This window comes from Copadichromis virginalis, linkage group LG4 (genome assembly GCF_057382275.1).
Source record: "Copadichromis virginalis isolate Kocher_CV1m ecotype Utaka linkage group LG4, C_Virginalis_male_GT1.1, whole genome shotgun sequence".
NCBI classification, from domain to species: Eukaryota; Metazoa; Chordata; class Actinopteri; order Cichliformes; family Cichlidae; genus Copadichromis; species Copadichromis virginalis.
Window position 1 is genome coordinate 15,006,394 of NC_140621.1, and position 54,294 is coordinate 15,060,687.

A 54,294-nucleotide genomic window follows, 5' to 3' on the forward strand; every position below is an offset into this window, starting at 1 on the left:
TCAAGACTATAGAAATAAGATGATTTTTTTTCCCCATGTTCAATCCACTTGGCTTTAGACCTTACATGTGCTCCTTTAGCCTTAATCAAGTACACCTCATCTAGTTGACTTTGTAAAGATTGTAAGCATTCTGACTCTTCTGCAGTCATACAAGGCTTACCACATAATAAATGTATTTGTTCGATTAGATTTTTCTGTTCACATATGCGTGTGGCAGACACTTTCTTTCCCGTTTCTATAGCTAGTTGTTTGACACTATATTTAAACCATTCCCATTTACTGACATTAGTCATCATCAAATTGTTAATTTCTAATTGAATTTTTTTTAACTTGTGTACAGAAATCTTTGTTTTGTAATAAACTATTGTTAAATTTCCATAAGTTCGCAGATCTTTGTTATTTACGTAGAGATGATGAGAGACTTATCAGACAATGATCAGTAAGTGGAGTTGTTTGGGTTTCACATTTAGTAACATATGATGATACTGTTTGGGAGACAAGCCAATAATCTAGTCTTGAACATACGTTCTTATTTGTTGGACTAAATCAAGTGTATTTCTTCGTATTTGGGTTTGTCATCCTCCAATAATCCATCATATTAGTTGTTGTACAAAAATCACAAATAATGCTATCGTGTTCTGGTTCTTTCCCTCTCTGTGGTTGCCTGTCAAGCCATGAGTTAAGTGCCAGGTTAAAATCGCCTCCAGTTATTACCTGGGTAGAACCATATGTATTACTGCAATTTGCAATTAATTTACTAAAGTTTAACATCATGTTTCTATTTAGAGACCTGTTATTGTATCCATACACGTTGATAAGAATAATTTTCTAGACTCATTGCTTGTTTACACTTGATTTGCAGTACTGTTTAATCCTGTGGGTGGCGCTAATCGGTTTTTCCAAACCACCAATAAGAGGAACACGAAGAAGACGAAGAACGCTAAGAAGAAATCAAGTACAATTTCAGGTACTGCAGCTATAAACGCTCATTTATTTTTTAACTCTCTGTTTTGAAACTACGGCATGATATGATAGCGGCCCTTTCTGTCTATAAACAGCGAGTCTGTTGCTTTTTAATGGTTAACCAGTAGACTGGTTTCCAGTGGTTTCAAATAGCTAAACGTTAGCGAGGGGTTTAATCCATTTTTAACTGTTTCATTGTTCTGTGTTGTTTGCTTTTTAAAGCATCATTAAATTATCCAACATTACGTAAGAGTGAAAAAAGTTAGCATTGTGTGCAAAGAAAATGACATTATGGCTCGTAATTATTATTATTAGTAGTAATAACGGAGCCCTCACAGACACGAGCAGCTTCCTGTATCATGAGACAAGCACAGGCAGCTCTAACCGAGCTCAGCGCTGTATTACTGCATACTCAGCGGGTTTACTGGGGAAACTAGAACCAATACTCTAAATACATTTTGCAGCATAATAGGAGTGAACCCCCCCCCCCCCCCCCCAAAAAAAAAAAGCTGCATTGGCGGTTGTTACTGGCACATTATAGCCAGTGTTGCCAACTCCTCAGTAAGGAAAATCGCTATTGTCTTTTATTGTCCTAAAAGTCGCTAGATTCAATTCCAACCCTGCTCCTTTATCCGGGCCTGGACTGGCAAAAGTGACCCGAGATTGGCACTCTGGTGGAATTAATTTGTGTGTGTGTTTATAAGTAGTTTTAAACCTTGTGATCCACAAAACAGCATATCAGTAAAGGAAGAACTGACTGCGTTACAATCAGTGCGGGAGCAGCGGCTTCGCTCATGCGCGATTCATTTGCAGTTTGGACGCACAGGTGGAACGTCTCCTGCCCTGATAGCAGCTGGGGGAGGACTATCCTCCGCCCGTGAACGCTTTGGCACGGGTGAGGTGCCCACGGCAGCACCGCTGCTTGTTGAGAGTAAAGGCGATACCCGCTTTCTCGTCAAAAAGTCGTCATAAATAAGTCTCCCTTCACACCAGAAAAAGTCGCCAGATTTGTCGCTAGTCGCTTTTTAGAAAAGACAAAGTCGCTAAGTTGGCAACACTGATTATAGCTGTCTAATCGTTCTTGACACTGTAGGTTTAGTAAAACATGTCAGCACCACAGGATCAAACTTCCACCAGACTAAAGAAATGCAAGCTTTTTTTCTTTTTTTTTTGCACAAGTCGATAGGCGACAGGCACGACAAGGAAGTGTGCTTGAGTGAACGCTGGATTGGCATTTGAAAAGCGCTCCTGTGGCTTCTTGATGAGTGAGTTAACCTCAGCAGCAGTAGTATAGCTTTGGGAATAATTGTGGCTTGTTTGTGTAGCTACTGCTTGTCCTGCCGCTTGTTTTGCCACCAGTGTATTGATGCAAAAAGATTCAGATCCCTGAATGCGCTTTGATTGGTGGACTGCCTTCCTGTTAATCATAGATGTCAAACATTTAGCCCAAGCTTGCTAGTAGTGAACCTGGCAAAATGCACACCTCCTCATAATTCCCCTTTCTGTGAGTGTAGAGAAGCTGCATATTTAACCCCGGAGACCTTTTAATTTACAGGAGTGTAGGTCTGTCACATTAAACAAATGTTGGTGTAATAAATAGTAGGGCTACAACTAAATATTACTTTGGTAGTCAACTAATCTGCCAATTTCTCTTTGATTAGTCAACGATTATTTCAGTAACTCTTATCTAATGTGTTCTAGCCTCCATACCTCACGTGCTCAAGTCTGCCCTCTTGTGATTATCACTCCGTCTCATCCCAGAGCAAATTAAAATAATGATCTAGGAAACATATGAATTGAAAAATAATCAAATGAATCTATAGGCAAGGCAAGGCGAGTTTATTTGTATAGCACAATTCAACAACAGGGTGATTCAAAGTGCTTTACACAGACATTAGAAACAAAAACAAATAAAAAGCATGATTTAAAATTGATTAAAACAAGCAAACAAACAAACTAACTAATTAACAAACAAACAAACAAAACAGTATATAAAATCAAAACAGATAAAATCAGAACAGTAGATAAAATCAGTAGTTAAAATGTTAGTTTTGAAATTTAAGCTTAAAAGTGTGGATTTGGTGCTTTATTCAAATGCAGCTGAGAACAGGTGAGTCTTCAACCTGGATTTAAATAAACTGAGTGTTTCAGCTGATCTGAGGCTTTCTGGGAGTTTGTTCCAGATATAAGGAGCATAAAAGCTGAATGCCGCTTCTCCGTGTCTGGTTCTGACTCTGGGAACTGATAAAAGACTAGATCCAGATGACCTGAGGGATCTGGAAGGTTCATACTGGGTCAGGAGGTCACTGATGTATTTTGGTCCTAAACCATTCAGAGCTTTATAGACCAGCATCAGGACTTTAAAGTCTATCCTCTGACGGACAGGCAGCCAGTGTAAAGACCTCAGACCTGGACTGATGTGGTCCACTTTTTTGGTCTTAGTGAGGACTCGAGCAGCAGAGTTCTGAATGAGCTGTAGTTGTTTGACTGATTTTTTTTAGGTAGACCTGTAAAGATGCTGTTACAGTAATCAAGCCTACTAAAGATGAATGCATGGACTAGTTTTTCCAGGTCCTGTTGAGACATCAGATCTTTTATTCTTGATATATTTTTGAGGTGATAGTAAGCTGATTTTGTTATTGTCTTAATGTGTTTTTCTAAGTTTAGGTCTGCATCCATCACTACACCCAAATTTCTCGCCTGGTTTGTGGTTTTTAGGTGTATAGATTGAAGTTCTCTGGTGACCTGTAATCGTTTTTCTTTGGCGCCAAAGACTATTACCTCAGTTTTGTTTTTGTTTAGCTGGAGAAAATTGTGGCACAACCAGTCATTAATTTCCTCAATGCATTTACCAAGAGCCTGTACAGGGCCTCGGTCTCCTGGTGACATTGTGGTATATATTTGTGTGTCATCTGCATAGCTGTGGTAGTTTATTTTGTTGTTCTTTATAATCTGTGCAAGTGGGAGCATGTAAATGTTAAACAGAGGGGGTCCCAAGATTGAACCTTGGGGAACTCCACATGTGATACTTGTCTGCTCAGATGTGAGGTTACCTATTGATACAAAGTATTTCCTGTTTTCTAAGTATGTTTTGAACCAGTTTAGTACAGTTCCTGAAAGTCCTGCCCAGTTCTCCAGTCGTTTGAGTAATATGTTGTGGTCAACTGTATCAAATGCTGCACTGAGATCCAGTAAAACTAGGACCGACATTTTTCCACTGTCTGTATTCAGACATATGTCATTAAACACTTTGGTCAGAGCGGTTTCAGTGCTGTGGTTCTGTCTAAAACCTGACTGGAAGGCATCATAGCAGTTATTCTGTTTTAAGAAGTAACTGAGCTGTTGAGAAACTGCTTTTTCAATGATCTTACTTAAAAATGGGAGATTTGAGATCGGCCTGTAGTTGTTCATTTGCAGTGTTGGGACTAACGCGTTATTAAGTAACGCGTTACAGTAACTACGTTATTATTGTGGTAACGAGCACGGTAACTAGTTATTATGCCAAAATCAGGAACGCGTTACTCGTTACTGGGATTTAGATAGGGTCGTTACTCGTTACTTCGTGTGGTGGCTATCGCGGAGCTTCCAAAGATTCAGTAACATTAGCAAGTGGTGGAGGCAGCAGGTGGATGAAGGAAAAGCGAGGCAGAAGGAAAAGAGACCCGAGGCGGCCGCCGGTCCAAGTAACTTCAGGTAAGAAGTTATGACCTGCAGTCTCTCTGGGTCAGATATGAACCAAGTTTAGGTGGAGTTTATTTTCGTTATTCTGACTTTTTCCGTACTGCGTGCTAGCTAGCATGACGGAGTTTCTATGCAGCTGGGTGGGTGCTATGAAGTTAATGATGTTGAACTTTATTTTGTTCATAAGTTATTAGAGTTGCCAACCGTCCCGCCTGGTATTCAGAGAAAATATTACGCGTTTCTTATTATTGAGGTGAAAAGGAACAGTTTGTCCCGTAATTCAGCTACAATGGAAAAGGCACAAAGCTGGAGTTATTCTGTGTCTTTGCTGCACAGCTGCCTCTTCTTCTCTCATTCTCCCACCTCCCTCTCCTGTTTCTACTTCAATCATGAAACTGATCAATGATCAGCTGATCGGCTCTCTTGTTTGTTTATCGCTCACTTTGCACCGAAAGAGGAAACCAGCGGATGTCGCGGTAAACAACAGCAGCACGTTTAAGCTTGATCAGCTGTTGTTAGAATTTATTTAATATTAATTTCTAGTATCAGCTGATGTTTGCTGGAGCCACAGTTCAAAAAAGCTGCTGGTCATGATGTCGGTTTGGTTATCTGGTGAGAGGGAAACATGAAGATGAAACCAGGAGATGTCCTTACTGGATCATCAGAGCTGTGATGGAGAAACAGGTTTACCTTTTTGGTGACATGAATGAGTTGAAGGGAAGTTATGAACTGTTTCTGAGAGACAAATAACCCCAGGATCCTTTTTTAGGTAGCTGACAGCTGGTAACTGTGCAGGTGCGGATCTAGCAAAGTGTTGCCAGGGGGGCATGTAGGGCATTAACAGGGAGAGGTGGGCACAAGGAAATACTTTTCTTTCTTATTATCATTTAAAATGTCTAGCTTTTAAAAAATAATTATCTGAATCTTACAACAAACGATTGATAGATTGATGCATATATACCATCAAAACAGTGTACATCACTGTCACAACAGTGTTTTCATTCAAAGGCTTTAAGATTTTTCCTATAATGGTGGGCCAGTCTCTAGTCAAAATACCCGGGCCAATTTTCTGTCCCAGTCCAGCCCTGTATGCAGCTCATCTGCAGTCTGGTGTTGCCTACATCTTCCTATTCAGAAGGCAGAATTTCAGAGTTCTGAGTACAATCGAAAGCACCACGACTGCAGTTTTTGTGTTGGATGTAAAAGGCGCACATGACTCTGTGACGTAGGCTAGAATCATGGCAACAGTCAACGACGGTCCAGGCGTGGGATTTCTCTCGTGGAAATATGCACATTATCTTTTCCTTTCTATTGGTAGGTGGCACAGTGCACTGTGGCAAGTAAGCAAGCTAGAAGACTGGCAACGTTATGGAAGAAACACATTAACAAGAGAATTCTGAGTAAAACCAAAGTTACTTTCCCTAGTAACTAGTTACTTTGAAAGTAACGAGTAACTTGAAGTAACTGAGTTACTTTTGAGAGAAGTAACTAGTAATGTAACTAAGTTACTATTTTAAAGTAACTTACCCAACACTGTTCATTTGTGTCTTGTCAAGATTGTCCTTTTTCAGTATAGGTTTGATTACAGCAGTTTTTAGTGGTTCCGGAAACACACCTGATATTAAAGAAAAGTTGACAATCTGTAATAGGTCTGACTCTAAAGTCTTTGAGACCTTTTTGAAAAAACTTGTTGGCAGGACATCTAAACAGCAGGAGGAGGAGTTCAGTTGACCTAAGATGTCCTCCAGGTCTTTGCTGTTAATAGGGTCAAACTGTTTCATGGTGTTTAAACAGTTTTTCGGTGGACACAGTACATAGTCTGGATCTGCTGTTGATGTACCAATTGCTTGTCTAATCTTTTGGATTTTGTCTGTGAAGAATTTGGCAAAGTCATTGCAGGCCATGGTTGAATGAAGTTCAGCTGCCACTGGCACAGGAGGGTTTGTTAGCCTGTCAACTGTAGAAAATAAGACCCGAGCATTATGGCTCTTTTTAGTGATGATGTCAGAGAAGTAGGACCTTCTTGCACTCCTCAGTTGTAAATTATAATTGTGAAGTTTCTCTTTATAGATGTCATAGTGAACCTGGAGGTTTGTTTTTCTCCCTCTGCGCTCAGCTTTCCTACACTCTCTTTTTTCATTTTTCACTAGTGTGGAGTTTCTCCATGGAGACTTTTTCCTTCCAGAGATAACCTTCACCTTAATGGGAGCAATTGTATCCATTACATTTAACATTTTTAAATTGAAGCTATTGACGAGCTCATTGACTGAACCTCTGGACAGGTCAGGGCCCTATTTCAGGAAGCCGGTTTAGTGCAAACTCTGAGTAAGTATACCCTTAGTTAACGAAAACTCTGGGTTTTCGGTTTCACAAAGCGAGTTTAGATTAATTCTGAGTGAGTTACTATGACGACACACTCCGTGAAGCTAACCTGCCCCCTAGCAGGTTTACTTCAACTAACCCTGACGTTCTCCGCCTCTTTGTCGGAAACCTGACTGTAGGAAGTGTCAGACATGGCGTGTCCCTTCCTTGAAGAGCCAGTAGATGTTGAAGCCCAAATTCTCCGCAGAGCTCTCCGCCGGGAGAGAGTGATTAGAGCGCGTTCGGACATTTTATCATTTCCTGATGATTTCCTGTGTGAACGTTACTGTTTTTCAGCACAATCTACAATTTATTTGAATAACATCCTCAGGCCTAATATTGCTCATGTGACACATCGTGGACATCCTCTCAGTTCTGTACATATTATTTGTATCGCACTTCGGTTTTTTGCAAACGGGAGCTTTCTGTATAATATTGGTGACGCTGAGCACGTTTCCAAGGCTACCGTCTGTCGGGCAGTCAGGAATGTTACAGTTGCACTGAAACGTCTCCTGTACTCGTTTGTGGTGTTCCCCGGTCATAGACCCACAAGATTCATCAAAGAGGGATTCCACAAAATTGCAGGTAGCAGGATGAACAAAACTTAATTCATGATGTGGTGATACTTGAACTACTACTTAAATTTTACATTTATTTTCACGGTTCCCAGGCGTGATTGGCTGTATAGATGGCACTCACATTCCAATCATTGCCTATGTGAACAGGAAGTCTTTCCACAGCATTAATGTACAGGTACATAGTTCCCTGTAACATTTCAAACTAACAAATTATTTCATTATTAGTAATGGATGCTAATTTGCGTTCTCTGCACTGTGAAGATCATATGTGATGCTGCCAACATTATCACAAATGTGGAAGCCAAGTGGCCAGGCTCTGTGAGTGGTGGTGGTGGAGGACCCCCACCTGTTTTTCGGGCCTCCGCTTTTTTTCTAGTGGCCATAACGGGTCACATTTGAGCATACAGAGTAAGCAAATATGTACTTGTAATGTGCTCAGATAATTTCAATAAGTGCTTACAGAGAGGTAATTAATGTAGCCTCTAACTGCAATTGATTTACATCGGACAAACAGACCAAGCACTATGGCTCATAATACAATTACACCTTACCTGTTTGGACTATATTTTTATATTTCATTTTTACTTGCTGCCAGGAACGTTTGGGGCCTGTTGGGTTGCACCTGCGCTCACATCACATCACAAAATCAAATGTATGAAATAAAAAATAAAAAATAATAAAATAACGTGTTAAATGGGTGGAAATCCCTAGATCAATGTTTAAATTAACACTCACGCATTGACTCTGTCGGCTATGTTTTGCCATGCATGCTCCCTTTCTTTTGCAGCTGAGGCTGTGTTACTTTTTTTTCTGCAAAATTTGCATGTTATCGGCATATGCTGCCATCAGAATTTCGGCCTCAAGCGCTGTAAAATGCATTGACCGCGCCTTCTTTCCCTCCGTCTCCATGGTGACTCGCTTAATCTGTGCTCCACTAATCAGGGCTTTATGTATCCTCGTGCGCGCGCTTAATTTGGGGTTAAAGCAACTCCGCGTTGATTGAACTAATTGTTATCAGCCTTTCTGAAACCGAATATTCCGAGTTGGACAGTTCGGGGTTACTCAAACCTGAGTATCGTTTTTCCACTCTGAGTTTTCTAAACCGGCTTCCTGAAATAGGGCCCTGGTGTTAATGGGAAGACCTGGTTAAAGATCTCACTACTGTCTTCAGTTATACACCGTTTTGTGATCACTGCTGTTGATATATTTGTGTGGGCTGAGATTTTACTTTCAAAGAAAACACAGTAATGATCAGACAGGCCCACATCAGACACAGTAATGTTTGAAATGCTCAGGCTCTTGGAGATCAGTAGGTCAAGAGTGTGTCCTCTATCATGTGTGGCCTCTGTTACATGCTGAGTCAGCCCAAAGTTGCCCAGAGTGTTACTCTGGTCTTTAGTCCCTTTGTCCTGAGGGTTGTTCACATGGATGTTAAAATCCCCAACAATAATTACACAGTCGAAATCAACACAGATCACAGCCAGCAGTTCACTGAGGTCATTAAAAAAGTCTGTGCAGTATTTGGGAGGCCTGTAAACATTAAGAAACACAATTTTGGATGGGGCCTTCAGCTGTAAAGCCACATATTCAAAAGACTGAAAACTTCCAGGAGATAGCTGCTTACATTGAAATGATTCATTAAATAAGACAGCAACCCCTCCTCCTCTCCTGCTCACCCTGGCCTCACTGATAAAACTGTAGTTAGGAGGGGTCGTCTCGATGAGAACAGCTCCACTGTTACTTTGGTCCAACCAAGTTTCAGTTAAAAACATAAAATCAAGGCTGTGCTCAGTGATTAAATCATTAATTAAAAATGTTTTCCCAGCTAAAGATCTAACGTTTAATAAAGCCAACTTAAGTGTTTTAGAGGCATTACTTGTCCCCTCGTGTTTGGGAGCAGTCTGTGGCACAAGGTATGTTTACTATGTTTAAAGATCTTTTAGAGTGCAGCTCTCTATGTTTTGACCAGGCCACATGTCTCCTTCTGTCACCTGAAAGTACAGAGATTTTAAAACCTTCTAGTAAACAGGGTCCCAGCTTCTCCTGGAAAAAGTCACCACTGCCATAATCCTTGCAGCTCGGACCCTCCACACATCACACATCAGACTGCGGAGACAAAGCATGAAGGTGGTAAGGAGGAACTAAGGGGGGCGTGGCTGGGCAACGTGACTTCAATCGCTCTGTTGAGGGTGGGGCTCAATGGCGAACCTTTGGCTGCTCTGGTGGGGGGTTTATGGGGGACAAAAAGGGATTGGGTCGGGGGGGTAGATCTGAGCCCAGCATTGACCTGCTCCATCATCTCCTCAGTGAATTTCAGGTGTGGGGAGGAGGGAGAAAGGGAGGGGGAGGAGGGTGATGGGGGTGATGGCCTGTCAGGGGTTTGGGGGACTGGGGAAGATCGTGGTCCCTGGTCCTGGTCCTGGTCGTTGGTGTTGTTGAGAGAGTTGGAGGCAAATAGGGACCCCTCTTCTTGCCTCAGATGTCTCTCCTTTCTGAGGCTCTTCCCGGGTGGGGGCAGATGGAGCTGCTCCTCAAGGTTTCTGCTGGGCTTTGTCTGTTCTTGGAGTACTGTTTGTTCCTCTTTATGAGATAACTCCTCGTTTATCTCATCCTTGGCACCAAGCACAGATGAATGACGTATGGAATAAAACAAGTTGGAGGTGAACAGTTTCACCCCTGACTTGTTAAAATTAAATCCATTTTCTTTAAACAGATGCCTGCGTTCCCAAAAAAATATTAAAGGATTACTCAATATCAAATGTCAGGTAATACATATTAAAGTGCTACTAGTATTTAATTTTTAAAAAAAGTGCTCTGGAGTGACGCTTGCTCTAATCTTTGAGATGATGCTCTCTGTCATGTCTTCAGTAGGGATGGGTATGGTTTAGGTTTTATCCGATACCAGTACCAAACCGGTACTTTTGAAACGGTGCCGGTGCTTAAACTGTGCTCGAACCGGTGCTTAAAGAATGGAGAACACACACTTTGTCCAAAAACCTCTCATGTTTAGCTGTTTTATTGTAAAAAGATAACAATGTTAGCCTTTTCTGCAGCTATGGGGCATATATGGTATCACTCTTGGCTGGAAGCAGTGCTTAAACAATGGAAAAAAACCCCACAAACTTTATCTCTGTGAAGGTTCTCAGTCATCCAGGTCATCGTAGTCAAAGGAGCTTGCAAAGAAAAGCGTCTGGACTTCTTTAAGTTGCTTGAAGACGTTTCACCTCTCATCCGAGAAGCTTCTTCAGTTCTAAGGTCAAATGGTGGAGAGTCCCAGATATAAACCTAGTGGGAGTGACCCCCCCACAGAGGGACAAAAGGACCCCCTGATGATCCTCTAATCGCCTGAGCCAAGGTGGGAAACTGGGCGTGGGTCCCAATCAGCCAGAGTTTCGGGTGTGTTCATTGTGAAACCTGGCCCCACCTTATCATGCGAATTCCTGAGGTCAGATGGCCCAGGATGTGAGTGGGCGTTAAGGCGTCTGGGAAGGGATCTCAAAACTGGATTATAGATGGCAGAGAGTTGGTGTCGTAAACCCCCGCCTCTGTTCTTTTTTTTTTTTTTTTTTTTTTTTTTCCTGCCTGTCCCATTTGGTTCTTTAGCCATCAGAATTGTTGTCTGAAGACCAACAAGGATACCCAATGGATTTACTTTGCCAAATGGATCATCGTGGCATTGCCGTATTGGTCCATTTGGTCGATCTTTGTTTTTATTATTTATTATATTTTATTTTCAGATGTTACAGACGGGACAGACATGAGTGAGGGATAGGAAAGGGAGAAAGAAAGAGGAAGGAAAGGAAAAACAGAAGGGGAGAGGGACAGTGAGAAAGGGGGGGAGAAAAAAAATCTCCTGGATCACCTGTTGAGAGAAGAATAGAAAACAAGCAAAAAAAACAAACAAAAACAAAGCAACATACTAAACACAACACCATCGCATTAACCTAGCTAAGTGTAAACAGCAGTAAATACTAAATATTCAATGTTGTTGTGCAGCACGCAGGACAGATGTGCTTCGAAGTAGCAGCCAAGAAAGGTGTAATTTGGGTCTACGAGCAGTGAACACCTGTGTGTATACCTGTGTGGATCAGCGCGCTTGTATTCCAAAGGTTTCTCCATGTAATGATCTGCTAGGGAGTGTGGGGGGGCCACAGCCCCGTCCTCCAGGGTGTGAAGCGGGTATGGAGGAGATCAAAACTCTAGACATCCAGAGGCCCCCAGAACACAAGAGACCATGGAAGACCAACAGAGGGGCAGCCGCGCCACTGTTCCAGTAAGAGCTGAGGAGAGTCCCAGATGAGGGTCCACTCAGCAGCCGCGGAGCAGAAGCCAGGGGGAGTTGCAGTGACGCGCCCATGAGCTCCGCCGGCCCCCAGCTGCGTCTGAGTGACCGAGCCCCAGGCCGAGAGGCCGGGGGCACCCCACCTCCGAAGGGGCCCGAGCGAGCCCCAGGCTCCAGGCCCCGACAAGCGGCCGCCAAGGAGTGAGCCGGTGTGTACCTGGACGCCCACCCCCAGACACAAAGAACCACCAACGCACCGACACCTGAGGGAGTCCGCCACTGGCAGGGGAAGTGGTGGTGGGTGGAGATAGGCCTCCAAACCTTGGAGGGCCTGAGGTGTCCCCAGAGAGGTGGCGTCTGATACCCAACCTGACATATAGACACAGACATACAGGCACACACAGACACAAACATCCATTCCCCCCCTCATGCTCTCATATGCACTCGCTCCACACTCAACCAACGTGGAGACAGACATAAAGAGACGCTGTACACACAGTCACACTCCCCAAGCGTACTCTACAAACCGGGTCTAGGTACCCTTGCCCCTGGAGGGGGTGTGAGATTATTTTGTTATCATATGTTACCTTATATGTGAGATCAAAGTAGTTGCATTAGGATACTGTTGTAGATCATATTATACCCTTAATATAGAGGGGGTGATCAGTATGTAGTTTTAGTTTGCCTTAGACCTCTGACTTTAAAGAGTGTGAAAATCATTAGATCTGTTGGATTGACCTGTATTATGTTGAATGTCTTACATTGTTTCAAAGGAGTTGATAGGATAAAGTATGTTATTTTAATCTCACTGATATCATTTACATGCACTGTTATTATTTCATTATTACTTCATTAGTCTGCATCAGTTTATCAGCAATATATCATTGTATCATTCATCATATCATTCTTAGTAAATCGTCTACAAGGTAATTCTCTACCAGCAATAGCTGTAGCTCCAGGCGGACCCAGTAAGTCAGATAAGGACACTCAACTTTCTTTGGCCTAAACCCACAATTACACAGAGTACACACATTTAAGTCCACACTACACGCACTTACATAGTCATGTAGGACACGCACACACTCATGGAGAACTGTGGGGTCGGCTCAGGACATGCTCTCTGTTTGACATACACACACAATAGACACGAATAGAGATACACACCACACACACACTGTTGTCTCTGAGTGCTGGGCTGAGTGGAAACATCTGGAGGCCATATAAGGTGAACTTTTGGAGGGAACTTCCTGAGTTCTGAGAACTGACTGATACTTATCATGTGACTTGACGGCATCATTGCAATAAAAGCCTTGGGAAGTGATTGTTCGAGGGAGATCGGCTCTTAGAGGCTTGTGATGCTCATCTTCCCCATATAAGATAAGATAAGATAAGATAGAACTTTATTAATCCCTCGGGTGGGTTCCTCTGGGAAATTCGATTTCCAAAAAAGCACAGCACCGACAGAAGTTACAGAGTTATACACACACACATATATATATATAAATACAGAGACAATATAAATAAAATATACGAAGGGGATAAATAGAATAAATAGGAATAAAAATAAAAATACAAGTGAATTGCACATTTCAAGTATTGAGTCTATTGCACCGTTGACTATTTACAAAAGTATTGCACAAAAGGTATTGCACAGTGAGGTGAAGAGGCACTACAGCTTAGTTGTTCCCTCCTTTGTCCTCCTGTTTCCCCTCCCTCTCCCCTCCAGAGAGGAGTTAAACAGTCTGATGGCGTGTGGGACAAAGGAGTTTTTAAGTCTGTTAGTTCTTGTCTTTGGGAGAAGCAACCTGTCACTGAACAGACTCTTCTGGTTGTTAATGGCCGTGTGCAGAGGATGCCTGGCATTGTCCATAATGTCCATCAGTTTCTTTAATGTCCTTTTCTCTGCCACTGTCACCAGAGTGTCCAGCTTCATGCCGACCACAGAGCTAGCCCTCCTGATCAGTTTCTCCAGCCTGGATGAGTCCTTCTTTGCTGTGCTGCTCCCCCAGCACACCACAGCATAGAAAAGTACTCCAGCAACCACCGACTGGTAAAACATCCTCAGGAGCTTCCTGCAGATGTTAAAAGACCTCAGCCTCCTGAGGAAGTACAGTCGGCTTTGGGCTTTTTTATACAGGTACTCTGTGTTGCATGACCAGTCCAGTTTATTGTCCACCCACAGCCCGAGGTACTTGTACATATGTATAATATGTACATATGTACATAATATTATACATATGTACATATGTATAATAAAATCACTATTCTGACATCTACTGAGACCATGCAGTCGTTTGTCTTCTCCTCAAAACTCGAATCATGACAGGGGGAACTGCACCCAGACCCAGGTGGTGTTACCCTTTTCCCTGCGGTGGGGAGAGGCAGACCACCCTGACTCCGTAGCAGCAGGGGCCAGCTCCCCTGCTGGCCGCCTTTCCCTGGTGGGTCGCGGAGTGTGAGAGTGCCTACTGGGGTCAGCGGGGGAGCTGGCCCCAGGGAGGGGTTACTTGCCCCTCCCTTCCTTCCCTCCCCATCTCCAGCTGCCTCCCTCTTCCCGCTCCACCACAACCACCCACACATGCAGGGCCTTGGAGTAGGGGTATGTCACCAGGGTGTAGAGGAGGCTACCCCCCCCCCCCCCCCCCCCCTCTGTCCCCTTCTGGCTGCCTCTGCCTCAATTTTATCCCACAACTTAGACATTCACATTATTCACACTCTCATTACACATACATATAGGATCTTGGGGGTGGGCACAATCACGGAGTCCAAATTACCATCAGGGTGTACACCTCACCCCTGGCGTCGTTGCCCACCTCTCAATTTTAAATACACTTAGACATTGGGGGCTATCAGGAGGGACTATGCGCTTACCTGCTGCTCCTTGGCAGGTAGCTCCATGCCCTCCTGGGTTTTAATTGCACCTTAGAACACACATGCATCAACACTACAATGAGCGGGTGGAGGGAGGTTTGGAGTCTTTTCCCACCCCCATTCTCTGCGGCCTGCTGGAGCGGGAGGGCTAGGAGGAGTTGGCCGTCCGACTGCGGTCTGGAGTGTGGGGCCTCCCTGCTGCTACGGAGTCGGGGTGGTCTGCCTCTCCCCACCGCAGGGAAAAGGGTAACACCACCTGGGTCTGGGTGCAGTTCCCCCCTCCAGGGGCAAGGGTACCTAGACCCGGTTTGTAGAGTACGCTTGGGGAGTGTGACTGTGTGTACAGCGTCTCTTTATGTCTGTCTCCACGTTGGTTGAGTGTGGAGCGAGTGCATATGAGAGCATGAGGGTGGGAATGGATGTTTGTGTCTGTGTGTGCCTGTATGTCTGTGTCTATATGTCAGGTTGGGTATCAGACGCCACCTCTCTGGGGACACCTCAGGCCCTCCAAGGTTTGGAGGCCTATCTCCACCCACCACCACTTCCCCTGCCAGTGGCGGACTCCCTCAGGTGTCGGTGCGTTGGTGGTTCTTTGTGTCTGGGGGTGGGCGTCCAGGTACACACCGGCTCACTCCTTGGCGGCCGCTTGTCGGGGCCTGGAGCCTGGGGCTCGCTCGGGCCCCTTCGGAGGTGGGGTGCCCCCGGCCTCTCGGCCTGGGGCTCGGTCACTCAGGCGCAGCTGGGGGCCGGCGGAGCTCATGGGCGCGTCACTGCAACTCCCCCTGGCTTCTGCTCCGCGGCTGCTGAGTGGACCCTCATCTGGGACTCTCCTCAGCTCTTACTGGAACAGTGGCGCGGCTGCCCCTCTGTTGGTCTTCCATGGTCTCTTGTGTTCTGGGGGCCTCTGGATGTCTAGAGTTTTGATCTCCTCCATACCCGCTTCACACCCTGGAGGACGGGGCTGTGGCCCCCCCACACTCCCTAGCAGATCATTACATGGAGAAACCTTTGGAATACAAGCGCGCTGATCCACACAGGTATACACACAGGTGTTCACTGCTCGTAGACCCAAATTACACCTTTCTTGGCTGCTACTTCGAAGCACATCTGTCCTGCGTGCTGCACAACAACATTGAATATTTAGTATTTACTGCTGTTTACACTTAGCTAGGTTAATGCGATCGTGTTGTGTTTAGTATGTTGCTTTGTTTTTGTTTGTTTTTTTTGCTTGTTTTCTATTCTTCTCTCAACAGGTGATCCAGGAGATTTTTTTTCTCCCCCCCTTTCTCACTGTCCCTCTCCCCTTCTGTTTTTCCTTTCCTTCCTCTTTCTTTCTCCCTTTCCTATCCCTCACTCATGTCTGTCCCGTCTGTAACATCTGAAAATAAAATATAATAAATAATAAAAACAAAGATCGACCAAATGGACCAATACGGCAATGCCACGATGATCCATTTGGCAAAGTAAATCCATTGGGTATCCTTGTTGGTCTTCAGACAACAATTCTGATGGCTAAAGAACCAAATGGGACAGGCAGGAAAAAAAAAAAAAAAAAAAAAAAAAGAACAGAGGCGGGGGTTTACGACACCAACTCTCTGCCATCTATAATCCAGTTTTGAGATCCCTTCCCAGACGCCTTAACGCCCACTCACATCCTGGGCCATCTGACCTCAGGAATTCGCATGATAAGGTGGGGCCAGGTTTCACAATGAACACACCCGAAACTCTGGCTGATTGGGACCCACGCCCAGTTTCCCACCTTGGCTCAGGCGATTAGAGGATCATCAGGGGGTCCTTTTGTCCCTCTGTGGGGGGGTCACTCCCACTAGGTTTATATCTGGGACTCTCCACCATTTGACCTTAGAACTGAAGAAGCTTCTCGGATGAGAGGTGAAACGTCTTCAAGCAACTTAAAGAAGTCCAGACGCTTTTCTTTGCAAGCTCCTTTGACTACGATGACCTGGATGACTGAGAACCTTCACAGAGATAAAGTTTGTGGGGTTTTTTTTCCATTGTTTAAGCACTGCTTCCAGCCAAGAGTGATACCATATATGCCCCATAGCTGCAGAAAAGGCTAACATTGTTATCTTTTTACAATAAAACAGCTAAACATGAGAGGTTTTTGGACAAAGTGTGTGTTCTCCATTCTTTAAGCACCGGTTCGAGCACAGTTTAAGCACCGGCACCGTTTCAAAAGTACCGGTTTGGTACTGGTATCGGATAAAACCTAAACCATACCCATCCCTACTGAAGACATGACAGAGAGCATCATCTCAAAGATTAGAGCAAGCGTCACTCCAGAGCACTTTTTTTAAAAATTAAATACTAGTAGCACTTTAATATGTATTACCTGACATTTGATATTGAGTAATCCTTTAATATTTTTTTGGGAACGCAGGCATCTGTTTAAAGAAAATGGATTTAATTTTAACAAGTCAGGGGTGAAACTGTTCACCTCCAACTTGTTTTATTCCATACGTCATTCATCTGTGCTTGGTGCCAAGGATGAGATAAACGAGGAGTTATCTCATAAAGAGGAACAAACAGTACTCCAAGAACAGACAAAGCCCAGCAGAAACCTTGAGGAGCAGCTCCATCTGCCCCCACCCGGGAAGAGCCTCAGAAAGGAGAGACATCTGAGGCAAGAAGAGGGGTCCCTATTTGCCTCCAACTCTCTCAACAACACCAACGACCAGGACCAGGACCAGGGACCACGATCTTCCCCAGTCCCCCAAACCCCTGACAGGCCATCACCCCCATCACCCTCCTCCCCCTCCCTTTCTCCCTCCTCCCCACACCTGAAATTCACTGAGGAGATGATGGAGCAGGTCAATGCTGGGCTCAGATCTACCCCCCCGACCCAATCCCTTTTTGTCCCCCATAAACCCCCCACCAGAGCAGCCAAAGGTTCGCCATTGAGCCCCACCCTCAACAGAGCGATTGAAGTCACGTTGCCCAGCCACGCCCCCCTTAGTTCCTCCTTACCACCTTCATGCTTTGTCTCCGCAGTCTGATGTGTGATGTGTGGAGGGTCCGAGCTGCGAGGATTATGGCAGTGGTGACTTTTTCCAGGAGAAGCTGGGACCCTGTTTACTAGAAGGTTTTAAAATCTCTGTACTTTCAGGTGACAGAAGGAGACACGCGGGGGTTTATCTTTCCAAAGGAATTTGGAAATATATGAATCCAGAGATTTGAACCAATCTTGTGATGGTTTGTTAGGGATCATCAAAAATAAGTAATTTCTTTTTGGCAAGATCATCATTTTTATAGTGGCGACCCTTCCCATGAGTGATATGGGTAAAGATTTCCATCTAGTCAGATCGCCTTCTACTTTCTTTAGAAGTGGGATGTGGTTTAATTTAGTTAGGTCTGAAAGCTTAGGAGAGACATTAATACCTAAATATTTAATATTTCCGGATTGCAGTGGGGCAGAGGAAGAATTATGGAAGGAGCAGTTAATGGGGAGAGCTGTAGATTTTGGCCAGTTAATTGAATAATCTGAAACTCTTGAAAACCAGTTCATTAAAGTAATTACCTCAGAGAGGTTGGTTTGTGTGTTTTGCAGAAAAAGCAACACATCATCCGCATAGAGACTGATTTTATGTTCTATGTTCTTACATTTTATGCCCTTAATTGTTGTAGCCTGTCTAAATGCTGCTGCTAGAGGTTCGATAAAAATTGCAAAAAGTGAAGGGGAGAGTGGGCATCCCTGTCTGGTGCCCCTCAGGAGACAGAAGCTGGAGGATGTCTGGTCATTTGTTCTGATACGAGCTGTTGGGGAATTGTATAATATTCTTATCCAGTTTATGAAAGAGTTTCCAAAACCAAATTTGTGTAAAGTTGCGAATAACAATTTCCAGTTAACTCTGTCAAATGCTTTTTCTGCATCTAGAGATAATATTATGGTTTCGATGTTTTTATCGTATGAGTAGTCTATTAAATTAAGTAATCTACGAGTGTTTGTTGAGGAGTGCCGACCTTTTATGAAACCATTTTGGTCAAGATGAATTAAGAGGGGGGTCATTTTCTCTAATCTCTTTGAGAGAGCTTTGCAGATTATTTTAAGGTCTACATTTAAAAGAGAAATTGGACGATAGCTTGAGGGAAATAAAGGGTCTTTGCCTGGTTTTAGCAGGAGACTAATGTTGGCAGAATTCATATTTGGTGGTAGTCTGCCATTTTCCTCGATTTCCTGCAACATGCCATGGAATACTGGTGCCAAAATTGTCCAGAATTCTTTGTAGAATTCTGCAGGGAAGCCGTCTGGACCTGGAGCCTTATTATTGGGCATACTTATCAGGGCTTCCTGGAGTTCACTTGGCGTCAGTGGCGAATCCAGTTCCATTGCTTGACTGTCTAGTAATTTTGGAAGAGTTACGTTGTCAAGAAATAGATCAATTTCATTTTTAGATGGGTTTATTTGTGGTGAGTATAAAGTTTCATAGAAATCCCTAAAAATGTTGTTTATTCTTCCAGGATCATATATTGTGTTCCCCGATAAATCTTTAGCAGCACATATAGTTGTTTTTTCTTTCTTTATTTTTAGCTGGTTGTGTTTTTTTTTTTATTAATAATTTCATTTAATTCTAGTTTTGTTTTGCGTATTTTGTTCAATGTTTCCTGATCTTGGTTGCACGCGTAGGCTTCTTCTAGTGATTTGATGTTTTTTTCTAATTCCTGAATATTTTTGTTTTCTTCTTTCTTTTTGTGTGATGAGAAAGAAATTATTTTACCTCTCATCACAGCTTTACCTGCTTCCCATAGAACAGAAGCAGATATTCCGGGAGTGTCATTAAAGTCTAAATATGAAGTCCATTCCTTTTTAAAATATTTAATAAAGTCTTCATCTTTAAGTAGTGATATATTAAATCTGCAGTTTTTTCTTGGCGTAGTGTTATTCTTGTGCATTAGTGTTAAAGATACAGGAGCATGATCGCTGACAGCTATAGGATGAATCTCAGTGTCTGAAATGTCACACAGCAGTGAGCTGCTGACCAAAAAATAATCCAGACGAGAGTAAGAGTGATGAACATGCGAGAAAAAAGTATATTCCTTACTGGTGGGGTGAAGAGAGCGCCATGCATCGCAAAGACTAAAGTCGCTCATATACTGTTTGATTATATTTGTGGACTGCCAATTGCGCTGAGTTCCTGTTGTGTTGAGCCTATCCATGTCTTCATTTAGTCCAAGGTTGAGGTCACCGCCAAGCATGAGTGTGCAATCAAGGTGTTCAGAGAGTGCACTAAAAAATCCGTGGAAGAATGAGGGTTCATCAACATTTGGACCGTATATACTGACAATACATAGTTTTTTGTTCAATATTGATAGTTTAATAATTAGAAATCTACCCTCTGGATCTATAACTGTATCGAGTACTGTAAAATTAAAATTTTTATGTATTAAAATTGCTACTCCCCGTTGTCTAGAATTATAACAGGCTGCAAACACGTTAGGAAACTCAGGTGTTTTAAGTTCGTTTAAACCTGTGACAGGTTTATGATTTTCTTGTAATAAAACAACATCTGCCTGTAGTTTTTTAAGCTGGTTAAATATCTTTAACCTCTTTCCTCTGGTGCCAGCTCCATTTACATTCCATGTGACAAACCTCAGCATGCCCATAATTGTCTGTGTATGTCTAATGATGTACGCTGGGTGTTTCGTTTAGACAGGTGGAGAGAATGTGGAAACATCCCTTGTTTGTAAATAGAAAGAGAAAAAGAAGTGTGGTGAGAGGTTCCATAAGTCTGACTATGTGTGTGAATATTCACTAATATGAACAAGCGTGGCTTGCTTATGTGTCCTGCAAGTCTGTGCGTGCTGTGAGGCTGTTGTGAATGTGCTGCCGTTGAGCTGATGTGTTTGCGTGATCGTGGTGTGAAAATATGGAGAAATAGAGGGTGTTGTTTGTAGGTGAGTGGGGAAGTAGGTGACCACAGCAGTGAAAGACAAGAGAAAGAAAGAAACCACATGAACTGTGAGTAACAACAACAAAAAAGAAATGAAACGGAAACATTCCAATTAAAGCAATGACGGAGGGTGACGGTGTTATATCTGCTATGACATCATATTGATATTACTAGGTTAAACCCATGTTAAAAGAGAAAGTGTGAATGAATAAGAAAAGAGTGTAGCGGGTTCTTATCTGGAGTGCAGTCAATATAACCACGGTGTGGTGCCGGGGTCGCGGTAGAGCTGTCCGTCCATGTAGAGCCGGTCCACGGCGATGACAGCACGGGAGCCTTTCTGGATGAAGCTACGTCGAACTGGGAACAGGACCTTGCATCGTTCCAGGATCTCTTTGGGGAACTGGTCGTTCACGCTGAAGTCCGTTCCTTTCAGCTCTCTGCCGCGACTCTTCACCTGTTCCTTCTGTTTGAATTGACCGAATTTGGCCACAATAGGCCGTGGTCTCCCGGTCCGCGACCGCGCGCCCCCCAAGCGATGTCCTCCGGCAGCTTCAGGTGGATTTTAATGAAGCTTTTCACCGTTGCCTCTGCGTCCTCTCCGGCAGTTTCTGGAATACCAGAAAACACAAGATTATCTCTCATGCTACGGGCTTGTAGATCTATAACGGACTCTTTTATTTTTTTTATTTTCAATGTTTAGTTGGGTCACGTTATCGGTGAGAGATTTGACCGACTCCCGTAGCGTGGCATTTTCAGCGGCAAGCGTTTCCACCTGCTGCTGGCTGAATTCCAGGGATTCTCTCAGAGATTTAAATTCCCGGTGTAAAATCTCCACCAGGGACAGCCTCGCATCGAAACTGGACAATCGCTTGTCGATTGACTCCAGGATGTCTGCGATGTCTTTGCCGGCAGGCGATGTTGTACCGGGGGAGTCTGCGATATCTCTTCGATGACGGCGTCTCAATTTTGGCCGGGGAAGATGCACTCTGGGCCTTCTTCATTACTAAATCTTGAAAACAGCAGTCGATGTAATCTTGGAGAGCGTCTAAACTCTCCCCGTTGTCCTCCAGGGTGTTAGAGATGATAAAACAGATGTTGTTAGTTATATGACAATTGAGTACATTTGGTAATACTGAAGCTTGAAAAACCTTTGTTAAACTCTATGCTACCATTTGCTTTTTCTCCGCCAAAATCTCCGGCGTCTGACGTCACCTACAACATGGGTCGCTTACCATACCCGTCACTTCCCTCTCGGAGATCTCTGTCCGCCTCTGTTCAAAGATGGTCGCTCACAGTGGACATAGGTGTCTTCTTTCACTCCTCTTTCAAACCATCTGTCCTCTCTGTCCAAAATGTGAACATTGGCATCCTCGAAAGAGTGTCCTTTATCCTTAAGATGCAGATGGACTGCTGAGTCTTGTCCTGTGGAGGTGGCTCTTCTGTGTTGTGCCATGCGCTTGTGAAGTGGCTGTTTGGTCTCTCCAATGTAGAGGTCTGAGCATTCCTCGCTGCACTGTACAGCATACACCACATTGTTAAGTTTGTGTTTTGGCGTTTTGAGCGTGTACACGCTCAGACAGAAACTGGTTCACCCGAAAGACAAAACGCCAAAACAGCTACTCCTGTTTAATGTTTTACTGTCTCATTTCACTCATTAGATAAAAAACCGTAACCCCTGAAAACTGACCCAATCAGAGTTGATGTCACAGCTCCAGGGTGCCGGCATATCAAATGCTCGTGCACTGCAGTGTTGCTGTCAAAGATGGAAAGCAGTCTGCATTTAACTTTGTTTTTTCTTTGTTTTTGTTTTCTGTGAAATGCTTTCAGATTTTTAACAATTCTTAGTTTCCATTTTCTGCCATTTCGCCGTTTGTGCAGCGTTCTTTTTCGTTAGCGTTAAGTGTAGTCTTTACAGACGATGTCGATGATACTGTCCCAATAGTTTCCTGTAGTATACTGCACTTACAAAAATACTTTTATGTATTAGTATTAAGACGTGCTGACAATAAAATTATATGTCAAAAAACGTTTTATAGTCAACATCATTGATTATGTCAACGAATCGTTGCAGCACTAATGAACAGAAGAAACCTGCATCAGGGCTCTTTAAGCTCACACTGTAAAAAATAAAGAAATAAGAGGCTAATACTAACAAGGGAGTAAGAAAACCTTTAAAATTGATCAAAATACAGTTATACACCCCTCCTTCTTTGAAATGTAAACATTTTCCAAAGCTATCCAGTGATTTGGTGGGCTGCTTTTGGCCCACAGGCTCTATGTTTGACACCTCCGCTATGAACCTTTTCTTCAGGCAGTAAAGGGATTTTAGGAGCAGAGGGCAATATTCAGATACTTTTCATTCTTGAACTTAATGTCTTACCTTGTTTTCATTGTATGATAATCATGATTGGAAACGGCTAATGGGTAATATACATGTAATATGTTAAATGTTGCAAGGTATGGGCAACATTTTAAACTGTTTTAATGCAAGCACCTTTCAATCTTTCTCTGCAAGGCACAACCTATGAGTTACACTCTTGCTACTTGATGCAGAGTTACACACGTCACTAACTAATGTTCTGTTTGTGCGTCTGGATGAAGAATGAAGCGGCGACCCCTGACTCTAGCTTCTGCTGGAGCCGATAACATGAAGATGGACTTCTCCCAGTCAGAGGTAAGAAACAACGTTTGAGTTTGTGTGACTGTGTTAGTTCTGCACTCGCAGGCCTTGCTAGCTCAGAGACTTATCACTGTGAACAAAAGCAAGACAGTCAGAGCTCAATCGGTTTTTAGTTGCAAGTGAAGTCCGATCAGGATCTTGGAGCTCCAAGCTCCTCACCTGATCCCAGCCAACTTCAAACTCCAGCCTTCCCTTACAGCCTTTTCTTTTTTTTTTTTTTTTCAGTGAAAGCACAAACACCCCATTGTAAAACCCATATGGTGTGTCATAAAAGCTAAGGCACTGTGTGTGTGTGCATACATGTGCGAGCATGTGAGTGCGTGTGTATGTGTGTTTGTATACGTGACTTCCTGGTTACAACCGTTTAACAACATCTCAAGTCATAAAAGGGGCATCTCCCGTCACCTCATATCTGACTTAACCCCGTTAATGGTCCACCATATACAAGCATAGGTGAGCCCACAAAGGGCAGGAAGTGAACATTCCTTACCAGATAAGGAAACCAGAACCTTATATGCAAGTGTGCCTGCAGTTGGAAACTATAGCTAAAAAGCTTGCCCCAAATTCCTACATTTAAGGCTTAACAGAAAAATATCTAATCATGCAGTTCAAGACAAGGGGTCCGTTCTTCGTACCTCGCTAAGTAAGTTAGCTGGATTTGATTGTTGACGATTTCGCGTGATCTTGGATCATTCGGTTCTCCGAAGCTCATCCGGGACTTGCTGTCATAGCAACAGATCCGTAAGCGTAAACCTGCTCGGGAGCAGGTTTACTTTATGCAAACAAGATTAGATCGCGGCCACTCAGGTATGTCCGCTTCATGTATACGAAAGCAACAGCGATATTTTACCACCGTTTTACCATAAATAAATATTATCAATGTAACTAAAGATAATGCAGTATTTGATTCTTTTATTGATTTCACACAGATACATACAGGTCATTTCCTAAAAAAAAAAGGGAAATGTACTATTAATCATTCTATTTCATGTATTTGATTATTACAGATGTAATTCATATTTTAGAGTAGTAATAGTAAATTACTTCGTGTAATCAAGATGAGAGACCACGGCTATAAAAGCGAAGGTGGATTTGGGAAGTCTGTCGCAGCCATGTCCTGTCCGTATACGCGAGCAACCCATTGCGGAAGGTGCAAGATTGATAAGGAGAGTTTTCAGAATTCAGCGTATATTGCGGGACAGACAGGATCCTTTAGCTCAGCGCGACAGTGTGCTCATAGAGAGATATCGATTTTCCCGTGAGGGTATTATTTACTTAACCAACTTGTTGACGAGGGGGTGCAGGACCACCACCTGTCTTTTTTTGCTCTGCCCTTTTCTTGGTTGCTGTTATAAACAAACAAACAGATTATTCCAGGGTCTCTTTTCAAGAGACTAAAAGCAATATAAGTGATAAATATTACCATTCTGTAGAATATTCTTATATTTCACTTTTACTTGTTCCCATGTTCTAGTGGGTCCTGTCGTGGCTCTAATGTGAAAGAGGATATAATGTAATATAATATAATATGATATAATGTAATATAATATAATAAATTTACCCTACTGCCTACTGGTGTTGGCCAGAGGGGCCGATGGCGCGATATGGCAGCCTCGCTTCTGTCAGTCTGCCGCAGGGCAGCTGTGGCTACAACCGTAGCTGCTTCCACCAGTGTGTGAATGTGAGAGTGAATGAATAGTGGCATTGTAAAGCGCTTTGGGTGCCTTGAAAAGCGCTATATAAATCCAATCCATTATTATTATTATTATTATTATTATTATTATTAAATTACTTCCGAGTTTAATTTGTCAGCAACTTTCTGCCAGCCCTCTCTCCTTGCTTTTGCAGCCTTTGCAGTGTTCCCTTGCGTTTTAATTAAACTCTGAAACTCCTGAAATCCCTCAATCAAGAGTTCTTGCTCTGCTGCCGTAAAATACCGAGCGCGCTCCTTCGACATTTTCGCCGACCAATCAGAGGGTTGCCGATCAATGTTTCTACTATCGATGCGTAGCCCCTTTTACGACACCCAGTGATCTCACATTACTTCATCCAGCTGTACTAATCGTCAACAACAGGTGTGGTCGGAGAACCGGAATAGCGAGCTCAAAGTTGGCGCGATGATTTGATCTTGGATGTGTCATTTGATCTTGGATGTAGTAAGCGAGGTACGAAGAACGGACCCCAGGTTTACAAATTTAAAGCACAACAATGACAACTTTTAACAAAATCACTCTAACAGACTGTTGCTTTTTTGTGCATGGTTGTACATGCCATTTTATCTGCTGGATAGCACTAACATCTGAGTCTACTGCATGCAGTTCTGCCCTTTGTTTCTGTTAGATAAACATCTGTATACAGTTGTGTGCACACAATTTAAAAAAAACCAAAAAACATTAAAAAACAAACAGTCAAAACACTTTATTTTTTGTTCATTAACAAACAATCATTTTTAATTGATCCTGTGTGGATTCCTGTTAATTATGGTATGTCTAAAAATTTGGGCACCCTATTATGGGAACGCTTAAGGGGAAAATGTTCTACTCCTGAACAATGATGTAAACAAGACTTTTTGTAAATTACCCCAAGACATTCAGGCGATAGCTCTTAGATTACCTTCACAGCCCCTTCCTGAAGGAGCCTTGAAAATCTGTTGATCAGAAATATGCTGTGTGTGCAAGACAGCTACAAAATATATATTTTTTTCACTTGAAAAATGAACACAGCAGTATACATGTGATTTTGCGTACAGGTGCAAAAACTGATGGAGCAGGAGGTTCCCAGTGCAACTGAAACTAAACTCCAGGGTTTAATAGAGAGTATTCAAAAGCTTGAACATGGAGTGAACTTTGAAAGGTCCATTGAAAAACTTGAGGTCAGTACTGCATATGTTTACATATCTGTCCAGTTTTTAATTAATGCCATCTCACGTGTGGACATATTCATCGCCGCCCATTGTGGTTTTCTTTTTTCCAGTCTTTCTTCTTGTCTCTCTCCATGCTTCCCTGTTTTAATGTCACCAAGCTATCTTAAAATCAGTCTCTAGGTCTGTCATGTTCTTTTTTTGTGTGCATTTGTTCCTAAATTTTAGAGCAAGCGGTAAAACTTTTGGGCATCTATACTTAGGCTCTGCTTTCTTATATTGTTTCTTAGTTTATTTCTTGATTAGAGGGAATCAAGCTAAATTTGTGTGCGCACCTTTTTTTTTTTTTTTTTTGCAGGTCTAGAGAGTCTGCAACTCCAGTTACTTGGGGAAAATATTGTTTATTCCCCAATCACTGAGCAAGTGTTTGTGGCAGGTTGCTTGCTGTTAATTGGTAAAAATGGTTGTAAAGAGTGTGCTGTGCCACAGAACCTCCTCTGGTCTCTACCAGATTGCCATGGTTGCCTGTAGTTTGAATGTGAGACGACGGCCTGTCTCCTAACACTTGCTAACTAAAAAATGAGCAGGAGTGAAACTTGAAGAAGCGTGAACACTGCCATTAAAGTAAAAGTTGTATTTTTGAATATCTCTGAAACCAATGCTTTTCAAAAAGTCTAACTTTTGAAGATAAGCTGTCTTAATTTCCTGTTGCTGTAGTACTCCTTACAGTTTCGGTACTGCTTAGCGAGTAGTTGGCGCTGTAAATAAGTCAGTGTCTTGCATCCAAACTAAGCCATCGAAGCAATCACGGAGGTTTTTGGTGCCGAACCATATACCTCTTTGCAATTAGTTTCACCTAGCAACAGCAAGTAACCTCCCACAATGTGATGCCAGTTTTACTAACTGGTCTGCATGACTGAGACTGGGGATTCCACTTTTTTTTTTTTCTTTCTAATTTCATAGCAATCAGTGGTTTCCAGCCAGTCTCTAGGCCTGTGTGACTGGGGCCTAAGACGAAGTAGTGTTTAAATAAAAAAAGAAAAAACAAACAAAAAAAATCCAAACAAACCCTAACACACTTTTTTTTCCCCCACAGGCACGAGTTAAAATATTGTCTAAAAGAGCAGAAGCTGCTATTGACTATGTGACAAAGATGCAAAAAAAGGTAACAAAGACAAAATGCACAGTAGAATTAATCACATTTTTTAATTTTATGGAATTTAATATTGAAACACTATTCATTGTGTACATGCAGTAATTTAAAAATCCTAACGCAACATGATCAATTTTACCATTTTAACTTTCAGAATGCAGCGCCCACTCTGGTCAGGTATGTAGAACCAGCTCTAATATATTAATCTTTAAAAATGAAGACCCTTCTCTTTTTTTTTCTTTTACTTTCTCCTTTTTTCTTCTCTTTTCTTTCTTTTCTTTTTCCTCTTTTTTTCTTTCGTTTTCTTTTTCCTCCTTCTTTTCAGGACTTAATGAATGAGGTGGTCATGTGAACTTATTAACCCTGTCATGCATGAACTATGCCAACCTCAATCAGGACCCCCATTCATCCTTAGGCATGAAAAGATGAATAAAAATCCTGACTGAGGTTATCATAATTCATGCATGAAACAGCTAAATAACAATAATTACAAAGAAACACATCATACATCTATAGTAACATTAAAGGACCAGGCAGGGCTTGGAGTGACACATCAGTGTCCAGTGTAGGGGTTTAAGTATACCATCAAAATGAAGACCCTGATGTGACTTTATGGTTGTGATTTATTTTATCAGTCTGTGATGGTTCTCAGTCATCCAGGTCATCGTAGTCAAAGGAGCTTGGAAAGAAAAGCGTCTGGACTTCTTTAAGTTGCTTGAAGACGTTTCACCTCTCATCCGAGAAGCTTCTTTAGTTCTAAGGTCAAATGGTGGAGAGTCCCAGATATAAACCTAGTGGGAGTGACCCCCCCACAGAGGGACAAAAGGACCCCCTGATGATCCTCTAATCGCCTGAGCCAAGGTGGGAAACTGGGCGTGGGTCCCAATCAGCCAGAGTTTCGGGTGTGTTCATTGTGAAACCTGGCCCCACCTTATCATGCGAATTCCTGAGGTCAGATGGCCCAGGATGTGAGTGGGCGTTAAGGCGTCTGGGAAGGGAACTCAAAACTGGATTATAGATGGCAGAGAGTTGGTGTCGTAAACCCCCGCCTCTGTTCAAAGATGGTCGCTCACAGTGGACATAGATGGCTTCTTTCACTCCTCTTTCGAACCATCTGTCCTCTCTGTCCAAAATGTGAACACACCCGAAACTCTGGCTGATTGGGACCCATGCCCAGTTTCACACCTTGGCTCAGGCGATTAGAGGATCATCAGGGGGTCCTTTTGTCCCTCTGTGGGGGGATACTCCCACTAGGTTTATATCTGGGACTCCCCACCATTTGACCTTAGAACTGAAGAAGCTTCTCGGATGAGAGGTGAAACGTCTTCAAGCAACTTAAAGAAGTCCAGACGCTTTTCTTTCCAAGCTTCTTTGATATTTATTTTATCAGTTTTGTTACAATTTCATTTAATCCGCAGAACAAATTCAGAAGAAAGAGACATGGAAGCTGTTTCACAGAGTAAGAACCTACCAAGCACATTAATATCACTGAGTATTTCTTGCTGAAATTAATATTTATTCAATGCCATTTTATTTCTCAATAGATGCAACCAAGAACGGAGGGCTCTTTCAGATGATGGTAAATATGCCATTGTTTATTTAGTCAGTTTTTTAAAAATAGTTTAAAATCACTTATTGATTTAAAATTTTGTTGGGGTCAGCAGCTTCTTGAAAGGTCTCAGGGTAAAATTTCACAGTAAAACATCTGCATTGGGGTTCATATTCAAAGCTTATTGGTTCTTTCTATCCAGGAAATCACAAGACAGACACTTAAGAAGATGCGTGCTGACGGTAAAGGTAAGTTTATTCACATGCAGGAGTTTTTATGTGTTAAGGTATATAGTTTTGCATTTGTATGGATGGGCATGACCTGTGTAGTATATGTGCACATGTGAAAATTGAGATTTACTCATTTCTGTATGTATTCTGGTAATGCTACCAGTTATAAGCTTTTATTTTGAACCCCAAAAGAAGAAAGGGATATACTTCTATTTCACCAATGATAGAATAACCAGTTAAGTCTGTCTCAGGGAAATATTTAAATAGATTAATAAGTTGGGCACAAGTTGGGCAGCTAGCGTCTTTGTTATCATGGCGATGATGCAGTTCCTTTAAGATGATTTTTACTAAGAAGTTCTTAGATTGTCATGTCTCATTTATAAAATGTCTTTACTTTGTAAAACAAGAGTATTTTGGTTTCATACATGTAAATGTTTGTGTATCTCAAATCTAAAATGCGTATCTTATTTTGCTTGTGCTAACGTTCTTTCTCTGCAGATACAATAAGCTGTTATAATACCTTGAAATGTAATAATATGAATCAGCATATGAATAAACTATATCCCTTTTCCTGCTATTTCCCATCCCTTCTGTCACTTGTTATTTTACATAATCCACATAAGCTTTGATGGCTGCCATGGCAGATTTAAATGAGGAGCAGCGTCCTCCAACTCCTAACAGCCCATTGGAGTATGAGGTAGGAGCCTTTAAAAATAAGCAATATTACATAACTGCACGTACACTCATATGACCCCTTTACTAGGTAAACCTTGTTAGTACTGGATTGGTCTCGCTTTGGCTTCATTCTTCATGACAAGGTGCTGGAAAGATTGCTCCGAGATTTTGGTCCATATTGACATGATGAGTCACACAGTTGCTGCAGATTAGTCAGTTGCACTTCTATCTCCAGTTCCACCACATCCCAAAGGTGCTCTACTGGATTGAGATTTGATGTTTAAGAAACTAGTTTGAGGTTGGTGACATGGTGAGTTATCTTGGTGAATCTTGGCCGCCATCAGAAGATTGTTATAAAGGGATGAACAAAGAAAGAATAGTAAGAGAGGCTGTGTCATTTAAACAATGCTCACTGGGTGCTAAGTGGCCCAGTGTGTCCCACACTAGTGCGTCACCACCAGCCCAAACTATTGATAGAAGGTAGGATCCATGGGTTCATGTTTTCACGTTGTTTACGTCACATTTTGAACCTGCTGTCTGAATGTTGGAGCAGAAGCCACGATACAGAGCAAACAACATTTTTCCCATTTTTGTATTTTCCAGTATTGGTTTAAGCTCACTTTCCTGTTCTTAGCTGATATGAGTGGCAGCCCCTGTGGTCTTTTGATGTTATAACCCATCTGCTATAAGGTTTACCTTGTTGTGCATTTAGAGATGCTCTTCTGCATACCTTTTGTTGGAAAAAGTGGTTATTGGCATCCCTTTTGCCAAGTTTGAACATCAGCAGTTTGTCTTGACCATGTCTAAATGGAATAAGTTGCTTCTATGGGTTTGGCTGATTACTCAGTTGTCCAATGAAGTAGCCAGTGATTGTATATGCCAGTTATGAGAACTACAGAAGCACACAAAAGTAATGCTGGTTCCATAAGATAATAAATCACCTACCAGCTGAATCTTTGTCTGTTTTCTGTCTTGAGTTCATTTGTCCATCTTTGTTTTTGGTCTCTGAGTTGAGGAGTTGATGCAGTTTGAGAATCCAAAGGGTCAAAGAGTGAAAGTAGACGGTATCTTTCATGACAAGACGAGAGACATTGATAGAGACACAGAGCATGTAATTCAAGTAGACTGCATGTTGGCATCTTTGTCAGCATATATCTCTTTCCCTCCCAACTGGTGATAGCAGATACCCGCCTCCTCCCTTATCCTGAATCTGTTGGAGGTCTTTTTTTTTTTTCTAAAGAGAGCTCTTCAGTCAGATAGTTGGGGTTTTATCTTTCTGACCTTTGAGAGGTGTTTAATATATACGGTATTTTCAGCACTATAAGGCACACTTAAAATCCTATAATTTTCTCAAACATCGACAGTGTGCCTATTTATGAATTCCTGGTTATGCTTATTGACCTCGAACCGATTTTATGTGGTACACAGCGCTCAAAAATTGGTCAAAAAATGTTTTAGTATAACTTTGGTAAGCTGCACCACTTGATGGATTGTCGGAGCAGTACGTCTACCGTAGTAATCTGGGTGCAAACTCCGCTTCAGATCCCAAACTCTCATTTCTCGTTTCTTAGCCTATTGGTTCTTGCCCTAATATAGATTTTAACAGTTGTGAAATAGTCAGCTGTGTACCAACCTGACTTCTGCACAACCCCATTAAGAAGGCAAGAAATTCCACAAATGAACCCTGACACACCTGTCAAGTGAAAACCATTTTAGGTGACTACATCAGGAAGCTCATTGAGAGAAGGCCAAGGGTTTGCAGCGCTGACAACAAATCAAAGGAATCTAAAATATAAAACTTATTATTTATCCATTTTTCTTTGCTACATAATTCCAGATATCTTGCTATATATATATTTTAATGTCTTTAGTTTGTATCTACAATGTAGAAAGTAGTAAAAATAAAAGCTGTACAATGAGAAGGTGTGTCCAAACTTTTGACTGGTAGTGTATTATAATAATAATAATAATAATAATAATAATAATGATAATAATAATAATAATAATGATAATAACGATAATAATAATAACAATACATAAATTTAATTTTGCATAATTTTAATTTGAGGTCAATATTAATACTTTATATTTTAAAGCACTTTGATTTTTGTAACATGCTATATAAATAAGCTTTACTTACTCGTTATTATAATTATTATTATTTATTATTATTATTGTCGTAATAATTTCACCTCTAATTTAGTGGCTTTCTTTCTGCCCAGGAAACCACGAGAAGAGGAGTAAAGAGGACGCATGAAGGTAATGAAGAAAAGTCAACCATTTTTAATTTTTATAACAAAAATCCCCCTTTTCCTACTTCCTCCTGTTTCTTCCCTTCTCCTCCTTCACATTTTAAATAATCTGTATTAAATTATGACAGCTGCCACGACTGATTCAAATGAGGAGCGGCTGCCTCCAGTTCTGACTCCTCAACGGCCTTTTCAGCTTAAGGTGGGATGCTTTACTATGCGCTCTTTTATTTATTTTGCCACAAATGAATGTGTGGAGGCTATTTGAGCAAGCAAAAAATAGTTCTTTTAAATGTCTTTTCATTTTTTTTTTAAATCATTACTGACATCTTCCATTTTGGCATGTGTAAAACCAGCATGAGTACACAGCTAAGCAAGAAAAAGAAAACAGTGAAGAAGAGTTTGAAGAGCCGAAGCATCGAAAGGTGAAAACAGAATGTGTCTCTTCTGTCGCCACGAGGAGTCCCAGTCACACTGACTCGGAGCAGGTAATACACCCATGCTGAAAATACATTTGGTTCATTCCACTCTTTGAGGTACATCACACCCACTCACTTAAGTTTCCTTCCTTCCTCAGAACGGACTCTCGTTACCTCCTCTTCCTTCTAGACCCTTCCCCTCCGTCCTGAACATGGAAGCGGCCTCGTATAGCATCCCTCAGAAACTTGAAGTAAATCTGGCCCTCATCAGAAACCCCAGCGGCCTCTCTATCCTCTGGAAAGTGCTGGAGGAAGACCCATCTGCTCCACCCATGGACAGTTACACGTAAGAAGCAGTGTTGAACTCATCACTGTGTGTCGAGCGTGTAGTTTCTCAGCCCTACGACCAATATGAAAAACAAAAGGTCCTCATGAGGATCTCACTGTGACGCTGCTGCCAGTTTTTGTAACCACCTGATGGAAGCAGTCAGTGAGTTCTTAGGCTTTACTAGTAATCTTGACTTTAAGTTACTCACTGATGATATTGTTTTTTTCTGTTCTTTGTCCCTGTTGCAGGATCTTCCTAACTATGGAAAAGGTTAAGGGCAGTGGCGCTTTCCCAGACTGGAATATCCTCGGTGAGGTGAAGGCCTTGAATTTGCCCATGTGTGTGCTGGTCAGAAAGTATAAGCCTGGTCACAGGGTGTGTGCGGCTGTGGTGGGTAAAGATGTATTTGGCCGGTATGGACCTTATAGTGCAGTCGCTACTTCAGTCATACCCGAGTAGTTGGGAAGAGGACATGAAGCCGCCTATTTAAATTTCCAGCTGCTCACTCTTGAGTTTGTGCTGGACAGCATGGACAGTCCTTGTGCTGATGTTGTTTCGGGGCCAGTGTTTTGCTCACATAGTTTTTAAGTACCATAAACCTTAATGGTCACATAAAGCTAAAGAAGCTGCACTTTGTAACTTGTGCCTTTCATCAGTATTTTCGGTTCAGATGGAAAACGGTGAACTTTTGTTTCAAGCTCTTCTTTCTTTGTCTGCTTTCAGATTGTTAAGGACAGTGTTGCATATCACTGTTAAGGTCACCATGATTCAATTAGTGCATTACTTCAAAATATAGTACAGTTTACCTCTAATATACATCTCCAAAACAATGTTGCATTATTATTATTGTTATTATTATTGTTGTTAATAAAACTTTATTGTGCTCTTTGTGGGGTTTTATTCTTTGACTGTCAATGGAAAATTGTACTTAGTAGTCAGTATAATCTTTTAATGATATAAGTTTGCATATGGTAGAATACTGCATGTAATCATTTGCGTTTAGAAGTATATAGTTGGTGGCATACTGAAAGAATGTCTCATCCTAGGAGGTCTGTAACAACTTGGTGTACATTCCAGGGTGTTCTGGCGTTCACCCCCAGATCCTAGGAGCATGGGAAAGGTCGTACCTTGTCTTATTGTTTTACGGTAGGATTAACGTCGCTATGTCCGTTTTAGTCTAAGTGCCTTTTTTACATATAGATGAACTGTTGGATTTTTCAGACCAGCAGGTTAAGGGAAGTTGTTTATGGGGTCACACTCTGACACACACACACATATACACTTCCGCATTCCAATGTAAGGAACAAACGCCCACTGATCTATAAATAAAGACCAGGGTAGTCTCTCAGGGCGAGTATCAGAGCCCTCAGTCTCAGTTCGAGTACTCTGTGCTGCCCTTGTATACAAGTAAAACTGTGTCTTTCTCCTCTCTGATTCTCAGCTGAAGAAGTGTCTTAGAATACATCTCTTGACAATGACTAGTACTTTGGTTTCTTTCATGAATACTTTGGAATTGGATTACTCTAAAGCTGCACACATCACAAAGGTGTGTTCAAGAAGTGAGTTTCAGGAAAACTTTCAATAAATGCAAATATACACAGGTTTGTGTGAAGTGATTTCTGTGATGGCAGACTAAGCGTGAAAGGATTCAATGTTTCTTTCCCGATTAAAAACAAAGCTCGAAAAAACAAACAAACCAAAAAACGTAAGGCTCTTTTTCTTTTTGCCCAACCAAAAACTTACAGTATCAACAAAATGAGACCTCTGCATGAGTGTGAAGCTTGGACAATTGAATTTTTCCTCTAGTTCTGCTACAGCAAAAGCAAACTCAAGGGATGTTGGTTACCAAGGTTTTCAAATATTTGTGTAGTCTCTCTCTCTTCGGTGTTGCATTTGCAGACTGTCGCCGAATACCCACACTTGAGGGACAAAAGCACTGGGACACCTTCAGGAGCTGCTCGGCCATGGATGCTCCAGGTGGATGGTTTTTGTGCTGATTTTAATGCCAGAGGAGCTTTGGCGCTTTGCAGTTACCAAGTCAGCAGATCGTCTGTGTCTTTTACACATTACGTGTGTCAAACATTGAAACATTATTCATTTTCCCCAGGTTTCAGGATTAAAGAGTTACACTCCATTTAAAAGTAGTAACACCACAGCACATGTTATGCAATTATTTACCCGCCCACTACAAACTGCTTCTCTTTAACAAAAAGCTAAGTCATAATAAACGTTTATTGCAGTCTATAAAGTAGTCTGTCTTGGATAACATTTGGTTTTATTGCTAAACTGACTAAGATTCTTCTTGAACAGCTGAAAATGAGAGACTACACTTATACGAAGTAAGTATTTGGCACTTTGCATTAGGAAGTTGCAAAAACTTTGTGAATGAGTGTTTTTTTTTGTATATGTACAGAGGATTTGCAAGAGGTACAGCTACACTGATATTGTGCAAACCTTAGATAAGCAGCTGTGAAAATGGTTTAAATGCTTTTACTTAGCTGCACATTTCCTCTCTGTGTACAAAAGTTAAAGAGTTTTGATAAAATTTATCTAAAAAAAGAGCAGGCGCTAGTCTGTCCTGAATACTTTCACTTTACCGTAACAAGTTACTAATTAACAGTCTAACCTCCTAAAAAGAACAGCCTTGGTGTTATTCTTGTCATGTCTGTACAAAGTTAAGCATTTTGAAATGTATCAGTTGATTAATAAAAAATCATTTTCAGAGCATCTGTAGTGTAATGGTGTAATAGCATAAAGCACTAACCATCAAAAAGCGTTTTCAGTACTTTTTTGTTGTTGTTGCAGTATTCACAAACAGTGAGAGAGAGAGAGAGAGAGAGAGAGAGAGAATTCAATTTCCGCCCATCCTGCCAACGGTTCACTTCCTGTCTTGCTATCGTTTGGATCCAGCAACATACATCTTTGCTTTACTGCAGCAGCTACTGGAAATCAGACACAAAGGTAAGAAAAAATAAACATATTTTGAACAGCGAGTAGTTTGGTCAGATATTTTACATAGTGACGATTAAGAATATAGCAAAATAAATGTTTCTAGTTAAACTGAAATATCTATGATAAATTCTGCATTAGGTGAAAAGGGAAAAGAAAGTCTGGCTGTTCTCAAGACAGTAGCAATACAACAGAACTTCTATGTAATAATACTCATATTTAGATGCAAATGACAGAGTCACTGAGCTGACTGTGAAGAAATAACATCATGGGGAGCCTATGGTCTGCACATTGCTGTGCAAAAACGAAAGAAAACACTTGTGAGCAAGACAACATTTCCACTGCTGAGAAGAGTGAAGAAAGTTCACTCCTTCCTGTTGGACAGCAGAGGGGGGGAAACACAGTGAAGGAAAGAAGGGAGGAGCCTGCATGCACACATGCTCAAGAAACTTCTGGGGAAAATGACTGCAGTGAGAACAGCAATGATACTGCTGAACTCAGTGCCCTCAGGTGAGACCTTTATTATCTTCTTATAAGTAAATATACAATCAGTATTTCTAAGGTAAAAGATGAAATAAATTATTAGCGTAGATTTATAAACCATGTATCGCTAAAGCAGTTTTGCCTTTTTCTAGTCCTTGTCTGTCTGCTTCAGCAGTAACAGAAATGAAAGGTAAGTTAATAATTATAATTTTATGATTAACTCTGATCATAAAATGCACATGCTTTCATTCTTTGTCTTCTAAAGTTCTAAACAACATGTCTTACTTTTTTTTTTAACCTTTTCATAGATGCAGCCTTGGTGGACAAGAACCGCACTAAGCTCATTCAAAGCGTCACTTTGGTGATGGCTATAGCTGATGAATTGAGACAGCGGGGTATGATCCATCCGGAGATATACAACAAAATCAAAGCTGCTGGGACTAGCCAGGATCAGATGAGGGAGCTCTACAATTCACTGACTACTAGAGAAGTCAAATTTGCCTTCTACAAAATCCTCAAAGAAATTGAGCCACAGGCATGTGAAAGTATGTTTCAGTTGTTTGGTAACTATGTATACAGTGCATAGGGAAAGCATTTACAGCATTTGACATTTTGTCATGTTACAGTCTTAATCCAAAATGGATTAAAGTCATTTTTCACCTTAAAAAACAATATTTTTTTTTTCCAAATTTCTAATACATTCATGTGAATGTGAACCAAACAGTTTTCACTTTATGTATCCTTCTCTGTGTAGAATTTTTTTAAAGTAAAAAAAATTATCTATTTTGGAATAGGACGAAATGTGGAACACGTGAACTGCTGTGAATACTTTTCGGGTGCACTGTACAATTATTAAATACAATTAATATAATGTTACAAATTTGCGTAAACTGCAAATAAACACAAAATGCAATGGTTTTTAAATCGCATATCCACATTTTATTTAGACAATAGAAGACAATAGAAAACACATGCTTTATTTTGAAATTGGTGGTTTTCCTCTTTACCTACAGCAGAAGATGTCATCAAGGAGGTCATCAAAAAGAACAAAGAATATCTGAGGCAGAAGTGTCAATGGGAGTTGGAAGGCACTGGGAAGTCTCGTAAGGATGAAAAATCATTGGATAAAATTTACACAGAGCTTCACATTATACAAGGAGAGAGTGAACATGTCAATAAACAACATGAGATCTGGGAGATTGAAGATAAAGCGAGAAATCAAACTGTTGAGTGTACTAGAATCAACTCTAATGACATCTTTAAACATGAGAAAGATGACAAAGAAGTGAAAGCCATTAGGACTGTGATGACAAAGGGGGTCGCTGGCATTGGAAAAACTGTCTCTGTGAAGAAGTTCATCCTTGACTGGGCAGATGGAAAAGCCAATCAGGACTTGGACTTCATCCTTATGTTTCCATTTAGGGAGCTAAATTTGGTCCAAGATGATCAGATTAGCTTTGAGAACCTTGTGAAAACATTCCATCCAGAACTTAAAACCATAGCAGTTGCGAAAGCTTTGGCTGATCGTGAAGTTTTGTTCATCTTTGATGGTCTCGATGAAAGTCAACTTCAGCTGAAATTCAAAACGACCACAATACTGGATGATGCTACGAAGGTGTCCTCAGTGGACACTCTGGTGACCAACCTTATCAGGAAACATCTTCTTCCCTCTGCACTTGTTTGGATTACCTCAAGACCAGGAGCAGTTCGACGCATCCCTATTAATTATGTCGACCAGTGGACCGAGGTCAGAGGATTTGATGATCCACAAAAAATAGAGTACTTCAGAAAGAGAGTTGAGGACAAAGCAGTCGCTGAAAAAATAATTGAACACATGACAATGTCACGGAGCCTGTACATTATGTGTCACATACCTATCTTCTGTTGGATTGCTGTAGATGTTTTTGAGTACTTGATGCGTAAAATGGGAAACACCAAAGATGAAAACCAAAAAATACCCACAACTCTTACTGGGATGTACACACACTTCCTTCTTATTCAGATGATGATAGCTAATGAAAAATATGGCGACCAGGAAGAGCCTGATACAGCAGAGCTTTTTAAGTCAAATGAAGAGTTCATTTTGAAATTAGGCAGGTTGGCTTTTGAACAACTGGAAAAAGGCCGGATCATATTCACTGCTGGAGATCTGAAGAAGTATGACATAGATATAACGAAAGCTGGAGTTTACTGCGGGTTGTGTACAGCAATATTCAAAGAAGAGAGTGTGTTCCTAACAAAGAAACTTTACTGCTTTGTGCATCTCACAGTTCAAGAGTATTTTGCTGCTCTCTTTGTATATCACAGTTTTGTAAATAAAAAAATTGATTCTGAAAGTCTCAAGGATTTCATGCTAAAAGGGTCTGATGAAGAGCTCAAGTCTATCTTGGAAACAGTTCCAGTGGATCTACCTTTGAATGAACTGATTGAAATTACAATAGCTAATTCGGCTCTTAGAACGACTGGAGAACTGGACATGTTCCTCAGGTTCCTTATTGGCTTGTCTCTACAATCAACACAAGACCTGCTTCAAGGTCTGATTCAACAGACTGAAGAACACTCAACGAATATTGAGCAAATTCGGTCAAGTCTATTAGATATAGATTTATTGGATTGCTCAGCTGAAAGATGTCTAAACCTTGTCCACTGCCTGACTGAGTTGAAAGACAATTCCCTACATGATTCAGTACGAAAGTATCTGAAACCAAATTGTTTTCCTGAATCACCGCTCTCTCCTGTTGAGTGTTCAGCTCTGGCTGACTTGATTCTGATGTCAAACACACCTCTGGATGAATTCAATCTCAAGAAATACAGACCATCAGGAAAAGGTATCTTTAGACTTCTTCCAGCTGTGAGGAACTGCAGGAAAGCAAGGTAAGTTGGTTCTTTATACAAGAATGTTATTAAGTTCAGCAACTTGAGAGCACTGCAATATTTGGGCAGTGCTTTGTTCCTCCTCTTGTGCTCCTATGAACAGTCAACTTGATAAGCAAGCTTATCAGTAAGCTTTAATGTAAGGGACTAAGTAACGTCCTAACAACTATAATACAATAAAGCAGTAAATTTAAAATAAATATAATAAAATAAATGAAAGGAGACTGAAGAAGAATTATAATGTTTCGATGTAAGGGTAAATTCTTCTCCTGAAATTGCTGCTGTATGGTTCTGAGGACTGAGACTCCGGTGGAGCGCAGGATTTATTCAGAAGAGATATGTTTTGTTAAAATCCATTTTATTACACGAACCTGAAGTCTGTGAGTAACAACAGACTTTTACAAGAACACATGTGTTACAACAACAGATATGTGTTAATGAAGATGCTGCTACAGTTCCATATGTGTAAATGTGCCTGTGTACAACCATAAGTACTTGAAGTCAATATTGCACACTATAACATTAAACACATTAGTCTAGCACACTAACACAGCCCCATCAAGAGCTGCTTTTTGACAGACCTGTGGTATCATTAACAACATCAATGTGTTATAAAGAAACATGGAAACCACTGTGTGTACGCACTGCTGAGAAAAGACACGCAGAAATGGGTACCTTGTACATGTCTTGTGACATGAATCTCTCCTTCCTTTCCTCTTATCCTCCATATTGAGTTTGGCTTTGTTTCAATAAAACACCAGTACTATTGTACTGTAGGAATATGTGGGCACGGGCTCTAAGCACTCAGATAAAGAGTTACAGAACACATCCTGAGTTTTAGCACTGTGCTCACAGCTTTGAGCCATCCAGTTACGCAATTGTACTGATAACATTTCACCCTCTCATTCCAAAAAACACAAGACACACATTTCATTTTAAATTCAGCACAATTTACAGGAAATTGCTCACCTCAAATCTCAGTAATTCACCTTCGTAGGAGTTAAAATCTTCACTTCGGCAGATAATAGTGAAGCAGAAGAGTTGCACTCATTGGTGCACGCTAACTTTCTTGATGCATCTTCTTACATTTACAAACTTTAGCTTGTCTGTCTAAAAATGACTGCAGTTGGTCAAAGTCAGACTGTGATTGTTTGGAAACACATTGCTAGGAGGTTGAATTTACTGGATAACAAGTTGGTTGCTCCAGCTACTTGTAATAGTTTGCAAACCCCAAAGAATTCAGTGCAGTCGCTCAGTAACAATTGAGTTTTTCCATCGCAAGATTACCATCCCATTTTACTATAGAGTGTTTGAGGCTTCACAGCAGCAATGTTTTGCAACACTAGCTAGCAAAGGAATGAAGCTTGCTAATGTAAACAAATGACTGACTCCCACCACAGTACAGACTCCAGTATAAGCTCCACAAGTACAGAAGCCCTATCAGTGTGAGCCACTGGCTCCAGCTGACGTAATACCTGATGCTAGAGCTCTGGGAGCTGAAGAAAAACTAGTACAAGGCATGAGCAGACCAAGTTAAAGTACTGACCTACCAATCAGAGCTATATGAGGACATGAAAGAAATAAATACAGCCTGTAGGACTAAACCTAATGTACCTCTCAAGTGTGTCATATCTGCCAGACCAGACCTTTGAATCCATGCACTCTGCCTGTTAACTGATTAATCTCACACTGTGACATTAAACACCTAAGAAAAGAAAAAAAGAATGAAAAAGCCCAACCTATTCAGGTCATGCTGTGAAGTGTTATGGGTGCTATTACTCCTATTGCAGTGATTTCAGTCAAGTAAATCATTTGCATGCTTCTAAAACATTATCAGATACTGAAGAACCATCTTTTTTTCCCATCTCTTCAGAATTTCAGGCTTGGATCTTTCTGTTTGGGAATATAAAACTATCGTTTCAGCTCTTCGTATGCCACGTTCTGTGCTGACTGAACTGCACCTGGTCAATAATACATTTTACAGCAGAAATGACGAAGGTGCAGAGATATTGATTGATGGACTGGGGAATTGCCAGTGTAAACTGAAAACTCTTAGGTTAGTAAGAGTATTATTTTTCGTTATGTTTTGTTATCATTTATTTGAATGAAACTGATTTCATAATAATTTTGTGATTTTTTTTTTTGCAGGCATTGCATATAGGGATGGGAATAGATAAGAATTAAGAAGTTCCAATTTCATTATCGACATCACTTACCGATTCAATTTTTTATCGATTCTCTTATCTATTCTGTGCAAGTGGAACTGATAAGCAGTAGTGATGTGTCTGTCGCGAAAGAAATGGCTCTTTGAAGTGAACGTCGCGAGCCGTGGTTTTTGTTTTCTCTCTCTCACCCTCTCTCTCGCACTTTTTTTTGCTTCACTCCGCACGCCAGCCTTGTGCTTGCACTGAGCAGAGGGGGGAGGGGCGGTAGTTACACTCACAGTAGCACATGAACAGTAGTGATGGGATTTCCGTCTCTTTTTAGAGAACCGGCTCTTTCGGCTTGGCTCACTAAAAAGAGCCGGCTCTTTCGGCTCTGAACTGGCTCTTCAGGTTGTTTTGTTACTTTAATTAATTTATTATTAATATTTATTAATTTATTATTAATTATTAATTAATATTTATATATAAATATATGCGCTGGCCCCTAGAGACAAAACATGTACAAACTCCAAAAAGCACGTACAAATTCCAAAACACATTTCTAGCGTTAACTGAGCTAACTAGATCACTTGAATTACACAATTGAAAGCATATGTGTATGGTTTGTGTATTAATACACAAGCACGCATATATATTCAAATAATTTAAAAAAATGTTCATTTACCTGTTACTACCACACACCAAATCCAGTCGTTGGTACTTCCTGGCTTGTGTAGCCACTAGGTAACAAAACCTCAACACTGCGCCTAGCATCCTGGAGCACTTCTGGGGTTTTGTACGTGCTTCGGAGTTTGTACGTTTTTTGGAGTTTTTACGTGTTTTGGAGTTTTTATGTGTTTTGTAGTTTTTATGTGTTTTGGAGTTTGTATGTGCTTCGGAGTTTGCACGTGTTTTGGAGTTCGTGTGTGCTTTGTCTCTAGGGGCCACGGTAAATATACTTTTATTTATTCACTCCACATAAAATGTAATAAATAAATCATATAATACAAAAACCAACTATTCACATTTCAACTTTTAACTATTTAAATTTTCAGCTTTTTCCTTTTTAAATAAATTTAAAGTGAAGCAACAAAAAGGACCACAGCACAATTAAATATAAATTAAAATATGAAAACAAAAAGAAGATGCACATCTCTGTCATTTCGGCCTGCATGAATAAACTTTCTGAATCCTTTATCATCTGCAACTGAAAATAGTTGTGGATGATCACTATACCTTTCTAATGTGATGTTGTTGTCCCTGGCTCTCTTTCTCTCCCTCCTGCTCTGTTCCTGTGCTACTGCGAGTGTAACTACCGCCCCTCCCCCCTCTTCCCAGCGCAAAGCACAAGGCTCGTGTGTGGAGCCTTGTGCTTAATGTACAAATGTACAAAAGTAATAATGTAAAGAAGAGTGGGCCAAAATTCCTCCACAATGATTTGATGAACTCATTACTTAACATTACAAAAAAATTACTTTGAATTATTGCTGTTTAATGTAGTTCTAAAAGCTATTGAGTATTTTGTTTTTATAGAACTGTGTGAAAACTTTTTTCCCATGACTGTGTTCATCAGTCACTTTTCACCTATTATCCTTTATATTTGCAGTCTTTCTGGTCACGGGCTTTCAGAAACACAGAGTGAAAATCTAGCTTCAGCCATCAAATCAATCATCTCAAATTTAAAAGAACTGGAGTTGAGTGACAACATACTGAGAGACTCATTACTCTCTGTGCTCTCCACCGGACTGGGCTGCACTAACCTGGAGAACCTCAGGTCAGTGTTAGATGTTATTCAGATGTTATTCCTTATCTGGGACTTAGCATTATAGCCTGAGATGACACGGCTTTGATCAGAAGTTATTTATACCATTACTGGCTTTCAGTCCTGCTTGGATGTCTAGGCAATAACCTTTCATGACTGTGTGTGGGTAAGCCCACTAACAACAAAAAAATGCCCTTTCCATGTTTGGTCAATACAAAGAATGCATATGATTTTGCACTGGCAAAACTGATGCAGGACTCACTGAATAACCATTGTTTTACACTATATTCTTTTGTGCGGTGGTTTTTGCATCAAAGATTTCATGAATGAGTAATGAGCCTATCCTATTACAGCCAAATGACAACCTGAAATGATTTAAAGAGTGGAAAACAAGAAACCCTTGACCTTTGTTTGGCTTCATATCTAATCAGCCAATCACCCGGCAACTTAGTGCATTTAGACATGTAGATATGGTGGAACTAATCTACACAAAGCTGATTTTAGTGACTTTGAAGAACCACAGGTGACTCTACTACTACTACTATTTTGGCCATGAATTTTCTGTGGGTTTTACCGCTGGAATAGACATCCAGGGGAAAAAATTGGTGGTCCTCCAGACGTGCCAACTAGAATTGCTTACTGAGCACATCGGGTTTGTAGCTGAAAAGTCAATGTTTCATCCATAGGATTAATGTTAGCTAGCTCTACTTGCTCCATATTGTCTAGGTCCAAAAACAACATGAATGATAAGGAGAGCAAAGGGGATGCTCCCACTTTGCGAGGAAACAATTTGCCAGATACACTTTGGGAGAGGTTGAGCCTTTCATGCATGCCCAGATTTCATTGTTCTTCTTTGTAGTGTTTACATCAGCTTAGTCCTGTAAGAACACACTCATGTATTGTACTGAGTGAGCTGACCAAAAAGAAACCACAACTTATTTTAACTTGTGTAACTGTATTCATCATCCTGTGACATCCTGCTACAACACTTTAACACAGAGTGGACTTAAAAAGAAATACTACGGTTGTTACTTGTTGGCTTTGCGGCTAATGGCAAGTACATAGGAGCAGCCAGACTTCTGTGTCAAAAAGTCTGCCATGACTGTAATTAACTGAATGAATCACTTGTTAGAGCATACAGTCTATGATGTAAAACAACACAGGACTTGTAGAGATGTGGGTCAATCAACAGTTACACAGCACAGATGACCTTATTATGTTACTGGCAGGGACAATGAATTATAACAGGCATTTTGGGCTGTACATGGGCTTTTTTTAAACCATATTAACAGTTGAGTCAAATTCTTCTCTACAGTGTAAAATTGTCTTGAATAGACTACCCATTTCTTCCAAGACTTTTTTCTGCTTCAACTAACAGCCTTCATTGGTCTCATTGCATAAGAGTAACAGCCAATTTTTGTAAAAGTGGGTGATTTACTGTATCTATGGATATCTATCTAATCTAATGCTGTTTTATCCTCTGTATCAAAAGGTTGAACCGAAATTGTAGGATTGCAGAAATCTGTGAGAAGTTAGTAACGGCATTCACATCCAGCACCAGTTACCTGAAAGAACTGGAACTAAGCTACACTGATTTAAAAGACTCAGAAATGGAGAGCCTCTCTGATGGGCTGAAGAACACAAACTGTAGATTGGAGGCATTAAGGTACAACACTGCATTAAAACAACAACAACAACTTTTAAGTACAAACTAAAAAATTTCTGTTACATTTTAGAGCTTTACAGAGAAGAGAAACCTCCCACCTCAAGTTTATTTTAGCAGTCAGCAGGGAGAGAGTGCTATTTGATTTCTTTTAAGAGATAAGATAAGATAAAACTTTATTAATCCCTCGGGTGGGTTCCTCTGGGAAATTCGGTTTCCAAAAAGCACAGCACTGACAGAAGTTACAGAGTTACAGAATATTATATATATACACACACACACACACACACATATATAAATACAGAGACATATATAAATAAAATATACGAAGGGGATAAATAGAATAAATAGGAATAAAAATAAAAATACAAGTGAATTGCACATTTAAAGTATCGAGGTCTATTGCACCATTGATTATTAACAAAAGTATTGCACAAAAGGTATTGCACAGTGAAGTGAAGAGGCACTACAGCTTAGTTGGTCCCCCCTCCTTTGTCCTCCTGTCTCCCCTCCCTCTCCCCTCCAGAGAGGAGTTAAACAGTTTGATGGCGTGTGGGATATAGGAGTTTTTAAGTCTGTTAGTTCTTGTCTTGGGGAGAAGCAACCTGTCACTGAACAGACTCTTCTGGTTGTTAATGGCCGTGTGCAGAGGATGCCCAGCATTGTCCATAATGTCCAGCAGTTTCTTTAGTGTCCTTTTCTCTGCCACTGTCACCAGAATGTCCAGCTTCATGCCGACCACAGAGCTAGCCCTCCTGATCAGTTTCTCCAGCCTGGATGAGTCCTTCTTTGCTGTGCTGCTCCCCCAGCACACCACAGCATAGAAAAGTACTCCAGCAACCACCGACTGGTAAAACATCCTCAGGAGCTTCCTGCAGATGTTAAAAGACCTCAGCCTCCTGAGGAAGTACAGTCGGCTTTGGGCTTTTTTATACAGGTGCTCTGTGTTGCATGACCAGTCAAGTTTATTGTCCACCCACAGCCCAAGGTACTTGTACTTGTTGACCACCTCCACCTCCTCCCCCTCTATCTGAACCGGCAGTGGACCTTCTCTGGACCTCCCGAAGTCCACAACCAGTTCCTTAGTCTTTGAGGTGTTGAGTTGCAGGTGGTTTGTGTGACTCCATGCGACAAAGTTCCTCACCAGACTTCTGTACTCCTCTTCCTGATCATCCCAGATACACCCCATGATGGCTGTGTCATCTGCAAACTTCTGAATGTGGCATAATTCAGAGTTGTAGCAGAAGTCAGAGGTGTACAGGGTGAAGAGAAGAGGGGACAGCACAGTTCCCTGTGGTGCTCCTGTGCTGCTGACCACAGTGTCAGACGTGATGTCCTTCAGCCTGATGTACTGCGGTCTGTCTGTGAGGTAGTCGGAGATCCAAGCCACCAGGCAGGGGTCCACCTCCATCCTGTTCAGTTTTTCCTGAAGCATACAGGGCTGGATGGTATTAAAGGCACTGGAAAAGTCAAGAAACAGGATCCTGACCGTGCCTTTTCCCCCATCCAGGTGTGAGTGGGCTCTATGCAGGAGGTACAGGATGGTATCCTCCACGCCGACATCCGCCTTGTATGCAAACTGTAGTGGGTCCTGGGCATGTTGTACCTGTGGTCGGAGGAGGTTGAGGAAGAGCCGCTCTAGAGTCTTCATAAGATGTGACGTCAGTGCCACCGGTCGGAAGTCATTCAGCTCATTGGGCCGGTTCCTTTTGGGGACTGGGATGATGCAGGATGTCTTCCAGAGGGCGGGCACTCTCCCCAGTCGCAGGCTGAGGTTGAAGACTCGTTGTAGCGGCTCCCCAAGTTCAGCAGCACATGCCTTTAGCATCCTAGGACACACCTTGTCTGGGCCTGCTGCCTTTCTGGGGCGAAGCTTCCTTAGTTGTCTCCTGACCTGATCCACTGTGACACTGGGAGATGTTTGGGAGGAGGGGGGGGGGGGGGGGGAGATGTCTTGCTGCTGAGAGAGGGATTGGAGGAGGGGGGTGTCATAGTGTCAGGAAGGGGGGGAAGCGAGGGAGGTAGGAGAGTGGGGAGAGGACTCTGTAGTAAAGGTGAGGGTGAGGGTGGGGGGGTTGTGGGCTGGTCAAACCTGTTGAAGAAGTTGTTGAGTTCGTTTGCCTTCTCCACAGTCCCCCCCACTGTGCTTTTCTTGGTGTTGTGGCCTGTGATGGTTTTCACACTATTCCAGACCTCCCTCATATTGTTCCTCTCCAACTTCTGCTCCACCTTCCTCCTGTAGGTGTCCTTTGCTTCCCTCAGGCAGCGTTTCACCTCCTGCTGTGCTGCTTTCATCTCCTCCTTCACTTTGCTCCTGAAAGCCGCCTTCTTCATGTTGAGGACAGCTTTGACTTCCTGTGTTACCCACGGTTTGTTATTAGGATAACACTGTACCGTCTTAGCGGGGGCGACTGTGTCCACACAAAAGTTGAGGTAGTCTGTAAGACAGTGTGTCGCCCCCTCTATTTCCTCACCATGTGGGCTCAGAAGCACATCCCAGTCTGCGGTGTCATAGCAGTCTCTCAGAGCATCCTCCTTTTCTGGGGTCCATCTCCGGATGGAGCGCGTTGTGACAAGCTGCCTTTGGACGAGGGGTGTGTATTGTGGCTGTAGGTAAACCAGGTTGTGGTCTGACTTCCCTAGTGGGGGGAGGGGGGTGGCTCTGTATGCATCTCTCACATTGGCATACAGTAGGTCAATTGTCCTGTTGCTCCTTGTGGGACAATTCACAAACTGGTGAAAAGCAGCCAGAGTAGAATCCAGTGTGGCATGATTAAAGTCTCCAGATATAATAATGAAAGCCTCGGGGTTTTGTGTCTGAAGTCTTGCTGTGACTGTGTGTATTTTCTCACAGGCAGCTGTTGAGTCAGCCCTCGGAGTAAACACACACACAGATCACATGACTGAACTCCCGATGTAGATAATATGGCCGCAAGCTAACAGCTAGCAGCTCCAGGTCTGGATGGCATACCGAAACTTTAACAGAGACGTGTCCAGGGTTACAGTATCTGTTGTTAACGTAGACAATGAGTCCCCCACCTCTGCTTTTTCCGCTGGCCTGCGTGTCCCGATAAGATCTCATGGATGTGAAACCGCATAGGTCTACGTTAGCCTGTGGCGTTAGCTCGGTTAGCCACGTCTCCGTGAAGATAAACAAGCTGCAGTTCAGAGCGCACAGTTCATCAATCTTATTCTGTAATGAGTTCACGTTGCCCATTATCACTGTCGGGATTGATGGTTTGAATCGCCTCCGGTGATCCGCTCTCCTCGCTCCAGCTTTGCAGCCTCTGTAGCTCCTCTTTATCTCAGCCGGGATGTTGTGTCGCATGCCGGTCTGTCCCTTTGTTCTTAGTGCCAGCAGCTCCGCTCTCGAATAGATGAAGGAGCTGGTTCCAGAAGTTTAAAAAAGTGCATTATCCATCTTGTATCGCTATATCTAAGAGGTATAAGTAGAGTAACTAGAGGAAGGTGAAATAAAGTTTGAAAACCTAGTCTAAAAAAAAGTTAAAGTTAAGAAAAAGGTGCGGTGTTGTAGAGCTACTTGGAAAGGCTGCCGTCACTCCAGTGCCATCTTGATGTAAGCACACATTTGACAGCTATTGTGGTATTCTAACTGGCCATCTTCAAACATGGTTTCAAACAAAGACCTTGCACTTGGTTAATTCTATTATACTATTTTATTTCATCTTGCACAAAACTTTTATTATTTTTGCTAGATGAAAAGAAACGGATATTAATTTTTGTTTTGGGCTTTTGCATTTTATATGGTATATTGCTTATATATGTTATAAAATAATTAGTTTTTAATATTTTTCAAATGTGCAATTTCCTATATTATTAAGCTAAAAAAAAATTTCCTGCATTTTTTCATTCAGTCTCAGTCACAACAAACTCACCGAGAAAGGCTGTGAGACACTGGCTTCTTTGCTCAGCTTCAGAGCTTCCCACCTGAAACACCTGGACATGAGTTATAATGACCTGCTGGATTCAGGGGTGATAGCACTGTGTAATGCACTGACAAACCCACAGTGTGGATTAAAAACACTAAGGTCAGTTCACATGATGTTATCACAATAAATCTCCCATAAGGGAAGTAAATAATCGATCTCCTGCTCAATTTGTAAGTTTGCTCATTTACAAACAAATGAACAGTCTCCAGATTTTATGGTAGTCCCATTTTTACTGAAAGAGACAGAATATCAACCAAAAATCCAGAAGAAAAGATGTTTCATAAAAGTTATAAATTCATTTGCATGTCATGGAATAAAAGAACTTTTTGATCCACTACTGCCTAACCAGAATTCTGGCTCCCACAAATTAGCAGATTACAGTCAATCAATCAGCCAATTACAGATACTCCTGACCTCAACTTATTATCTGTATAAAGCGCACCTATCCACAGATTCAGTTTATTCCATTCCAAGCTTGGAGAAGAACCTCCGTCTCTCAGCTAGAACACTGAATATGGTTCGCGAATCAGTCGTCCAGCGGAACAATGACCCAAAACATACTGCCATGGAAACAAGAGTGGCTAAAGAAGAAAATAATAATCACGTTAATATCACAGAGTAGCTTTAATCCTACAGAAAATAAAACTAATTCCATTAAAATGAAACTACCATAAAATTGGAGACTGTTCATTTCTTTGTAAAAACTTCAAAACTTGACAAAACATCAATTCAGCAAGGTATCAAATAATTATTTTCTCCAGTGTACATGGAGCCTCCTGCAGTATAACAAAAGTCTTACTGAATTCAACGTTTTTCAGACAGTTTAAGAGATGGTCTGTTATCGTGCAGTTACAATGCCTTGCAATAATTTGTACATTTAATATGCTTGAGATATTTATATATAACCACCACCAAGTCCCTTTGTTACTTTCAATGGATGATTTTTTTTGTTTTAATCTCTGAAATAATCATATGATTACGTATGAATTTAGTTTGTGAGGTATAAATGCACACATTAAAACTGGTCTTGATAAGATCATCTACCACACCCACTGTTTGATTTCTGTAGGCTGTCATTTTGTAAAGTGACACAACGTGGAGGCTCCTCGTTGGTCTCAGCTCTTGACTCGAACTACTGCAGCCTCAAAGATCTGGACCTCAGCTTTAATAACCTCAATCAAGAAATAGTCAAGCTGCTAAATGAAAAAAAGAGAGATACATGCTGCAGTCTGGAAAATGTCAAGTATGGAAAAAAATCCTGTCTTAAAAAGAATGCTTAATGCTTAATTTATTATCAGTTTTTCAGTCATTTTAATATTGCAAGATCTATTATTGTTCTTCGTAAACAACAGTGCTTTTGTTTATTTTTCCCATTAGTGTGGACCACAATGAAGAATGTTGGGTCGATCTGAAGCTACTGAGACAGTGTAAGAAAAATATGTTCAAGAAACACTGCATGTGATGTGATTTGTGTGCAGGTTGTAATCTATATTTTGAAATATAAAAATTTGTTTTAAATCGGGGGGCGGGGGGTTTGAAAAAGAAGAAAAATCAGTTGGATTTATTAGTGTTTACTACTCAATGAGAATTATCAACAAGGTGTCCTGATAGAGAACATAAATAGCAGACAAAAACACTGAATTTGCTGGCTTTAAATTTTATTTTATACCTCAAAAGATAAATGATTAGTTGGTTTAAAGTCATAAACAAATTAGAAATGCTGATGCACAATACACTAAGATGGAGTCCACATTGACTGAGCAACGGAGCAACATTTAATCTTAAATCAAAGTGTGTTGTGTGTATTTTGTTTACAGACACAATGTACATGCAGTTATTTGGTGGCACCTGTAAATAATAACTAAACCACTTTTGGTTTAAGTTTCATAGCAACATTATCTGAGATCAAGAACGGCACAAACAGTTAACGTTTTTCTACTGTTTTGATTGCAGATGCCTGTGACCTAACACTTGATCCCAACACAGCAGGTGTGAATATTATTTTAACCAAGGAGAAAAAAATGGCAGAATGTGTTCAAGAGAAGCAACCATATCCTGATCATCCAGACAGATTTGATCTTGATCAGGTTCTCTGTGAAGAAGGTCTGACAAGTCGCCATTACTGGGAGGTTGAGTGTTTACGGGCTGATGTTGGAGTGGCATATAAAAGCATTGACCGGGTGGGAGACTTTTCCTCTGAATTTTCTTTTGGAAAAAATGAAAAGTCTTGGTGCTGGATGAATGGTGGTGTTTTTAGTCATAACAATAACTTAACACTTTTGAAAAGTACACCACTGAGGTGTACCATAGGAATGTATCTGGACTGGCCGGCAGGTATTTTGTCCTTCTTTAAAGTCTCTGCTGACACAGTTACTCATCTCTACACCATACACACAGCTTTCACTGAACCACTCCATCCTGGTTTCTCTCTGGATCAGTTGGGATCAATTTACCTTTGTAAACAAAGAAAAGAAGAAAATTTTAGATGAAAGGAAAGAAAGATTATACAGGAAAAAAAACTGGATTGGAAGGTTTATGATATCTCTTTATATTATGTCGTGCTCAGCTGCATATAATAAAGACATGGTTTCATGTCCTGCATGCCTTCAACAACACTAAAAATGTGGGCTCACTTTTTAGCAGACTTCAGAAATTTGCCAGACCAAATGTGTGGGACTCTAACGACCTATCAAAGGCAGTATATGTTTATCCCAACTGTGTTGACTGTACATTTTGTAAAATGTTAAACATGACTTTTTTTATACATTCATTTTTAATGTTTCAGTTGTGCTGTGTTGTAACATTTTTTGAAAGGTGCTGTATAAATAAATGTATTATCTTTCTTTAAAATTGTATATTTACTGATTTGTACTCATGTATCTTTTCCATTTTATATTTATACACCTCCTAACAACAACAACAATAATAATTTGTAGGGAACAAAATTTGCAAATTAAAAAGTCACATATTTATTGTAATTCTTAGCTTCTTCCTAGGATGACCCCAATAGTGGCTGCACACAGCTTGTACAGACTGCATTTGATTTTGCATGAATTTTATCAACCTGATAGGTCAGATAACAGAAAAATATTGTGGCAATTTTTGATTTGGATTACTAGTCTACCTTGTTATTTACTTTTAATGATAAGAGAAACCACGAGTGAAAGACACTGGGTGTTTATCTGTCTCTGTCTTTTTCCCCCTGACTGCAACAACAATATATTGCAACCAACATGAAATTTTTTACACAGTGAGCAAACCAGACATCTGTATGGACCAATGTGGAGATCGTGTTTGATTGTTTTCACGTAAAATACATCCAATGATCTCATATTCCAAAGCCCTTAATCTCTTCTCATTCAAAAGCCACACACCTGCAGAACATGACTAGTACAAAATTTTTCATATTCTGATATACTGTTTTCAAAAGAGATTCAGAAAAAATGGGATGGCATATTTGTAAACATATTGAAATTTGGTTTAAAAGTTGTTGCAGAAATGTAATATTAATCTCTCCAAACAGTGGTGAATGCAGTTTCAACAAAAATGAAGACTGTTAGGTTTACTTCAACCTACTGGCACATTAAGAGTGATGTGATGTTTAGTAACACTGGGGGACCAAAGGGGACGGTCTTATCTCCATTCCTGGTTATTTTGTACACATCCGATTTCCTGTACAACAGTGAGCATGCCCATGGGTGACAGCAAAAGAAGTAAATCCACATTAGAGCCGACAACTTTCCTTATTACGACCAAAATTCAACCACAATTATATGGTCGTCCACCACCATGAATTATAAAAACCAATCACCCTTTGTTATGTCTTTCAGGATTTGACCAGTCATTTTCATTATAGAATGCCATACCCCTCAAATTCAGTCAGTCCATCTTTTTACCAAAGCTCTGGTCATGACACTGTAAGTCTGTCAAATATTATGGCATGAAAAGTATTAAAAAAGTATTTTAAAAAAGGGGGTTTTCCCATCTTTTCAATAGCTTGTTAGTGTTGTTAGGTTAATTGGTGAGTCTAAATTGGATATAGGTGTGAATATAGGTGCAAATAGTTGTCTGAGTCACTGTGCTAGCCCTGTGATAAACTGGTGACCTGTCCAGGCTGTACCCTGCTTCTTGTCTTATGGCAGTTAAGATGGGCTTCAGCCACTCCACAACCCTGAATTGGATAAATAGAAGAGATTGGATGGATGAGTTTTCCCTGCAGCTGTAGCTAGCCAACCAAGCTGAAGGCTAATGACAGTTTATGTGCAGTTAACCTAGCTATTTTTTTTAAAATAGTAATATTTCCAATAGTAGTAGTTACAGTTAGAAGAGTCACAAACAAATCTCTGTTTATTAAGTATTGTATTAGCTTGTTTGCTAACATTGTTAATAATGTGCAAGCATGACAAACATTGAGACTAGTGATTGGGTTGCTAGCTATTATTTAAATACATTGTGGTGTGAATGAGACACGACGAGTCCACAGATCAAGGATTTGGGCCATCTTTATTAGTTCAGCTGCAGCTCTCAGCTCTCAGCTGCAGATGCATCACACCACAACACCAACCCAAACACAACCCTGATTCCCCTTCTTGTAGCCAGTGGGTGTGATTGCGGATGCAGAGTGGGTGCGTCTGCCTTCCCTGCACTGCACCGCAAACCACGTCCCACCTCATACATACCAGCAGGTCAACTAATACGGTTAACTGCTGATGGGAAATTTTGCTGTGAACTGGGTACATATAACACATTAATGAGAATCAATATCACAAACTGAGAAATTTCATTTGTGACAAAGTTCATTTACATGAAAAGAAGTAAACAGACTTCAATAGACTTTAGTTTGTATTGTTAAATGAGAGTTCAGGATACAAGTGCAGAGTACAAAGACACAGCAACATGCTTTAAAAAGTTACAAAACTACACGATAAAAATTTTTATCCACCACTTCCATATCTATTAGTAAAATACACTAGACACTAACAAATTAAATTTGCAGAGTAAAAAAAAAACATCCTGTGGTTTCTCACTGACTTCCAGGAGCTTCACTGACAGATGTGCCTTATACCACCCAGCAGTGTCACAAGAGGAAAAGACTGAAAGAAAAGCACAGTGGTAAAATAATAAGTGGATGCATAAGAAGAGTCACAAGTCATCAGCAGTGTCACCAGTAGTACTTTGTGAATCAATATTTCTAGGCCACCATGACAGATGAACCCTGGGGGTAAAAACAAACAAAAAAAAAAAGATCAACCCTGACTTCAGTGCACAGGATATTTAATTGTATATAACTTTATTATATACTAGTGAAAGTGGAAGCAATCTGTTGTTCATCATGTCATATTACACCTTACCATGAATGTTCTTATGTACAATTTCAATTTATTATTCAGTTCACTTCAAACAAATAATAAAGCTTATGAAAATTATACAAAATGCACAGACTTTTTTTCCACCTCACACGAGTCACTCACAGAGCAGAAGTGAGCTACATATATAGAAAATTCTGATGTATCCGCTCAGCCTGACAACTGTTCACTTCCTGTCTTGCTTTTTTTTTTTTTTTTAAATCCAGCCACAGCTTCAGAATGCAACATGGCTGTTTCATTGCAGCATTTACAGGACACAAAGATAAGAAAAAAGATTATATATATATATATATATATATATATATATATATATATATA

The 54,294-nt window shown here is 41.0% G+C and overlaps 2 protein-coding genes across 4 annotated transcripts; both read left to right on the forward strand.

Moving 5' to 3' along the window:
- The first annotated feature begins 903 nt into the window (after positions 1-903).
- Positions 904-33,673, forward strand: atf7ip2 (activating transcription factor 7 interacting protein 2). Its single transcript, XM_085453769.1, has 14 exons — positions 904-967; positions 23,244-23,316; positions 26,072-26,194; positions 27,279-27,347; positions 27,490-27,512; positions 28,754-28,794; positions 28,880-28,914; positions 29,087-29,132; positions 29,738-29,811; positions 32,012-32,048; positions 32,170-32,240; positions 32,395-32,526; positions 32,616-32,803; positions 33,034-33,673. Exons 2-14 carry the CDS (start codon positions 23,245-23,247, stop codon positions 33,242-33,244), a joined length of 1,122 nt encoding a protein of 373 aa, XP_085309895.1. The 5' UTR covers positions 904-967; position 23,244; the 3' UTR covers positions 33,245-33,673.
- Positions 33,674-35,619: 1,946 nt separating this feature from the next.
- LOC146711071 (NACHT, LRR and PYD domains-containing protein 3-like) lies at positions 35,620-51,465 on the forward strand. 3 transcript variants are annotated; one of them, XM_085453772.1, is made up of 12 exons: positions 35,620-35,746; positions 35,876-36,244; positions 36,370-36,407; positions 36,526-36,762; positions 37,231-39,091; positions 40,965-41,147; positions 42,842-43,009; positions 44,490-44,663; positions 48,536-48,709; positions 49,680-49,853; positions 49,988-50,037; positions 50,564-51,465. In XM_085453772.1, exons 2-12 carry the CDS (start codon positions 36,003-36,005, stop codon positions 51,097-51,099), a joined length of 3,837 nt encoding a protein of 1,278 aa, XP_085309898.1. In that variant the 5' UTR covers positions 35,620-35,746; positions 35,876-36,002; the 3' UTR covers positions 51,100-51,465. The 3 variants fall into 3 exon arrangements, with proteins under 3 accessions (XP_085309898.1, XP_085309897.1, XP_085309899.1); XM_085453771.1 differs by having other exon boundaries at positions 35,958-36,244; XM_085453773.1 differs by lacking the exon at positions 35,620-35,746 and having other exon boundaries at positions 35,763-36,244.
- Positions 51,466-54,294: the final 2,829 nt, after the last annotated feature.

Coding starts and splice junctions, on each gene's coding strand:
- atf7ip2 (XM_085453769.1), top strand. CDS start 23,245: ATGAAGCGGCGACCCCTGACTCTAGCTTCTGCTGGAGCCGATAACATG. Junction 27,513..28,753: donor GCAGCGCCCACTCTGGTCAG/GTATGTAGAACC, acceptor TTTAATCCGCAG/AACAAATTCAGAAGAAAGAG. Junction 32,049..32,169: donor AGTAAAGAGGACGCATGAAG/GTAATGAAGAAA, acceptor AAATTATGACAG/CTGCCACGACTGATTCAAAT.
- LOC146711071 (XM_085453772.1), top strand. CDS start 36,003: ATGGGGAGCCTATGGTCTGCACATTGCTGTGCAAAAACGAAAGAAAAC. Junction 36,245..36,369: donor GCTGAACTCAGTGCCCTCAG/GTGAGACCTTTA, acceptor GCCTTTTTCTAG/TCCTTGTCTGTCTGCTTCAG. Junction 44,664..48,535: donor TGTAGATTGGAGGCATTAAG/GTACAACACTGC, acceptor TTTTTCATTCAG/TCTCAGTCACAACAAACTCA.